This window comes from Porites lutea, chromosome 4, assembly GCF_958299795.1.
Source record: "Porites lutea chromosome 4, jaPorLute2.1, whole genome shotgun sequence".
NCBI lineage: Eukaryota > Metazoa > Cnidaria > Anthozoa > Scleractinia > Poritidae > Porites > Porites lutea.
In genome coordinates this window covers 16,476,100-16,547,084 of record NC_133204.1, presented here as the reverse complement: position 1 = coordinate 16,547,084, position 70,985 = coordinate 16,476,100, and the positions used below count along the sequence as shown (strand labels likewise).

General features: G+C 38.6%; 5 protein-coding genes across 6 annotated transcripts in view; 2 read left to right on the top strand and 3 right to left on the bottom strand.

Annotated features, from left to right (window-relative positions):
- LOC140932696 (cilia- and flagella-associated protein 46-like) overlaps positions 1-8,987 on the bottom strand; it is a 63,375-nt gene extending 54,388 nt beyond the window's left edge. Inside the window, exons 1-11 of the mRNA XM_073382207.1 lie at positions 8,718-8,987; positions 6,965-7,096; positions 6,424-6,488; positions 5,775-5,939; positions 4,504-4,627; positions 3,627-3,721; positions 3,117-3,281; positions 2,551-2,647; positions 1,907-2,005; positions 1,200-1,277; positions 920-1,032 (exon numbers count right to left, since the gene is read on the bottom strand). Coding sequence (XP_073238308.1) covers positions 920-1,032; positions 1,200-1,277; positions 1,907-2,005; positions 2,551-2,647; positions 3,117-3,281; positions 3,627-3,721; positions 4,504-4,627; positions 5,775-5,939; positions 6,424-6,488; positions 6,965-7,096; positions 8,718-8,885 — 1,301 coding nt within the window. The 5' untranslated portion in view covers positions 8,886-8,987. The remainder of the gene's footprint in view (positions 1-919; positions 1,033-1,199; positions 1,278-1,906; positions 2,006-2,550; positions 2,648-3,116; positions 3,282-3,626; positions 3,722-4,503; positions 4,628-5,774; positions 5,940-6,423; positions 6,489-6,964; positions 7,097-8,717) is intronic.
- An 8,544-nt stretch (positions 8,988-17,531) lies between these two features.
- On the top strand, positions 17,532-32,518 carry LOC140932694 (uncharacterized). The gene is made up of 8 exons (XM_073382206.1): positions 17,532-17,778; positions 17,983-18,237; positions 25,662-26,088; positions 26,790-27,907; positions 28,658-28,763; positions 29,413-29,465; positions 29,920-30,017; positions 30,783-32,518. Exons 1-8 carry the CDS (start codon positions 17,758-17,760, stop codon positions 32,452-32,454), a joined length of 3,750 nt encoding a protein of 1,249 aa, XP_073238307.1. The 5' UTR covers positions 17,532-17,757; the 3' UTR covers positions 32,455-32,518.
- A 4,319-nt stretch (positions 32,519-36,837) lies between these two features.
- On the bottom strand, positions 36,838-45,872 carry LOC140932693 (uncharacterized). The gene is made up of 6 exons (XM_073382205.1): positions 45,655-45,872; positions 44,486-44,626; positions 41,894-42,224; positions 41,206-41,321; positions 39,611-39,862; positions 36,838-37,931 (listed from the first exon to the last, which is right to left on the bottom strand). Exons 1-6 carry the CDS (start codon positions 45,673-45,675, stop codon positions 37,782-37,784), a joined length of 1,011 nt encoding a protein of 336 aa, XP_073238306.1. The 5' UTR covers positions 45,676-45,872; the 3' UTR covers positions 36,838-37,781.
- Positions 45,873-46,818: 946 nt separating this feature from the next.
- Positions 46,819-58,652, bottom strand: LOC140934954 (spermatogenesis-associated protein 24-like). Of its 2 annotated transcripts, XM_073384508.1 has the most exons (5): positions 58,537-58,652; positions 51,576-51,638; positions 50,936-51,066; positions 49,090-49,160; positions 46,825-47,754 (listed from the first exon to the last, which is right to left on the bottom strand). In XM_073384508.1, the coding sequence occupies exons 1-5, from the start codon at positions 58,642-58,644 to the stop codon at positions 47,528-47,530; spliced, it is 600 nt and encodes a 199-aa protein (XP_073240609.1). In that variant the 5' UTR covers positions 58,645-58,652; the 3' UTR covers positions 46,825-47,527. The 2 variants fall into 2 exon arrangements, with proteins under 2 accessions (XP_073240610.1, XP_073240609.1); XM_073384509.1 differs by lacking the exon at positions 51,576-51,638 and having other exon boundaries at positions 46,819-47,754; positions 58,537-58,644.
- Positions 58,653-61,586: 2,934 nt separating this feature from the next.
- On the top strand, positions 61,587-70,829 carry LOC140934295 (uncharacterized). The gene is made up of 2 exons (XM_073383948.1): positions 61,587-63,792; positions 68,630-70,829. Exons 1-2 carry the CDS (start codon positions 61,607-61,609, stop codon positions 70,827-70,829), a joined length of 4,386 nt encoding a protein of 1,461 aa, XP_073240049.1. The 5' UTR covers positions 61,587-61,606.
- The last annotated feature ends 156 nt before the right edge of the window (positions 70,830-70,985 follow it).

The following is a 70,985-nucleotide window of genomic DNA, read 5'->3' as shown; positions in this document are numbered from 1 at the left end:
GAACTGATATAATTCAATGAAAATTATATGTCATCTGTTGAGAAACAAGTTATTTTGTACATAAGAAATAACCAGAACTTCCACGACTTTCAAGTGCGGCAAAGTTCTGAACGTCCCCACAGGTCCCTCGTTTAGCTCATTTCTCACGTTTTGCGCGTGACTAACTAAGGATGCACAGAAAGTATGCGCAGTAACCCTAGAGGGTGCCAACTCGTATAAAATTAGTTAACTTAAATAGTTAAATAATTTGTGTCGTGATAGTTGGACAAAAAACAGCTTGATTAGGTTAAACCCCGCTTGGGAGGGGCTGTACAAGAGTCTCAAAGTCAAACGGATTGATGTGAAACAACTATAGCGCTTTAAACTGTTCCCTCTACACTACTTTATAACCCAGACACTACATTTATATTTTGTCATTATCCACTTAAACAAGTGGGCAGCAAGGAAGAACGAAAGTTTCTGTTATAGAAAAAGAAACCTTGATCCTTGATATGCAGATCTGAATTTTGCCGTGGTTGAACGCGCTTCCCCTTTGTTTTGAGCACAAAGTGTTTGTGAATTCAGAACTTTCAAGTAGGGTGCTATGAAATGAATTGCCTTTGGAGCTTGAATATTCCACTACTTCAAAGTAATCCAATTATAATTAATTTTACCTCGGGGGGGGGGGGGGGGGAAGGGGGGGATCCCATATGAAAGAGTCGGGAATGTTCGTAGCAAAATTAGAATTAAGACCCTAAAAGGGATCTAAAGGAGACAAACCTGGTTCTGGCTCATCCTTTTTTGACCACTAGGGGAGACCATTACCCGTCATGACCACCCAAAGAGAGACACAAATCTACAGTTCACGCCCCTAAGCGAGACTACGAGTATCCCGGCCCCGTCATTCTCATATGGGAGTTCCCCTTCCCAGGCACCTTACCTATCAATGTCTTCGAGTGCCTGTGCGGCAAGGGTCAGTGGCTTCCTCACATGATGTCTCAAGTTTGCTTGCAGAAGTGGTAGACAAAGATTCCACATTGTGACACATCCCGCCTAAAAAAAATACACTCACAGCAATCACATTTACCTTCCATTTATAAGCACAAAATGGTTGGATGAGAGTGTTTTTATCTTCCATAATACACAGTATATATTTGTTACATGATTGTTAAAACTTGAAAATTGCAAATTGGCAACACTTCATCCAAAAAATATCGTACCTGTATGACATTTGGATTTCCCATTCTAATAGCTGTCATAATATACTGCTCCAGTTTTCTTATTGCTTGGATGCGCCTCTGAAAAAAAAAAGGTTGATTAATAGAAATTGTTATATTCCTCGACTTTCACTCAACTAAACAGGGACTGCCATTGGTTGATTCTTGGTCACGTGGCCTTGACTAAAATCAAGTGTGTCCCGATCGTGATACATTAAGCAATGTACTCTGCTCAGGATACTTTACAGCATGTGATCAAAGCATGGTGGAAACTGGCGTGACAGAAGGCGGGTAAAACACTGCCAGTCTTCTTTTTCATGAATGAACACAACAACACAAACAAGAAGCCTCAAGCTAATTATATTAGCAATGATTTTTAAAGTTATCCCGGAAGAGAAACACCAGGTAGTGGAGGAAAAAGAGATGCAGATAATATAAGGAAAGTACTTTGCAAATCATTCATTCAGTGTCTAACTAACTGTTTCCCTCACAATCTGACATTAAGTGTGTAATAAAACATGCATTCCATTATTCTTGCAAAAGTCTCTGAAGTACACTTACTGGATCTTTATACGTTTCTGGAAAACTGCCCACCTACCCCTCCTCTAAGTCAACATTAACACTTAAATGTTGGCTTAGGGGAGGGGTAGGTGGGTAGAGTCCAAGAAAGCAGTTTCCAAGAAACATCATATAAATAATGCACAGCTTACCTCCACTACTGACTTGCTGTAGTTCTCCTTCTTTTCTCCAAGAGATTTGACCATCAACTCACACTTCATAAACTCAATTTCCAACAATGTGTCAGAATTCTGTGTAATAAAGATATCAACTGAACACTGGTCAATGAGTTCAATACGTATAAACTCATGAATATACTCTAGTCAATACTCCTTTGTATCTTTCTAAGCACTGTGATAATACTGAATCCAACAATCCACATAGATATGTATTACACTTACTAAACCACAGACATTATAATTTATTGAAAAATCAGCAAAATGAGCCATTCACCAACAAATCCCCAAACACTTAAAAAACTTTAAATCCAAAGAGATTCTTGATAGAACAAGGTTGAATATGGTCCTCTGGGTGAAACCCAAGCATCAGGCTAACAAGAAGAGCTGAAACCTGTTGGAACTTCAGCTCACGTTCCATGAATCATCCCTAGTTTGTCTTCATTGTTAACTATAAATCCTGCCTAGAATTTGCAAATCTCTGATGTATAGCACGGTCAAAGCCAAGAGCATTTCATCAATTTGTGGTATAGAATTCATCCCCCCGCCCCCTGATCACTCTCACACCCAACTCCCTTGGAGTGTTTCTCCATCCTCCCAATTCACATAGATAGGATTACCTTAACACCTCCTTTAAGATTTTCAAGGCAGTCAGCAGCAAGTTCATGTTTATTGTACTCCAAGCAGAGTCGACCCAACTCAATCAATAGAGGAATCCTGGCAAAATAAACCATGTGATCTTAAAGAAGTAATCTTTTTACAATGGCTGCTGTCCACAGTAGGTAAACAAATGATTGGCAATGAGTCAACCGCTTGGTTCCAGGCATAGGCTCTATAGTCTGCTTAGAATAATATACATTTTTCTGTGACAACTCAGACTTGGCAGCTGTAGTTTGAAATTTCGTTGAGACTGTCACATTCTCACAGCTACAGAATTATGGAGCTGTCACAAAGATTTCAAGTTTCCATGTTAATACAACAAGTGCAGTTATGTGCAGAATCAAATGGTTAGGTGGTTTATGAAAGTACCAGGGTCAACTTTAAATTAGCTACAGGAAATCCCCTACCTCAGACCGCTAATGACAGTCCTGCAGCTCGATGCAAACTGGAGGGTGTAAGTTATTTATTTACTTAATTAAGGCTGCTGTTAAATACAGCCATAGTTTCAAACAAACTTTGTTCATACCTGTCATTACTGCCAACGACATAAGGTGAACTGGCTTTACTTGTGCTAGTACTGGTAGACATCGCGGTGCTGGCACGATCTGTGGCATCCACGCCTTTGACTATAGATTTGTAAATCTTATTCAGCTCCAAGTCTACATCAACTTTTTCATCAGCTTCAATTAACCTATTAGAAAGAAACGTAACTTTAATTGTAGTTAACTGAAAGGCACTGGGCAAGTTTAGTAACAAAATCTCATTTATTGCATCTCTTAACACAAACATTTTTTTCCCTTCATTGAGTGTCATTTAAAGAACACATTTGTTGGAAATAAAGAATTCAGAGAAGAAACATACACAGTGTAATACTTAACAACAGAAAAAAGGGTCTCTCATACAAAGAGTATTTTTCAACCATCTTGCTAGTCACTATCTGTGATTCCTGTAAGTAAAAAATTCTTAAAAAGCTTCCTGTCTTTAAAGGAGGAGGTGTATCAACAAAAATGAAGAAAAACTGCAACCAGTAACTTACGTCCTTAGCCTTTGAATTTTGTAAAATATGTACAATTCATTTGAGGCTCGAGCTTCTTTTGAAGCCTTGGACAGATCAATCAAGCGATGACGAACCTACAACAACAGTAGAATAGCAGTTACGGTAGTTTACAATAATGCCTCTGTTCCCTCCTTACAGATCCTTTTAATTAATACAACAGTGGCCATAACCATATTGTATAAAGCCCTCTGTTGGTTTGGTGAGCACTTCAACTTGACACAAGGTTTACCAGTTTTGGTGGCACGTGTAAGTGTCTCTCTGGGGGAGGATCAAACACTAGACTTAGAAGAGAGGCAGAAATCAAGCCTACATGTGCATTGTACATTTGTAAGACTTGACACAAACATCGAAACATGCTAACTACTGGATTAACACATCTCATTCTACCTGAGAACAATGCATTTGTGTAGTAAAATGTATGTTGATGGATGTGACTATCTCATGGTTATACTCATTTTGTTATTGATTGGGATAGCAATGAAAAAGAGATAATTAGATTTATGTTAACATAGCAACTAATACTTGATAATGGATAAAAACAATCACACATGAGTGAAGGTTCATGATTTTCAGATGGCCAGCAGCCATAATAACTGGTTACTGCTTACTGATAGCTCTACTCAGAAATCAACACCATTGCCTGCTGAAAGCCGTTGGCAATACCTGGAATGGACGGGACGGGATCAACTCTTGTAGCCATTTCCTTAACCTTTTGTCACTGGAATACAGGGGTTGATCTGATCTAGTCTGATCCAAATGATAAATAAGCCTATAACACACTTGTAAAATACAATGAATAATTCCTTTCAGTGTATTGAGAGGTAGGTTCAGACTTAGAGCAAGGAGAAAAACTCACCTGTAGTCCTAGCACTGTTGTGTATAATGAGGGAACATTACTCTTAGTAAAAGCCAAGGTAGCAATACTGATCTGTGTGGCGTCTTCTTTACGCCCAGCATCCACATGGCACTCAATCAGTGCGCTGTAAAATAAAAATGAATCAAAACTGAGATGAGAGCTTGAGAGGGTAGAAAACTCAGCAAACCATACAAAAATGGATATAAAATTGAAAAAAAATTTAAAAGATGGTGGAAACTTGCCTGTATATTGTTTTATAGTATTGTGCAAACTAGGCAAGGACTATATTTGCCAGAGACAAAACATGAAATTGTAGAAAAATTTAGTCCACATTCATTAAAATGATTCTTTTATTTTGACCTACAGCTGTGAAGCTGTCCAAAAGTAAAAAAAAAAAGGAACCAGCAACATTAAGGATGCTTACCAAAAGTCAGAATAAAGCTGGCCATGCCGGTTACTTAGAAAATGAAAATGAGCTATTTTCAAGAGCTTTCATTTACGACCTGTTACCACCTTGCATGCTATTTTGGAACAAACAGATCTGGCTGAACAGTCCTGATTTATAGTGAAAATACACTAAAAACCAGCGACTAACAACCTGCATTTTCCCAGGTTAGTATAAACAGGTTCTTACATTTATGGTAATTTGCACAAATTAAGGCTATGTTGGTTCTTAATTATACATTCTTATTTTCTGAAGAAATTAATTCATTGAAGCTAAAAGTATTTGGTGGTATATTCAGTTCATTCCTTATATAAAAACTGCATGACCTACATTGTAGTTGGGGAGGTAAAAAGAGGATTCTGAATGTTGACTTACCTCATTTGCCCAATTCAAGTGCACAGAATTTTTTTTTTCTTTTGTAGATTTTAGAAAATAATAACCTGTCTCAAATTTTAGGCTGACTGACTGGGCCTAACTGGCAAATTTTAGCCTAAGAGTTTCTTAAAAACCAGGTTCTTAGTTGCACGTTTTTACTGTATTCTCTTTATGGATGGATTGGTCACCACCTATGGCCAGATCTGACAAAATTAAATGGTTTGAGTGCCCTAAGTTTTCTCAATGCTACAATTGTACCTGTGTTGAGTAGAGGTTCATCAACAACATGGCTTGTATAAGTTTCAGAATTCTAACAGTACAACCCCATTGGAAAAGTGTAAATCAATATTTCTTATTATTAAAAACTCCTTTCCAAGGTACCTAAAGCGACAGTGTTTCCAAAATAAGCCATCGGCCGTCAAATCCTACTTAAACTACAATAAAAACTTACATCATTAGTTGAGCTCTCCAGCCATAGTCCTTATCATCAATGTCATCCAAGGCCTTCACAACCTGATGTAGACTTTTTGCAAGGTACTGGCGATAATTTGGCTTCAAGAAAGGACGACAGAACTGCCAGTATAGCACTGAAGCATTGTACACCAAAAAGTAATATCTACATAAAAAGGAAAGCATCACAATCAAGTCATTTATTGGTTCAATTCTCTTTCAAAAAGGGGGAAGCAAAACAGTACATACTGTCTTTATTTGTGGAATACCTAAGCAAGCAAAGGTGCTACCATTTACATGTAGACTGAGTAACACTAAAACAGTTGATTTATGCACCAAGGATTACAGCAGGTAGTTTTTTTCCTAGCAGCCAGATTTCAATATCTGTGCTACAACACAATGAGGTGGATACATCTTTCTGTACTCATTTCTACTATAACTGTAAGTACCATCCCATCTCATTTTAAAATTTCCTTAATTTCTCCACTTTGATAACAATATATAGATCAGAATTAGACTTGACTTGAAATATATGATATTGTTATTTTTGAATCATGGATGGGAGGAAAGCAGTGTCCTCTTTACATTACAGATGAATGGTATTTTTCATTGAACATATGTTGTTACAGACGACATGTATTTCATATTACCTTGGGTTCTTCTTCGCAAAATTGATGGCCTTCAGTAAATATTCCACTGCTTTGTCAAGTTGCTCCTGTAATATTAACACAAAACAAATTAAATTATTACAAATTATTCTGCACTCATTTCAAGATACTCATGTTAAAATGGGGAGGTTAATTCTTGTTTAGAATTCAAGAGATGGGATACTTGCAGAAGACTTTCCAAAATGAAGAGAGGCTCTGGCAGTGAAATTTACCAATTGCTAACAAAATATGATCAAAGTCAACAAGTAAGTAAGTAAGTACATCAAAAAAAAAGAGAAATTCATAGAGAACTGTCATGTTTAAAACAGCCTAAGTCATGGAAGTGGACAGACATGTCCGTAGGGTCCAGGGATTTCCCCCAGCTATCATGAGTGTGAGCCCTGACTTCTTTCCTAGAACACAAAAGAACTTACTACATGTAGCTGTTGAAATACCCACCTAAATTGTATTGAGTGCATAATACATGGCAAGTTCCAATTTTTGCAACAGCCCTGTTGTTGTTAGTAATAAAGCTATTACTTACCGGGTTCTTAGAAGAAGTTGGTGCATTAAGCTGAGCTTGGCATAGATAGGCACGGCATAAAAACTGGTTAGATGGTGGAGTCTTGTGAAAAAACATCTTGATACAGTCTTCCATGACTTCCAGTTGGCCATGCTAGTAAACACCAAAATTAATTATGAAAATACACCACCTTGTACATGTAGAATACACATTATTTTGTAAGATGGCCCATTTTGGAACAAACAAATTATTTCAGTTAATATATAGATTCAGCCAATAATGCTAAAGGCAAAGTTCCTGTTAATAAATTCATAATTTTCTTCAAAAAATAAACTTGCAACCATTGAAAAAAAAATCTACTGTCTTGGACATGAATCTGTGATCAATAATTGAAAACAAGTAAATTTTCAGCAGCTAACTGCAAAAAACCATGCAACCTTGATGGGTCAATACCTGAGCCTGCAATACAGTCATGTGATACTGGTCAGCAGATAACCTGTTTTGACAGCTGTTAATTGATCACAACATGAATGTGCAATATCAGGTTGCAGGCACCCACACTAGCTACAAAGTGTAAGATTTCACATTGGTTTCCCTGTGATGAGGACGGAGGGGTGGACGGATGGATGGACATATGGTCACATGACTACCAAAATTTCTCAGATGGATACATAAACAAATTTTCTTAGCTGTAGGCTACAATCACATTCATTTCACCCATGGAGCTCTGCTAATATCATTCAATTATCTAGCTCCAGTTACAACCAACCTTGTGAAACCCCTGCTTGAACTGTGACATACACTAGACGGTGTAAGCTCTGAATTCAAAAGCTCTTGTAAGCAATCACCCTCAAAAAGTTTGCCAAATGGTCACTTACAAGAGCCTATTCTTGAAACCAAACTACCGTAGTTCTAGTTGTGACCACTTTAATGAATTTCCGTGGTGGTTGCTCACTACAGCTTTGACTGTATTGTATTAATTTATGCTTGTCTTTGTCGCTGTTGCAGTTTCAAACTATCTTTGTGCTATTTTTCGTCATCTTTCTTTCATGGCTATAGCAAGGCCATGTTGATTATTGGAATTTTATCCTAATAGAGCCTCCTTTAAAGTAACTTGACACCTGTCAGAGAATTTTCTGATATTGCCATGGGGATTGCCCCTGCATAGCATAACATGGGTTCTACCTAAGTTTCGCTCTTCCTAGTGTTTGTGTTACTATTATTAGAATGTTATTTTCACATCGTAATCAAGTTACCCCTGGTATTATCAGTCAAAAATTAAAGGACTCACGATAAAGTGTTCACAACACCAACTCCTGAAATGAAATAACAATGCATCAGTCAATTCCGGCTGAGCTCCGCCCCCATGGGAATTTGCCATCCAAGGCCCAAAAAATGCTTATGTCCAGGGGGTCAGCCCGGTTGGGGGGGGGGGGGGGGTGGGGTTGGGGGGCTGGACGCAGCTGGAATTGACTGATGCATACATTCCATTGGTAAATTCAGCTGTAAGGTGTAACATATTTGTCTTTAAATTGCAGAATAAAAAAAGGAATGAAACCAGAATGAGAAAGCATGAATTTTTCATATGGAGATAACGGAATCAATCATTGATTGTATAAAGGTAGCTTGATTGGCAGGGGTATTGTATGGAACGGGCTTTTACATATAATTTATGATGTGTATGCGCACAGTTTAATCTAATGTAAAAGAATTCACAAGAATCATCTATATGCCCGGGAAATGCTAAAAAATGTGTACCACATCATAAGCTTACCTTTAACGCTGTTTCTGCGCATAAAACGAAAAGATCAGAGGAAACTGCATCAATTTTGTCGTCAGAGGACTGCCTTTCTTTTCTTAGTTTCCCATAAGCCTCAGTCAACGCCGATAGGTCATCATCTTGTGAAGCTGCATGAATAAGCTTCCTAATATTGCTATCCATTTTTTCGTAAGAGTTTCTTGTTGTCTACAAAACTTGTGATCCTTCAAGGCGAGTTCAGCTGAATTCGCCCGCCATCTTGAATTTTCTCAACACAGTCACTATAGCAACGAACAGCGCGGGAGTTTTGATTTGTATCACGTGATAAGTAGCAGCTCATGGGGGCTTGGAACGAAAACTGGTGGGAGGAAATTTTTCTTGTAGCAATTTTATGGCGGACAGAGCCCGGAGGTCAATTCTATTTTAACCGATTCGAACACGTACATACTCATGACTTCAAGCTTTATTTTGTAATTTGTGGCTACAAGAAATCATGTACGTTGTTCAAAAATTATTCTTTGTCCGAAAGAGGGGTTCTGAAAATGTGAGATCGAACACGTTTGTAGGGAGATGGCGATCTTCCTCAATTCCTCAAGGTAAGATCTTTATGATTCTTTTAACTTAGATGACCGTAGTGGTCGATGCTTAAGTAGAGAATTAGATGTCGGAACACCTTTGAGATCACTATTTTCTGGGCTGTGTCGTTAGTTTTAATGTTTAACTCGTTGCTTTCCTTTGCATCAGAAAAGGGCGTTTTATTAATAGAGAACATCGAAGTAAGCTTATAAAATGAGAATCGGAAAATAATGTTAAAAGCGATGTCATGTTTTCATACAAGCTTTTAATCAGTAAAAACATTTTTAAACTCATGTGTAGGGTCAGATGCCCAAGGTGTACAAAAAATATTGGACATTTTACATGTGTAACAGCTGCTAATTAATTATGATGTGTATAGAAGTACAAAGGTTTGATACCTATGATAGCTTTGTGACAATGGCAAGTTTTATTTTGGCCTTTGCACTACTTGCTTTCGTTTATAGGCTAAGTGAAGCCAAATGAACTTATCATCCCAGTTGCTGGGTGTCGGTCCATGTCACTCAGTGGAGGTTATAACTTTCATCAATTGTTCTGTAAAAAATTTCCAGACACTTTTGAAAGTATGTGGAGGTTTTCTCAAAAAGTTGTCAAAGATGAGAGACCCAACTTTAGTTTGTGGTCGTTGATTACTACAGTGAAATCTTGCCTTGTGGACACCTCGCTATTACAGACACCCTAGACTGACAGTAGTGTCAGTTTATTACAGACTGAAATACTGTAGTAAACTTCTGCTATCATAGAATATCACTCTTAAAGACACTAAGCCACTGTCTTGAAAGTGCAGCAGTTGACTACACATTTAGATAATATTTATCCTTTAAGCTCTTTTTTTACTTTTACTGAGACCCATTACCATCTTAAGAAAATAACAAATATCATTATATTCAACTGTGTTCAGTAGAGTACAAATAATGTCCAAAATGAGTACAAATATCTCACGGTATTTGTACTCCAGAAGACCGGTTTGACTGGTTTTAATCTAGAAACGTTGCACATGGCAGAAAGTGCAACGTTTAATTCCAAAGAAAATAATGGAACAGTAGCCAAATGGTAAGCTTAAGCTTGCAGAGTAAAGCAGATCATCATAAGCCTCACCATTAGCTGTCATTTCTTTTCTGTTTTCCTAGCAAAGAACCTTGAAGTGCTGGCAAAACCCCCAACAAATATGACTTAAGTACTGAAACTAGTTTGACAAGTTTTCATTTCTGACCAATCAGCAACAGTGTTGCTAAAAGCACACAAAAACTGGACTCATGTTTATAATTTGTCATGCATTCTCATTACAAGTAGGCAAACATGCACATTTTAATCCGAGTTCCATTTTATACTCCTCGAATTGAATAATAAATCTCTTATTGGACGGTTTAGTGTGGAGTATTATGGGATATTTTTACTCGTCTCTAATATTTTTACTCGCCCTATGGGTCGACGCTAAAATGCAGCGTGACTCGTGAAAATAGCCCACGATACTAAACACTAAACCATCCTATGAGATATACACCATATGTATCCTTATAAAGAGATTTTCCAATTATAGTTGATGATCAATCATTTAGGTTAATCTCTGGGATATTAAAAAACTTTGCTTATTTCTGATGGTCGATTATTAAAACTCAGCCAGTTCCCATATCCACATAGGTCATACAGTGTATTGCTGGTAATTGATTGTCATGCGTAGGTGTATGCAAATGTCTGAGATAAGCTTTTTCTTTTGTCTTTGGCAATGCCCAGCAAGTTTGAGTCTAATTTCAGTTCAGGAAATTTTTGTAGACTTGGTAGAGCAGATCGTAAGTTATGTGATGTGTGTCAGGGTTGTCACTAAGATTTCAAGTTGCCTGGTAAATATATCAAGTATATGGGGAATCAAACAGTCAGAGATTTCTTTGGTTCTATTTTTCTTCTATTTTACTATGAAAGTAGCTGGGGGCCACATTCACAGTAGCCTGAGGAAATCCCTGGCCCCTGGCTCCTAATGACCACCTTTGTGTTTTTGGAATAATGTTTTACAGTGCATGGACCTCTAAAAAACTTGATCTGACTTCTCACCATGCAGCTCTTTGCCTCTGCTTAATTGACAATATATCCAATCTTCTCCTACACCACTTCCTCCTTATCACTAGACACTACATATATAGTTGCAAACTACGAAATACCTTTTTTATGCTACAAAAGTACACTCAGTTAGTTATATGCTCCGTGGAAATTGAGTTGTTTTGGATAATAATAACTTAGCCTCCTTAAGGAACAAATTGGCTACTTTCAAACAAAATAATTTAATGTTTAAGAAGATTTAGAGACTGGCAAGTGGGGAAATGGAGGACCAAAATTAAGGCAACCTTCTTTCGTTTGTTGTGGTTGAACCTGTACATAACGGCTTCCCTCGGGACTTGAGAAACTGGCCGCTTAATACAGGATCACTAAAAATAGTCATGGGCATGGTCTCAGGAAATGTCAATTTATCATACAAAAAACACTTCATTCAAGTTAAAAACAGGACAATCAACACTCTTTCAAGCGATCAGTACTTTAAACAAAGTTCAGTTCCAAGTTGTAAATTAATGGCAGTATAATATACATTGTGTAAAAGCACTGTGCAATAAATCTGATGACATCTGAAAAGCGTTAATGATACTAAAAGGCCGACTATCAGCTTACCGTTAGTTCATGTTATTTCTTTATAGTGATGCTGGATCGCATTTTAAACACAATAAAGTACCGCATAAAATGACATATGGCTTAGTTGCCATTAAGGGTGGCCCCTTAACACAGGTAAAATAAGAAAGAAAGAAAAACATGGGACTGCTACAGGGTGGCCACAGCTGCTTAATAGAGGTCATTATATACAGGTTCAACTGTATTAGAGTTGTTTTTTGGACTTTGTCTTTCTACATTACATGATGTCTGCCACCACTCTGATGTTAGAGCTGTCCTTAGTAGACATGAGTAGAAAGAAAGGGGAGGTCACTATATCCACTCTGGGAGCCTGCCATGAAGAGGTGGTGGCTGGCGATTTCCCCCAGCTACTTTCATAGGAAAAAAGAAGAAAAATAGAACCAAAAGAAATCCATAGCTGTTTGATTCACTGCCTACTTGTTGTATTTACAACTGGGACAAAAAATCTGAATTTATGCTGCCTTTTCAAGGCAGACTGCATGATAAGAATGGTCCATTATGTGATAAATTATTTGGCGCTTAAATCCTAGATTGGCTTCATTTGACAGCAACACCATTATTGTCTAGTTACCTATCACTTCATTTAAAGGTCAGTTTGCTGTCCAGTGTCGTGACTGTAATTGCTGAGGGTAGGAAAAAACCTGATGGCTAATTACTGGGATACAAGTGGATGTCTTTCCATGGCGCTTATTGAAAAAATGTGTCGCAACCCTTTTATCTTATTTTTTCTTTTTTATCTTTCCATTCCAATGTGATGTTAATTCACTTCTGTGAAATTCATTAGAAAATGAATTATGATGACTTTTGCTCTTCTTGTGAATCCAAGATTGGCAAGTTAGGAAGTTAGACAATGCTGTGAATTTTGCATGCTCTGAAAACCATCCCCATCCCTAGAGGTAAGTCTTCTTATTTTCCTGAAATGTTTTTCAGGTCAGCTTTGTTTTCTCAGCATTTTCTATTGTTCCTTATTCAACTGCCAGTAAGAAAGTCGGCAGTCTGCACATGTCTAGTCATTAATCCGGTTTTACATTAATTAGCCCATGTTTACTGTCATATACCGTTGTCATCGGTAGTATTTTAATTCTACACTCAGAATTTGTCAGGAATATGTTTTAACAATTCTAGTATAAAAATAGACTATATCTAGATTAAACAAATGCTTGAGGCAAGCAATTAGTACGGTTTTTACATTTTTAACAGGGCTCCAAAAAGGGCCCATTCAGTTGGCTAGGATAAGTAGATTTTCTTGGTCGACTTAGTAATTATTGAGAAAGCTAATGGACATGAGTACTGCAGGCATCGGGCCAGCAAATTGCTAGAACTGAAGTTCAAGTTGGTGTTGTTTGTTTGTTTGTTGTCATGTTTTTAAGCCCTGTTTTTGCACAGCCTTTGCACAAAGCTGGAAGACCACTTTCCAAGCACTCTCAACATTGACATATGTTAGGCTTTAGATTTTGGCTGCCCACAGAGTTCTAGCCGAAGGAATTGTCTTGAGAGGAAAGTGGAAAAAAATATCCCAGTACATGAATTAAAGTGAACATACACAAATCACATGCCACCACACGAATTAAATGTCTCTTTTGATATGAAGTATATAAAATATGTCTATGTTAATGATGTTTTTAAGGGGAAGGTTTGCCTTGAACAAAACTGATAAAATTGTTCAAATAATGTACATTAGAGAGGAAGTACACAAATTGTAGAAAGCTTAACATCAGAATGATTGTTTTGTAGTGAAGGGTATTATTATTATTATTAAATAATATAGATTATCAAAAACACAAAAACATGAAATAATAAATATAATATTCTATGGCTTTGAACAGAGAAAAGAAAGTGTAACTGTGTGTACAGGGTATGACAGTCCAGTAGCTAGTTAGTAGATGATAAATTAAATGTTTTTTATTAAAGTTTGTTCTATAGAACTGTGAGGGGACTTGACAAAGAAGCATTCAATCTTATTAGTGACTTACATAATAATTACGTTTTATTGGCCATTTGCGCATCAACTGTACCTAAGATATGGGTTGTCTTTAATTTCAAAGTTATGTCATCAGGTTAATGAATTTATTATTAGCTTGAATCACCTCTCAGGGAGTTTTAATACTCACAGAGTTAAATGACTTATTATAGATTTTACGTAACATAGTAGAGTGTAATATTGTTAGTGACTTTCATTGTTTATTTCTATACTACGCTGTTCGTGTACTTGAGATCTGCAATGTCTTTATGTTTTTAACTAGGAATATGTACATGTAAATACATTTCCTTCAAGAATTTATGTCATCAGTAAAGCCTTAAAGCTCACTGAGCTAGTTTGATAAACTATTTAAAAAATGGTAATAATTAAAGAAGTAACAGTAGTATACTCCATGAGTGCGATATTAGTTTTTCTCACGTAAACTCTCGAGGCCACCGTTAACATATTGTAGTATGCACCCTGTAACACAATATCAATAAAAATAATGTTTAATACAGTTTTAATTTGCTATTTTGTTTAAAAATTGGAATTGTTGAAGTTGTGCTGAAAAGAATATTGGCTTGTACTGTACACGTATGATGGTTAACTTTGAGTCAAACTTACTGCTGTAAAATAACTTTGGGCAGTAAGAATAAGTCTCACAGCTCAAGTTAGTGTAGATCATTAAAGATAAATAATACTAGTTTTGTATCAAGTTGTCTAGTTACGAAAGTAAAGAGAACTTTTTTATGGAAAATACGTACTGAATCGTAAACTGAAGCATGCAGTACGACATCCTAAAAGTATGGTTTTGTTTGTGTAACTGCCATGTTAAGCATAAACATGTTAGCTGTCACAGTAATGTTTTATTTTACAAATTTGTGAGATTCACAATATTATTTTGATATTCTGTAAGTAATATTCAATTCCCTTTTTTCCCTAAATATTCCATTATTGACTTTGGACCTTAGGGAAAAAATTATTTTTGGTTTTAAGAATAAATTTTCATAGATGTTGTGGTTTAATTTTACCCTTTAATTATATTTTTATTTGATTCAGATCAGGGGGTGATATGTACAATAATGAGCTTGAAACAAAGACAATAACATTTAAACGCAATGATAAAATTGAACCACAACAATGTGCTACAGGTCAAAAATAAATTCAGGTTAAAATTTTCTAACCTAGGTTGATTCTCAATTTTCTTTCTCCCCTAGCCCTAATTATTCATGAATTTGGGCTAGGAAACAAGGGAGGTTGAGAATAAACATAGGTTAAAAAATTTTAACCTGAATTTATTTTTGGTCTGTAACATGTACATATTGTTATTATTAATATTGTAAAGTGGAGATCTTATGTGGCTGGCTAGAATATTTTGATTTCCTTTCTTGTGCAAAGTTCTATTACATGCATGCACTATATGGTGAAAATGTATTGAAATATTATTTTATTATTATTATTTTATTTATACTGAGAGTATTTTTTTATCTTTTGTAGTATTTTCTCATATTTGTTGCTTATTTACATACAGAATGGTAGATATTGATTGTCAGTGAGACCTCTATCAATCTTTGTTCCTGTCAGCACTATAGTGTACCATTAAATCTCTTGAGAGTAGAGAGCTGCAGAGTGTGCATACTGCTAACTGGATGGAGATAGTGAGAACGTAGTTTTTAATAATACTCTCATAATATTGATACCAGTGTATTTTCATGATCTTTATTTGCAACATAATTTCCAGGCCTTTATCCTCTTCATATTTTTATTTCTCATTATTATTATTATTATGTCTGTTGTTGTTGTTATTATTATTACCGGTATTATTATTTTTTGTGGTAGTTATCTGTTTTATTGTTATTATTATTATTATTATTATTATTATTATTATTATTATTATTATTTTTATTATTACAGATGTGTGAAATTTGTAAACCTATGGAATTTGTAAACCCATGAGCTCCCTTGGCTTTTTCTCCGGAAAATGCTCCACGTTCTTAGACATAATGAATGACAGCAACATTGTATAATCAACAAAATTATAAATATAGCTATTAGATCAACATATTTCATCTTTTGTTGTGGAAATAGGAATTGGGATAGGCCAGACTTAACGCAATTTTGATTTTTTTGTGAATTTTTTGTGAATTTTTTTTTTTGATTTTTTAAATTATTTTGGGGGGGAATAATTAAATCTCAAACAGCCAATTGTAAATTGCCTAGATACATAGCAAGATTTACGATTGTACATTCCAAAACAGAAATAAAGTTTCCATTATTATTATTATTATTATTATTATTATTATTATTATTATTACAGTGGAGCCCTGTTAATACAGTCAGGAATGGGCCAAAAAATTTTGGCCATATTAATGGGTGACCATATTAACGAGGGTTTTTTACGAGAAAATGTAGGGCCATTTTGCGAGGCACCCAAGAAAAAGTGGCTGTAATAATGAGGTGACCATATTACTGAGGTGGCCGTAAGGTAGGGTTTCACTGTATTTATGTTATCATTATTATTATTATGAGCTCCCTTGGTGTTTTTTCCCACGAATGCTCCACATCCTTAGACATGATGAATGACATATGGCATTGACAAAAAGCAGCAACTTTATATAATCACGGAAATGATAAATATAGCCATTAGAGCAACATATTACATCTTTTGTTGTAGAAATAGGAATTGGGATAGCCCAGACTTAATGCAATTTTGATTTTCTTTTCTTCTTCCTCTTCTTTTTCTTTTTCTTTTTTTTTTGTTTTGAATAAATGTCAAGCAGCATTTGTAAATTACCTATATGTAGCACAACAAGATAACAACAAGTAAAGTTTCCGTCATTATTATATTTATTTTTTCTTTTTTTTCACTGTGCTTTATTTAGAGTTATTTTAACCTTTGACAGTTGAGTTCATTATTTTGTTAATTTTTTAAGGGCGCACATCAAAATTTTTGTAGAAAAAAAAAAAACAGTCATGACATTGCAAACTAGTTTACACACATGATTCAAAAGTGCATTCAAGTGATTTATCTCAGTTAATTGTCAGATTGTTTGGTGTTTTAATTATTGTTGTTGTTATTGTTGTTTTTGTTGCTGTTTTTTTTTTTTTTTTTTTTGTGAAGACATGCATCATTGGAAATCATTGTAACCAATATTTTAAATATGTAAATATATCGATGGATACATTTAACTACATCTTTGTTTGTTATTTTTTCTCTTAATATTGGTTTTTTAAAAAATGTCTTAGACACGAGGCATGACTTGCTCATGACTAAGCAAAATTTCAGCTTACCTGGGATATGATTTGCATATCGAACAAAAACTCTGCTTTGAAAAAATCTTTAACTTTAGTTTGCTATTATATGTTGTTTAGTAAATAACTTAAAGGTTGTTTTAAGTTCTTTGTGTCACTTGTCATAGTCCTTGTTCTCGGGGTGGGGAGGAAGTTGTTTTACAGATCGTGGGTCAAAATTATTTCCTCTGAAGTGGAAAGAAATGTTAAACAATTACATGCATAGCAACAGGAAACGGTAACTGTATTTGGAAAAACCAGGAAATACTTTCAGCTCGGCCCTGTTACATTATTCCGGTTTATTTCAGTTTTACATCTTATGATCACGTTTTTTCCTTGCCGTGTGTAAGTTTATTTCCAGTGATATCAGAAGAATATTTTTTGAAGGGCTAGAGTTGTACCCGCATGCGACAAGCGTGTAAGAACTGTCAAATGAAAATGATCTGTCAATGACGTTTTCCGCAGTCACGTGTCCTTGCTAAACTTAAACCTCATTTGTTATGTGTGGCGATGTCAGTGTAAACTTCATCTACAATGCCCGTGACTGAAGTACAGGTATTTTTGATTTGTTTTCGTCAGTTGCCTCTAAAATTTTCCCCAGACCTAGCCATATATTTTTTCAATCCTTGAGGAATATTTTGAGTTAAAACAAACGTATAAATCGACTATTTAGACGTGTATTCAATCATTTCATTTTTGTAGCATACCATGACAGAATTACTGCCTAACTGACTTTAAATTATTGATTTTAATTTTCAGTGGATCGGTGCCAGTTGTGGACGGCACAGCTCATATACCTTCTACAGAGGATTCAGATTAATTGCCGATGGAGTAGAGAAAAAATTCTGCCTGGGAGAGTTTTATTTTGTGAGGAATTCCACAAATCAACCGATATGCATAGCTGAGCTACAATTAGTTTGGCACGATGCGAGTACTGACAATCAACTCGCTTCCGCGAGACTTTATTTCAGACCCGAAGATACTCCGATAGGTCGCCTTCCAAATCACGGACAGGTAACTTTTTTATAAATTTATTTTCCCGGCATTTTAATTTATTTTTTGCGCTTAGATTTGGCGTTTTGAAGTCCGGAAAAGAGGCGGTAGTTAACAAATCTGAAAACGCTAAAAAATTGTTTGTTGAAGTTATAATGCTTCATTGATTTTGTGAAGACGTTGTTAAAAGTTCGCTTCGTTACTGGGTTTATTTTAACCGTTTATGGCCGCAAAGATTAAAAAAATAACGCTTTTATTATTTTTTAACTTATTTCGCATTAATTGTTAAAATTTCAAGCCTTTACGAAAAGAAATCATAGCGCTATAAAACGGAATATTTAAGCCCAGTGTGACACGCTTTTGTAGTCTATCACTTGTGTGTCCTATATTTAGATGAATATTTATTAGCCCTAGGAAAAATAATGTGCCTAAAATATTTTGGTTTTTTTAGTAATGATACTTAAGTTCTAGTTCACTCAAGTGTTACTTTAGAGAAAAACGGGTCGGTAAATTGAAATTTGGCCTTTTGTTTCTATAGCGCAGGGCGAGGAAGTTAAAGAATTCCCATGTGCTGTTGAAACTTCATTAGATTTCATTTCTTAATTTTAATAATGACCGAGCTGATTTCATGGTATCTTAATTGGCTCAATAAGCTGTTTAAAAAATTCAGCACGTTGGCGATTTACTCGTAAACTTTTTCTGTGTGTTTTGGTTACACTGTAGCATTTTATAAAGAACAGCATGGCCGTTTCTTGTAATGAGGTTTTTACGACACCACTACGCAATTTATATTCATGAGGTCATATCAGTAAACAACGATTTTATTCATCCCGCTCAGCGCACCGTACACACAAAACCTAATTTCGTTCTTCGAGTTATATGTGTAAACTTAATTTTCATCTAGCGACATTTTTCACTAATATTTAAATATTTAAATTAAACTCAATAATTTTAAGCTATAAAGCAGCGAGCGGTGTTTTGACATGAACAATAGAGATTGATTTGCATTTTCAGCGCTGCAAGTCAAATTCACTCACGACGTTTCCGGTCAAAAGATTGGATTTCAGTTGGTTAAGCGCATTTTATTTTTAGCGATTATTTCGATTTCATTACAGTATTTTGGTTTTTAACGAGGCGAGTTGAAACCTGTTTTCGTGGTGCACTTTCGACCAGAAATTTATCGACATTGTATTTGATAATAAGATGGCACCTACTAGTACCTTACGACAGATGCGTATTAACGAAACACAATAGAAAATATTTAAATAAAAATAATAACCTGCCTTTTAGCTTTAGACATTATGTTAATCGGATTTTTTCCCTTCCCTCTTTCTAACCGTTTTCGGTTCCATTTCGTGGTCTAAAAATATTTAATTTCAGTTTTGCACTGATTGGAATAATTTGGACCCGTTTCAATTGTTTTTCAAGCATTTGGTTGGAGAGTGGTACTTGTAAACAAATTGTAACCACATGGTTTTGATATTAATTAGAATTAGAATCTATAGATTGTTTTTCTAGAGTCATTGTGACATGGAATATTTTCCGTCTTCAGTTTATAAACTGATCGGTAAACTGAATTGTTAATTTTAATTGATGTCCATTTCAAACGAATGTTCACATTCACTTGTAAATTTTCCTTGATTTTAATACTTTACGTTTCCATCACGTCATCTTTTATTCAGAGATTAAAGAAAGCTTCTTACCTTAGTGCATTTTCTTCATTTTAGATTCATAGAGTACACTTTTCATAACTGGATCCAACATCAATTACTTCTTTTCTACATTCTGTGTTTTTTTTTTTGTTTGGTTGAGCTGAAGACATATATAATGCCACATCTGTCTTGTGTCTAGCCACAATTCAGCAAAGTTTGTCATTTAGTGTCTCCGTGATTCAGCGTGCACATAATGAAAAGTAGCTTAAAATGTGTCTTCTATTTGTTTATTAGAAATTTTCAGTGGCGTAAAACCCTCATTTTGCGCTTTCTTCCCAACTATGGAAAAATAATTAAAGAATGAGGGGAAACATTAACAACATTATTATCTGTTCATTGAATTTTTATTCGTTAATCACACTGTGCTACTAAGCTTTTTGACAAGCATAATTTAATTCTTGTAATTGGAACTGTGAAAATTCCACTGATGAAGAGCTAAGCCCAAAACTATATTGGACATTGAAAAATGTACCTCAGCATGTCTGAAATAATTATTTCTTGTGATCCCAAGCAAGGGTTAAAGAAACAGTATTTTTAGGCCATGTAAACTCAGGAAAATTGCGTGTCTGAATCATCATTTGTTATCTCCAAGGTTAATGGGTTAAATTAAATTGAGCATTCAGCACGTTCCCAAGTAGATGTCTTCCAAAAGATGAATTATCCTTTTTATTGCTTTTTTCAGACATTTTCAAAATAATTTTGCCAAGTTAACCGGAATAAGGTTTTTGCACCCTTTCATCACGCCAATGCACAGATTACTGCTTTCCTCTGGTGTTCATCAAAACAGATTGTGTATATAGTAATATATTGAAAATAGTTGTGTGTATAGGGACTTCAGAACATTCTGTTTTATTCTTTGAACATTTTAGGCTGTTAACAGCATCCAGAAGTGTATTGTTTTCAGAATAATATTTCGATACTAATTGGAATAAGTGCTTGACACAGTGCATTATTTCATAAAGAAAAAATAGAGCAAGTAAATTATTCCTCTACACTTGTGCCCATAAAAACGTAGCTGATTTTTATCAGCCATGTGTTAATCAAGTTATTATATTTCAGAAAAGGAGAAATGTCTCGTTCAACTTGCAATTTGAGAATGCGAAACTAAAAATGGTACATTACCTTAACCTTGAAGGGTGCAAGCATTGTGCATCTCTCTAAAGAGTTATATCTAACATCTCATGAAAATAAATTAGTGGATCTATTTTTTTTCATTTGTTCTGAAAAAGGGACAGTTTTAAATACTGTTTCTGAAAATGCATTAACCCCTTAAGTCCTAATAGTGACCTACATCAATTTTGTCCTAGCGACAACATCAATAGATTTTCAAGAGAATGGTTATGAGAAGTTATTTTAATAGATGATCATCAAAATGAAAATTCTTTTATCTTTCATCAATTCTCTCAACTAATTCCTAACAAAATGTTTGGAGATTAGCCAGAAGAAGTTAGTAAGAAGTTAATTTTGGGACTGAACACCACATCTGTACATAACATGTACAGCCCGAGTAGTGACCTTTGAGAGCATATGTAAAATTGTGGGTTGAATCTGATTTTGTCCTTTTTTTCAGCAGATACTGTAAATCTTTTGTACTCTCCAAAGTTAAATCCCCTATAACAGTGATGACTGACTGTATAACTGGCTCTGTAATTATCATGTTTCATTGTTGTACATAAATTTATAAAAAATACTTCTGAGCCCAGTTGTTTGAAGGCCGATTAGCGCTTAACCCGCGGTTAACATTAACCCTGGTTTCCTTTTTTGTTTTCGAAAGGATTTTCTCTGATAATATTCTCTGTTATTTTTAGAGCTGCCAATCAACTTGCAAAAAAAAGAATTAAAACTGAAATGCTTTTTAAGCTTTCAAATCTGGATTCAAATCTCGCACTAACCCTGGGTTATCTTAACCCAGCTTGGAACAACTTGGCCCTGCATCCCAAAATACTTTCAATGCCTGTTAAAGGTTTTGAAAAGGAAACTTCACAACATGTTCTTCTAGTCTTGCCTTGTATTGCTAATAGAACTGAATATGTTTACAAGATTGTGTACCCAAATTACTTGATCATTTCATTTTTGCCATGCTGCTTGCCTGAGTTAAATATTTTTGAGTCTTTTGTAGACCTCATTCCTTGGTGTAAATTGCATGTGCTTTGTTTGTGGAGTGTTGATAGCGTATATACTGATCAGCTAAACAGGGAATGCTAACAAGAAATACCCAGTCTGCATTGTCGTTAACAACATTAGTTACAGTAACGTTCGAAATGTGAGAAGTGATTTTATCACCATGATTCTAATAAGGGTACAGTCAACTCTCTCTTAACGGACACCTCTATAAGACGGACACCTCTGTAAAACGGACACCTAGAGTTGGTCCCTGCCTTTCTTTACTCCCTTTATTTGACTCTCTATAAGACGGACACCTCTCTAAGACGGAGACTTAGTGCTGGTCCCAAAGGTGTCCATCTTAGAGAGAGTCGACTGTACATATCTTTCTAGTCACAGCAAGCAGGTGCTCCGTCAAACGCCAGCAGATAGCAGCAACATAAGCCAGCCAAATCTGTGTTAAGCAGCCTTTTAGTGAATGACTGCCCTCCTTAACAGATCATTTGTCTAGAAGTTCTTCTTTTAAGATCAGAGAAATATTAGCCATTCTGGCTACTCATAAATTCGAAGAAAAAAGTTCGTATCTGGCCAAATTTTCTCAAAATTTAAACATATATTGAATCCTAGGTCATGAGAATATTAAAATTTTTCTGTTTTAGGTCAATTCTGTGCTAAAGTCATTACTAATTAGTACCTTTATATCTATGTAGACAATGCTCCTGTAGAGCTATGAAGATGCTTATCAGACCAAATTTTTTGCAGGCATAGCAAAATAGGTCAACTTTTTCAAGTTTGAAGGGTCTGCTCAGTCCAGGTTTTAGTGATGTACATTTTTTCTGGAAGCATTCAATGCAATAGTTCTATACACTGAATTGTATGGTATATATTCAAGTTCCCCAAAACAGCTATTTTAGATGAGTGTGTCCATGGCAACACAGAGATGCCATTGCCATTTTTACATTTTCTTAAATTGTGTGAAATGGAGACGTTCATTTTTGAAGTTCTCTCTGGGCTTTTAGTTCATTTAACTCTCTTGATTTTTACCAGTTTTAAAGAATTTTCATGAAAGCATTGTCTTTTTCATTTGTTTGAAATTTTTGGTTTCTACAACAAAACAAATCATGAATGATCCTTTTTGCATCTCCACAAATAGACTTTTACCTAGTTTGTAGGTAGTGAACTTTGGCTTTAAATTGTTTTGAGAGTTTTTGGTAATCCTGTGTATAAATATGATTGTAATCACTTCACCCAATTTCTAAGGATGTGAACATAACATTAAACAAGAAAACTTGTGTTATTACTGTAGGGAGCCCAAATTTTTAGCATAAAAAATACAGGGTACAAAGTTTAAGTTGTCCCAAAAAACATGAGACACTTTGGTCAGCCAATGACAAATGGAAGCCACCAGGGCTACTGACGCTACCAGCACTGTCACAGCCTTTGTCCTGGAATGTAAAAGGAAAAGCCCAATATATTTGTCAAAATATCATTTAAAGGCTAGACATCGAGACTAGATCAATTTGAATAGATGCTTATATAAAGATGTAAATGCTAATCCAAGATCAATAATAAATTAGCAGCAAATATTTACTTTTCAAACATTGAGGAAAACCAAAAATGATTTAGATTGAAAGTGAAAGCAAGAATCAGGATTAGCCTTTATTTATTGATATTTGTAAATTAACACCATTGAAAGTTGAAACTTATTAAGTTGTTGCAAGTGAATAATATGCCCACACAAAATGTGCATATTTTCAAATGATATTTGTATCCAGAGTGTAGTAGTTATTATTTTTTTGCCAGAAATATAGTGCACTGAGCAGTGATGTTTACTGTGCTGTAGCTTTGTTAATGTCAAAAACAATACAAAATTGTATTAAATACTGCGTCAAAAAAGTAATGTGATCAATTTCGACTGGATAGATCCAGACACAGCCCCATTGCCTTTCTTAAATCAATTTTTAAGGATCAGAATACTTATTTCTGTTGTGAGAGAAAACAAATATTAGAATATATGGGGGAGGAAATCTGTATGTCTAGACGAGACATCTGACTTACGTTTTCTCAAACATTAGTGAAGACTTGGGTAATCATTCAGGTTTCCTGTGAGCCATGTAGGGTCATTTGTATCAATTACATAAATGGATATTTCATTGAACTGTCTGAGAAACCTGATGCCAAATACAACAAAGTTTTGGTTTTTTTAGCTAGCCATTTAATCTGACCAATGGAAGCGGTCATGTGTCTGCTGGCTGGATTACCAATAATGCCATTAGAAGACGAGCATTTTGAGGTTTTTTAACCTTGGCAAGGTTTTTAAGATAACATTGTATGCTGTACTTTGAGGTCAAGGTAGCTTATATTTTGGCCATTAATAGAATGTTCTTTTTTTGACCCCTTTATCCCTTGATACTACAGTGTAGAACTAGAGTTAAACAACAAGAAATTACTTGTTTTGTGGCATTTATTATGACTGCTTTATCTCTGCTGCATGGTTTCATACCTTTGCCTGTCAGTGAAATCTTATTTTTTGCACAAAAATGAAATGTAGGATACCCTTGATTCCATTTTATTATTTTGACTTCCTACTGTGGCAAATTTTCTTAGATTACAGCTTTTTATGTGAATTCTTTGTGATATCAATTTTGGTTGTAGTGGGCAGTCATTAAATTTACAGGTCAAGGATCTGCTCTTGAAAGTTGGCTGTACACAGGAATCTTCCTGTCCATTCCTCCCAAATCCCCCTTACAAAGTTGAAAATATAATGTATGCTGTTGGAGTTCTGTCAACAGACACTTGTAAGAAATGCTGTTGTTAGTGACCTCATTCCAGGATTATTCTTCTTCTTATAAAGACTGAGCCTGGTGATTATGTGAGAATGATGAGTTTTCAGTCACAGTGGCTTGGAAGAAAAAATCCAAATACAGTCGCGAACCTCTACGAATGGCCACCTCTCTAGGACAGCCATTTTTTTGGCGGACAGTCCATACATTCACCCTTGTTTCAGCCTCTCTACAATGGCCACTTTCTTCTTTCCCCAAGGTGGCTGTTGTGGAGAGTTTCATCTGTACTGACTCCCAACAGGGGTCAAACCTATGACCTTCTGGTTTACCCTTACTGGGCCAGATGTTCTACCACTAAGCTACAACAGACTCATGGGATCTAAGGCCTCTAAACATTGTAGGTTCATTCTACATTGTAGTCCTAGCACTATGTGGCATGTTTGTCACACAAACCCAGCTTAGTGGCCTTTGCTTCCTTGTGTCTCTTGTAGATAGTGGTAGAGCATCAAGCCCCTGGTGTTCAAAAGTTGGATAGCACTGTCCACTGAAAAAATTGCTATCCAATGGATAAGTATTACAAAAACTAATTGCATTATCCATTGGATAGCGATTTATTCGGTGGATAGCATTATCCAACAACCAGGGCCTGGACTAGAAACAAGAGGGTCATAGGTGCATTTCCTATAGGGAGTACTCGGATTTTTTTCTTCCAAGGCACTGTGTCACTGACTGAAAAATCACCTTTATATGAAGTCTTTTGCTGTTTCCCAAGTCTGGTGGTGTCTGGTTTACAAGGACTTAAACTGTTGTGCTTAACTCTGTCTGATGTTGCCTGTTGATCTTACAGGATGAGCTACTCTATGCTGACCAGAAAGTTGTTATTAAATGCCATGACATGGCTCGCTGGCAGGACTCTGGTGTACAGTGGAACAGCGGTATGATTCCATTATATGAGAGTGACTTTATCTGCATTAATGACAAATATTATCTGGACAGCCACTATGTTGACAAGGAAAGAGAAAGACAGCTTAAAGCATCAGAATCTTGGAAAAGTGGCGATCAACCACGCAGCCTTCATATCCTCACATTTCCAGCCTACTGTCGCTACAGAGCTCTTAAGAAGAGACTCTTGGCTGGTGCTTGTTTAGCAAAAGCTCAACTTGTTGCTTTGGGTGGTGTGCTTGGAAATCAAACCAGCCAAAGGGTCTTGTTCTGTAGAGATAGCTTCCACCATCCTCTCTTGGATAAATTTGAACTTGCTGGTGATAACAAAGGTATGTACTTTATATGAATGTGTAGCTCTGTATCTTTTGACTGACATTGTGAAATGAAATATCAAATCTAATTTAAGTGATAATGCACCAGAAGTGACAGTGATCTTGGCAGCCAAACATTGCTGAAGAACTGAACTACTGAGAACAACAACAGAGAGTGAGACAACAGAGAGAAAGACAAGGGAGCAAGAACAGGATTTTTAAAAATTAGCCTCCGTGTGTCGTCACGCTTCGCCTAACCACCCCCCCCCCTCCCACCCCCCCCAGCAATCAGAGTTGCGTGACAACACAAGAAATGGCTGTGTGGCAGACTACATTTAGACCAATGACCTAAACAATCAACCATTTCCACAATCAACAGAGCAAGAGCAGGATTTAAACTAGTCTCCTTGTGTTGTAACGTAATGCTCGCTCTCCCCATTAGCGTTACGTAACGACACAATGGCTGTTAGAGGAGACTACAATACTCGTCAAAAATCGTTGAAACAGGCGCTGTCTCTTTCCCTCTCTTTCCACAATGTTCAGCCACGTGTATTTTGTAGCACTGAGACGACTGTTATGCCCAAATCAACATCATGGAAGGGGAAGCGCGGACGTGTTTCAAGATTTTTGACGAGTATTGTAGATTTAGACCTGTGTCCTAAACCATTGGTCATTTTGCCTCCCCCATACATTGCTTACAATACTTTTCTCTCCTTCAGCACCAGTTCTGAAAGGCAGACCAAGGAAGAAAAAGAACCTCCATGCAGCACAGAACAGCGTTCTCAAGAAGAAACGACTGGTAGCAGAGACTCCAAATCATGCGACAAACGCACCTGCAGCGAAGAGATGCAAAATATCTGAGCAAGAGGAGGGTACAAGATCGGACATGTCAGAAAGAGTGCTAGAGAAAATTAAGGTGCCGCCTGTGTCACCGAGAGCCGTACAAAACAATGTCCCTCCTCCTCTAGTCAAGCCTAAAGTGCAAGTGCCTTCTGATGTTCCTAAAGCTGTGGTTTCAAATGCGCCATTGACTAATACAAAGACTCCGCCACCCCTAATTCCTTCAGACAGGCTTAAAGGTGTTGCTGTGACTACAAAATTAAGTCATGAGCAAGTTGACATGAAGGTGAACGAGTGTTCCCGAACCACACCAATGCAAAAGCAGATTTGCCCCACCGATGCAAAGCTCAGGAAAACTGATCAGCTCAATAACAATAATAAAATTAACAGTGCTTTGTTGGTTAAGTCACATTTGAGTGACAGCATTAAGCCGAGTCTGACATCTGATTCTCTCAAAAGTGTGAGTTCGTCATCAGAGATTAAAACTGGCAACATGCTTAATTCGTCCGTGAGGGACAACCACGGTTCAACCCAAGCGCCTGCAAAATCTGTTACAAATACCAGCAGCGCAGAACAACTTAGAACGAGAATCCCAGGAGTTCAGGCAGAAGCGCTTTCGAGTTCTTCCTCCTCCACCCGACCAGTAGCCTCAACACAAGGAACTGTTGGGACTCAGTTGGCAGTTTCTGTCAGTCCTGCAGTGCGCACTCAACCTGTCGCATCTTTGCCGCAAACAGTTTCCAGCGCACACACGATTGGATCAAAAACTTATCAGCAGGTGGCTCCTTTGGCAGAGTCTGTTTCAACCTCAGGGAAACCTAATGACGGCTTGGGTACAGGTGCTGTCAGAGCAAGAGATAGTAAAGAAAATGAAGGACAACAGTTTAGATTAGCTACAGAAGGGAAAAGAGAATATGAAAAATCTCAAACTGAGGAAACTGTTGCTTGGAAAAAGAAGATGAAAAGATTACGTATGCCTGGCAATGTCAAAGATGAGGTTAGTATTCTTCGTAATTGTAGGCAAATTTAGAAAAGCACAGTGTTTACAGTGGCAACGGCCATCGTCGATCTAAAGACCGAATTAACCAATGGCAGAGGGGACAAGTTAAGCACCGGAAGTCGCGTTTAGTCCTTTCCCGCGCGCTTTCGCTTTCTGATTTGACGCTGCGTTGTCTTTGTTAAAATTTTTATGATCGCGAGCTCGCTTATTTTCCTTTTCGAAGTTACTCCACGCATAACCCATGTGCTCGAGCCGCGCCCCAATCACTTATTGTAATGGCGTTGTTTGCAAACCCGTTGGCTAGGATGAGAACGTGAAGAATTTGAATGGAAAAGGTGGCCTGCCGGCAGTCAACTGCTGTTAGTGTTCGTGATACAGTGTATTTGTGTATTAGTGTGCATTAGATTCTGTCCCAATACAATGAATGCGTTCGCATCAACTGTTATCGTTCTGTTTGTAAAGTTGGCGCCCCATTTTCTAAGTTCAGTTGCTTGATGGCGTGAGACCCATTAAAAAAATACCTACCGGTATTCTATAATCTCATTTTGAAGGCCACCAATGGAACTCGTGCCACCTTGGTTTCACTGCGGAAGTCGTTGTTCAGATGTGTAAACACCTCCCCCCCCCCCCCCACCCCCCTAGGTCAAAGGAAGTTTTAAAGTGCTTTGTAGTAGTTTTGTGTTGTGAGGGAATCATGAATATTAATTTCAGTTTTTCTTATCTATGTCTCAATTTTGAATAATACAGGAGTATGAAGATGAGGACGAAAAGTACTTCATGCAAACTCTGCGAGACTTCATGAGAAAAAATAACCAGCCACTGGGAAAGCTGCCTGCACTTGGCTTCAAAAAAGGTAAAGAGGCGATTACCAATTGATTTGACAAGCCTCTAATTAGACTGTCTGAACCTTGTTTCATTTCCGTGCGTAGATATTAATCATCACATCTCACCTGCGGCCGAAAAATTGACTGCTGTTATCATGTTAACCACAAAAAGGTTAGCCTGCGAGCAAGCTCTCCGCGGCGCTCTGGCGCTCGGCTCCGCTGCCAGAGCGCCACGGAGAGCTTGCTCGCAGGCTACAAGAAGGTTAGCAAGAAAACAGATATTGTTTGACTTGATTAGTGGGCTCCGTGGCTATCGACGTTAGAGAAGTAAGAAGAAGGATAGTAGAATTTCTCCTTTCTCTCTTCTCTTTTCCTTCTCCACATTTTTTTGACCGCCTATAATCTTGAGCCGCGAACAGAGCGCTTAAAGTATCGGGAGAGGCAGAATACGGTACTTTGTCTGGTTTCTAACCAGGTGTCCCTTACGAAAGTTTTACTCTTGCCATCACATTTCTAACTGTTGTAGATTAAGAAATACACAGTTGCCGCCCTCAGGTCAAAGCGTAGATAGTCTCAATAGAGAGGAGGACTTAGTTGTTTTACTTCGATAATTCTTCAAGAGATTATATAGCCAGCATTCCACCAGTCATAGTTTGTAATTGGTGTTTCTCTTTGCAGTGAATCTGTGGACAATGTACAACACTGCCCAGAGATTTGGAGGATATGATGCGGTGAGTATACTATTACTTGCTTATTTGAAAGGATGTGATATCGTGCGACAGACAACCTAGCGCTACTTTCAGTTACGTCAAGCCCATACGTTCCCCTCCCCCTTATTTTTAGACCAAACCGAAGGGCCGAAAAATTTTTTTTTTTTTTTGAGACCGCCCCCCCCCCCCCCCCACACCCCTTATCTGAAGGTCTGGATTCGCCACTGTGATTTTATTGCTTTCTACACACTTTACTCTCTGACACTACACAGTTACAGCTCTTTATCTATCCCTTGAAGACCTAAGAGCGATTAATATCAATTTTCTCCAAACAATATAAAGGCCCACACTACAAGAGGAAAGGTTAGGAGAAAGACGATCACCTTGAAGGAAATGTAGGGAGATCATTCTGGAGAATTTCTAAGGTGATATTAAGTCTTGAAGGGTTGACTCAAGAGTTATTTTATTTTTCCAGGTAACAAGCAAGCGTTTGTGGCGTCGCGTGTATGATTCGCTTGGAGGCAGTGCGACGATTACAAGTGCTGCTACTTACACCAGAAGGCATTATGAAAGGTAAAACCATGGGCATGCTCAACAATACACACTTTAATAGGCCATTTCCTAGTCGCCCCAAGCCTCTGTTTCATAGCGAAGTTAAGTACAAAGCCATTCCATTTGATATGAAAATGGTTTTTTATCCTCATGCAAATGAAACTCATTTTCACAAGAAAGGTTTTGCTCTTGGCCTTGTTTTGAAAGTGAGAGTTTTTGCAGCTAGGAAATGGCCCATTACCTCGATAATATATACTGTATTTTCAGTTACTGCACGGTAACTGCGCAGCTGCATCCGTAGCCTCCCACGCAGGCATTTTTAGGGAAGCTCGTATTTGAGGTCAAGGTCAACTTTCCAGAATTTGGAGGGAAAAAATAGAGCTCCCTTTGAAAACGCCTGCGTGAGAGGCTACTGCATCCGTAGTTTACAAGCAAATATCTATCGTAATCAAGCTAATGTTCTGCTTAGTGGACATAATCCTATTTTGTTCATTTTGTGAAATGAACTATTTTCCTGCAGGGGTATTCTTAAGGACCGTATCTTAGAAAATCGTCCTCCATTAAAACGTGACGTTTGGAAATTTCACGTTGTAGTCGTGCAGTGATCGCAATGAAAAACGAAAAGTGACGTACAGTCATAAAGCAAATTTCTTTTTTTTTTGACGTTCTCATTGCCTTCGCCGTCGTGATTGCATAAGCTCCCTACTTTTTTAGCACGTGCGGCTTGTCTTTTCACAGCATTGAGTTATAGGGCTTATATTTGTTTTTTATCATTCACGTTTGTAGGCTGCTGTTACCGTATGAGAGACACATACGAAGCCAACTCAAGAAACAGATCGATGAGAAAAAGCCCACCCCTGTGAAGAAGCCTGCTGCGAAAGAGGCTCCAAACAAAGTGGAGAAGAAGGAAGGACTTACTGTATCCCCTAACAGCACACCAAAGCCTAGCCTGTGCCCTAATACGGAAAAAGCAGCTACAGTGAACCAGACTGAAGGAGGTAACCTAGCAAAAATCCAGCGGAGTAACGCAGTTGTATCTTCACCACCAATATCTCATGTAAAGGCCAGCGTCCCTTCTGATGTAAAAGGGACGGCTGTGAAAACAACAGATTCAGTTCACCCAGTGGTTGCTGCTACAACATCGGTCACCAGCAAACCACATGAAGTCCCTATCAGCTCTATTAAACATCAGGAACCCACAACGCGAAAAGACGAGGTAAAGGTCACCGCATCGCAACCTTTAGCCTTACGAACGACTAAAAGAGACGTGATTCCATCAGAACAGTTTCAGGCAGCCTCTAATCAACAGGTTTCCAACTATCAAGTGAAAATGACGAGCGACAACGAGGAAGCCAGTGCAAGGACCAATACAATCTACACCAAGAACGCAGCCGCTGTGGGTGGCAACTCAGACCAACCTCATCATGGTGCTGCTCTTCAGAGGGTGGCACATGATGGAACCCCTCTGTCCTCGCAGCCCAAGAAGATAATTACTCCAGGTAGAGGAAGAGAAATAATCGACTTGACATCTGAGGATAGCCCTCCTCAGTCACAGGCGCGCAGTCAGTCTCTATCTCATGTTCAGCCTCCCCAGGCCAACCCTCTGGAAAAACCTCAAGTTTCAAGGTTAGTTAGTGAAAGAGACACTGATGGAGGAAGACGGCACGCGTCGAAGTCACACTTAAGGAAAGAATTCAACGATGGCAGTTTGAGGTATCAGTTGAACAGTGACGTTCAGTGTAGTAGAGAGATGTCACCCGTCTGTGACAAGCAAGTCTACAGTAGTAAATCCCAAGTGAAACCCAAAATACCAACCAGTTCTGCAGTAACGTGGGTTGATAGCATGGAAAGACGATATGCTCATTCGCCCTCATCAGACAGTGTTGATGAGCATTTTGCAGAGTGGCGTCGAAGGCAGACTAACATTCCAGCGCAGAATGTCAGCCATCAAAGAGAGCCAGGTAATCCCGAGAGGAACATGCTCAGATATAATTACATCAAAGAAGAAATCTGTCCTCCAGACTGCTCCTGTTTGCTGTCAGCGAGTAGAAAACATGACATCTCGTCGTTGCCTCCTCCTCCAAAGCCAAAGAAAGAACACTACGAGGAGGATGTGCCTTTCCCTGGCATGACACTCTACCCTGGAAGATGGAGCCCAACCATGATAGCAGCTGATCATCCTGATCTTTACTTCTCATCACGTCCACCTCATCTGCCATCACCACAAGACACTCTAGCGAGTCACATGTGCACTGCATCAAGGATCTTCATTCCAACAGCCCAGATCTTTAGTCCCCCTTACCACTTAGGCTTGCCTCCAATGGGTGGCGCTCCTCTAATTACAGGAACTGATGATCAGCTACACATTCACCCACACCTTTTGATGGGATCGTCGTACCCCTGCACGTCAAACGCAAGAACACCAGATGGGACACCGTATTTGTACTCCTTCACTTAAAGAATTGACCTACAGCTAATCTCTGTTCACTGCAGTGCTGGATCCAGACCTTGAGATAAGGCGGGGGGGGGGGGGGGGGGGGGGGTCATCCAGACCCTTAGATAAAGGGGGAGGGGGCGGTTGCCAAAAAATGTTCTCGGCCCCTAAAAATAAGCGGGGGCCTGGATCCGCCACTGCACTGATGCTGTGTTAGCCTGTGTCTCAGGCGTAATCTAACCCCGGTTAGTGACGTCTGCGAAGCAGCGCCGATGTTCCTGTTCTGGGACCCGAACGGACAAAACGAATTACCGGAAGTACGTTGAAAATTTCCCATCCATCTTATTGACAAATTTACAATGCCTTTTTTAACAGGCCAATCATGGCGGGTACTCAAATCCTAGTACACAACTGGGAGCCCAGAGCAAGGATTTCGGCGCTGTTTAGCAGACAGACTAAACCATAAGTTTAGTTCTGTCTGTGGCGTAGGCTATTACTATTTTGTACTGGCCTATTTAAACAGGCTTATTTGAACAGTAACATCTGAAACCAGAATTGAAATGTGTCAATTACGTCACCCAAGAGGTGGGCGCGAATAAGGCACAGTTGACAGAACGTCAATCCTGAAAACGGATGTTCTGTTATAACTTACATTTACATGGATTTGATTGTAGCATAAGTCTTTTTACCCATACCATTAACCTCCCTGCGTTTCATTCTGTTTGCTTCTAAGGAAATTGGCAGGTGCAGGGCACTAGCGCAGTTTTCTAACATTGTAAACCTCTCGGTATTAGCACCCACCCCTCCCCCATCGTAGTCAGCTGGTCTGACGATCTTTAGATATAACAAGCCCTCATAGATAACAGTTTTGACATTACAAGTCAGTGTCGCAGTTCTGATATATAGTATTTATTGGTTAAATTAATTGAGCTGTTGGGAGAGTTTAGAGGAAAATCTTTTATATTTCTAAAGTTTTTTTGTAGTAATTCGTTAGCCTGAGAAAACAGCCGACATTTGGCGACGCTACCGCTGGTTTCCCCGCCAAATGATGCCTGAAAAACGAGCGCAGAAATTCCTTACTGACGACGTGTACTACCCAGATCTGGGTAGTGCTTCTGATTGGTTAAATCGAATTTCGCACGCGGCACGACCAATCAGAAGCACTACCCAGGTCTGGGTAGTGACGCGTCATCAGTATGGAATTTCTGCGCTCGTTTCTCAGACGTCATTTGGCGGGGAAACCAATGGTAGCGTCGCCAAATGTCGGCTGTTTTCTCAGGCTAGTCATTCGCAAGATTAAAGCGGACTTCTTTAAGATGAAAAGCGTCAGTATTGAAGGTGTGTGAAAATATTTATGTTTTATAGCGTAAAAAACTCATTCCCTCCCAGAGAGGTACTAAATCAACTTTAAGATTATTCCTTGCATTACTGCATTGAGGTTACACAGACTTTCGACTAAAATCGCATTCAGACAAAACGTCGTATTTCTTATTATATCTTTTCAAGGCTTTTTGTTGCAAGTCTTCTTCATACGTTCGAGGTTTTTGGCTTTGTAAATTGTTTGTAAATAGCATTTCGTCACTTAGTTCCATTTGTGAAATATTCGAGGCATATCATAAGATGAGGGAAATATTTCAAATGTGAAACGTGCATACCGATAGATTGAATATTTTAAAAGATAGAGATGATAGAGAGATTGTTTCTAAGTTGTTAAGTATTTATTAACTTAAATATCTGATTAGGTTAACTCGTTGATCAACTTTAGGCTGGTCTAGCAAAACAAGAGGAGGCTGTTTTTCATACGCGAGAGTTGTGTTTTTTAATCCAATCAAATGCAGCCGTTGAAAATGTAGCTCGAATACACGAATTCCATGTTCCTTTTTGAACACAAGTCTTTCATTTTTATGACACTATTGATTTGTCAGACTTGGCATGCGAAATTGCGTATGTTTTTTCCTTAAAAACCAAATGCAAACCAGGATGACCATTTTTCTCTGGCTAAGAGTCACAGACAATACAGTGACTCGTAAAAGTAAGTATTGTCTGTGAAGTATTCTGCTTGCCTTTCTTGTTTGGATTGCGACCGAAGACCAGCCTAACTGCACTTTACAATAGACCTTTCCACTTTCGACTTGGACAACTTAGGGAAGCTCCGTCGACACCACTGGAGAGAACGTCTTAAACTTAGTAGAGAATTGCCAAGTTAAAAAGTGATTTGCTGAAAATAACGAAGATAAAGCGGCTCAAAGCGCGACATTTTACAGACGTTTAAATGGTGGAGGGCACAAACTTGCTCCCCACAATACAAACGTCTGTGAATTTTCACAACTTTGCGAAGCTATATCCTCTCTCGCTGAAGACGTATCACTTTCAAATTAGGCAGTTTTACTAATATTAAGGCGCTCTTTCCAATGGTGTCGACGGATTTTCCCTAACTGGCCGTGAAGGGTCTATCAAAATATCACTCAGGTACATCCTTCTTAACGAACTAGTAGATGATTCACTTGCGCTGCTTTTTATCTAATTGAAAAGAAATTTTGATCAGTTTCCCTCCCCTTCCTCTATCGCTTTGTTACGTTTGGAAGTTTATCGCCTGAGATTTTTTCAGGGCTTGTGACCGCATGTATAAGATATTTTTCAAGAGAGCTTTGGTAATATTTTTGTAGAAAAGCCTATTTTTGTACAGTTTTTGGGAACTTAAAATGCGTGATTTTTCTCAAGTTTAATGTATTATATTTATTTTTGCATGAGGATCAGATTTGAAATTAAAGAGTATTCTGCAAGCTGTTGATGTAAATAAACTTCAATTTATACGTACACGTTTGCTTTGTTACTTGACTTTCGTAGCATAGTTCTTGTTTGACAGACTACGAGTTGCTCCTCTTTTTCCTCAGGGGTAGTAAAGAGCCTTCTCACTCAAGAAAGGATTGGTTTGGAACACGAATATTGCGGACGTGGCGTCATGTGAAGACGCTCTATTTTCTCGCCTCTCTTCCTCCCGCTCCCCTTCACCCCTTAGTACATTCTACACAAAGATAGCCACTCGTAACGATAAGCGCTAGATCTCGACGATCATACGGACGAGTAGGGGGCTGTGACACGCGGAGGAAAGAGAGAAATTTCCTTTCGTTCGTCTCTAACCTCTAAGTATTGCAACCTCTCGTAGTCCCCCATAACATCTTCTAACCCCCTGTAATCCCTCTTAACCCCTTAACTTACAAGAAGTTACACGGGGTTACATACAGGGGGTTACATTGGGTTTCAGGGAGATACAAGGGGCTAAAGGAAGTTACAAGGAGTTACAGAAGGTTACAAGGGGTTACAGAATAGAATCCGTGCCTCTCGACCTTAGAGTTCCTGAAATTGATAGAAAGTGTTTTGTTACAGCAACCCCAAATCCCGCATCAGTAATCGAATTGTGGCCGGCCCATCCCGGCAGCAATGTTTTTACACAACTTGTCGACATGAACATCCCAGGATAGATTTTGATCATTGTAAACACAGAGCGATTTAGTAGAAGTCGCATGACAAACAGGTGCTCCATCGATTATAAACGAGGGGGAACTACCAAATGAGCTTAGTCTTGATCCAATCAACATAAACATACACTCAGTTTTGGGTGCATTAAGGGTTAGCTTACTAAGTATGCCAATTGTTAACTCTAGATAGGTCTTCATTTAGATTTCTGTCAATGTTCGAAACTGTATAAGCAGCAAAGGTTAGGTGCTTATCAGCAGCGTGCATTCGTGGTTAAGAATTCAGTGAACAATTGGGTAAATCATTTATATAAATTAAGAATAGGAGTCGACCCAGTATTATTCCCTGGGGAACAACGCAATTTGTAGGTCGACAATAGGAGAGTGAACCATTCACAAAACATCGTTGTTTTCTAAGTGAGATCTAAGGCTGACCAGCTATGTGAGATACCGTCAATACCGTATAATTTCAACTTCCATTAGAGAATATCTCTTTGGGTAGGAAAATTTAGCAAGTATTTTTTTGGGGTGGCTTGATTTAAGTAAGGATTTTTTGGGGTATTCAAAATAATCTGAAGATTCGTGGTAGTGCTAGCGTATCCTTGCTGCTTAGTTCTGCGAATAAAATACAACCAAACTTGTTTTGCAGCTGCTGGATTTTTGGTGGGATTGATTTTTGGTCCAGGGGTTTTTCTGGGTTTTGTTGGAAGCCCTGGGGATTTTTTTTCGGTGTTGTTTTCTGCCCCAATTCTATCTTCCCCCTCACTTGAATTCTGGAGTAAGCGCCCAACAGCCCCCCTCCCCCCCCCCCCCCCCCCGCCCCTCCTTCCCGCCAAGGGAGCGCTTTAAAGAGCGTCAATACTCATGCTTCCAAATACTCCGAAAATCTGTTTGGGGTTTTTATAAGAAAACGGAAAAACGAAGAGTACCATGAAAAAAAAGGTGCTGAAGAGGTTTAATCTCATTGGTAACATTACTGGATTTCGTTTACAGTCACAAAACCTGGAACACTTTGTCCCCAATATGTATTGCAGACTCTTGACGCTGTAATTTAGTGACAGGGTTAAGAAAAATTTTGTTTGCAAAGTTGACTTAAAAACATTAACGGAACATTTCTCATAGTTGAAGTGTCAATACCGGGCTTTAATATCAAAACAATGTCGAGTCCACTGAAAAAAGCAAAGAGGGGAAAAAGGCCCGATACCCTGTGCAACATGTATAATGCCTAACATTATATTATTATATTTATTTACGGGAAGGGAAGGAGTGAGTCAAGTTTTTAACGTAGTTAACGACTTAAATCATTTTACCCTGCGAGCACAAGGGTTCTCTCCTGTATGGCTTTTGCGTTGACGACGGGACGTATAAAACAAACCAACTATGTGACTGCCAACGACTTCGTCAACGCTAAAAGCCATGCAAGACTGGGAGAAACATCTGCACGCAGGGTAAACTGATTTAGGATGGTTTTGGTCAAAACATGCACTACTACTCATGAGATTTTGATTTTAAGATATATCTACTGCCCCAAAATGATATCGAAACCTTCGGTAAACAGGCCAATACTGAAGAACTTCCCTGACAGTATTCCGACTGAAAATTGTAAGCATAAAGTTAGTTATGACTATTTATATTGAGCTATAAATTATCACCAGCCTGTCATTAATTGTTGCTGGCATCAATTGTATTTGCTTCGCAGAACATCGTTTAGCCTTAATTACATTATAATTAGTTGTACCAATGGGTCACAAGACAAGACCATCTTGATTTCAAAAACTAACTCAACCACTAAAGGTTTTTCTTCTGAACTGACAAAAGATAATTTCATCAGTCAGTCGAGACAAAATACCACAAAAGTAGTTCTGAACAAATAATTTAAAGAAATATTGGATGTAACTGTTTCAAAGAGAGTTTTTTCCTGCATGTCGGACATTTGCTTTGCATCTGAACCGCACTCCGTATGCATTTATCGCAGAAAACATGACCACATGTTGTTGACGTTAACTGCCTTTTCCTTCTCTTGATCTGAAAAAGAAAGGACAGTTTGGTTCAATCTTTTCGTGTTGAAATATCGAGAGGCAAAACGACATCCTATAATGTACCAAGAGAACATGTACTTAATCAAGAGAACATAAAAGGCCCCTTGACTTAAAATAACTAAAAACAAAATAGTCCTGTGAGGTGGTTCTAACTTTTGAGTCAGTGGACAACATCTTATGGCGTGACCATTCACATGAAACCTCTATAGCAGTACTTTCACATGCTACTATTTATTTAGTATCCAGTTCTACCTTTTGAGTCTGTGGATGTCTGAAATTCTATGGTGTGACCCGAATAAAATAAAACCTCTTTAGCAGTACTTTCAAACAGCAGTATTTGTTTTTTCAGCATTATACAAATAAAATGTGAAAATTTCGCTTAATCTTACTTTGAGCCCTTGTTCGGAGTGAAAAGATTCAGTAAAAATACACATACTTTTCATACACGCTGCCGGGCATTTATGACAAATCACAAACGAAATTACGGCGGTTGGTAGACATCTAACTGCTAACATATTACTATATAGAAACTGTCAGGATTTAATAAATAATAACGAGTTTTAAAAGCTTCACGGCAAACGGCAAACGTCAGATTTAAGTTGAGAATTTCTCAAAATAGAAAATGAGCCGATAAAAACAGCTCAAAACAATTCTTAAGGACGAAAAATTGCGTGAAACTTCTAATTTAGGCGTACAAATAATGAACAGAAAACGACAAGTAAAGAGGAAACTTGGTCATGTGGTACAAATTCGCATTTGCCGTTTGACGTGAACGTGACGCTTAACCTCTCTATTATCACTTTTAGATAGTCAGCCATAATCTTTTGATTGCCCACAGCCCACTACAAAGAAAAATTCTGAAATCGTCCAAAAAAGAAAAAGGTAAAAAGCTGTTATGGGGGAGGTGACAGGGGTGTGATGCAGAACTGACCAATTCCAAAATGAAAAGGATGTCCCGATACGTGTGGACAGGGCCTTAGGTTACGTTCACACGGCAAAAAATTTGACCGGACACTTCATTCACACGGGCAGTTCAATATTTATTTTGCTCGTGTTCACGCGGATCTTTAAACGGCTAAAGGTCTAAATTTCGTACGGTTAAGGCGGTTCTGTGTCACGGGCGGAAAAACTGAACTCAAGAGTTTTCATCCAGTAGAAAACTTGTCCGGCGCCGTGTACAATGAACGAAGTCTTAACGAATAAAACAAACGATCACGCTTTTTAGTAAATTTCTTTGCCGTCCCACCACAACTACGAAGAGAAAAGACCAAATTTTAAGTTTAATTGAGAACTAGGAGGGCAAGACCATCTTGCCACAAATCGGGTTGTTGCAAGGTGCGAAAAGTTGTTGCAGAAAGTAGAGACTAGTTTTACTTTTTACAGCAAAATCTGTAGATGTTGCACGTATTACCGGCCCAAGACAAACTTGTTTTGCAACAAGTTACATAACTCCCGCGTATGGCGCGACTCCCGCTTAATTTTATCCAATCAGAAGTCAGTATTCACACAACTTGCAACAAGTTGATTTGTTGCGAGAGAGGTTTGAATGTAAGAGGCAAAACGTGCAACATTGCTTTTAAGTCGTTTGGCAGAAATTTTGCAAAACAAGCTGCACATTTTCGTAGTTCGTTTTACTCTTGCTAAGAAGCTTCCTAAAATACTCACAGTGGATTCATCATCCATACAAATAGGACACGTTATATTTCTCTTTGCCGCTGTATCTGGTTCTGCACCTTCACCACTTGAAGTATCTAAACTTGACATTTGTTTTCTTCTAATATCAGCGTCAGTGACCTCTAGTATTTCATCATCGGGACTTGAAACAGGAAAGGATCTTTCTAGCATACTAGGCAACGATGCAAACCGGCAAGACGGCCGCTGACTAACTGGATCCCCACGGTATATTCTATTTACACACTGCGAGAAAAAGGTTACAATTCATGACTTTAAAAACATAGCTTTAAATGCAAGCATTTGACAATTTTGAGAGAAACACTTTAAGTCATCATCTTGATAAAATACGAAGGCCCCCTTTGTATGGAGAAAACCTGTCCTGGGCAGAAGAGTCGCCATCCCAGCAGAGTCAACTTTAGCGAGCATTTTGTATATAAAAAAACCCAAAGCAAACAGTGCTCACGCATGCTCTGGGTGCTTTCCATTTGTCAGAACTGACCGGCCAGCCTATTCCCATTGTAATGAGAATTTCACTTTTAATCAAAGCTAACCATCCAGATCAGTCAAATCCTAAATATTATGCACAGAGGAGATGGTTTTTCAGCAAAACCTCTTGGAAAAAACATATTTCACTGCCAAAATGCCTGGTCTGGCATTGGTCTGGCCGGCCAGTACAGACTTTTGGAAAGCGCCCTCTGATTGTCTCACCCTGAACAATTTGACTAGGATGGCCGAACCAAACTGTTTATAAATAAAGAAACAAAAAGTTGGTTCGCTAGGAGGGTGTCCCTACCATCACAACAGGATGAACCGGCTAGGCATGTCACCATCCTAGTCAAGCCAACTTTGTTTCTCATGTAAATAGTTCGCCATGTTTTGTGAGGAAATGGATGAAAATTGGCTCATTCAGGGAATACAGAATTGCGGTCTTTTCGCCCAAAAGTCGATTTCATCCGATGACATACAACACTCTACAACATGGTGAACCTACTTCTCTGAGATGTTATTTTAGTTAACCTTGGATTCTGCATGTGCAGTCACTGTCTTTCTATGCTTATTCCTTTTTTCAGGCTTAGAGAACCACAAATACGCTTCGGGCAAATCGACTTCGGCTGGGTGAACTACCATCCGGTGAATCAACCTTTGGACAAAATGACCTGCTACCTGGCCCGGGTAGGCAGATGACCCTTCTACCAGGAACAACTTTTCTTCATATTTAATGGGGCCGATTAAATCTTGAAGCAACAGGTTTGGGGTATCTTTCCTGTCTGGCATGGAAGAAATGCTGGACAAAGATAAGTAAAATCTACAGAAAGATTAAAGTTGAATGGAACAGGTGCATTGAAGCCTTTTCGCCGGCCTGGCACAGTTGGTGAGTTAACTGCGATAAACAACATTGAAGATGGGCCAGAAGTAAAAAAACAGCCTAAATTGGTAAAAGTGTCCCAACTATTTTTGTCCAAGATGGTGATCTTTAGCAATACAATCATTGAAATTTATTGGAATTTTGACCAGCGGTTTGTAACAAAAATACTGTAAACAAAAAATTGCCATAAAACAGTATGTTTAAAAAAGTCATACAGTACCACTATGACAGGGTTGGAGTCAACTGAAGAATCAGACGGAGTTTCTCTTGTTAAATCCACCACATTGCTGTCATGAAAGCTGGCATCATTGGTAAGATCAACCACTACTGACCCACCTAAAATACCATGACAGATGCAAAAGCCAAATTGACACAATATTATGTTTGAATTATTAAACTAACTTACTCACTTTGTAAACAGATAAAAATGATATTGTTCAAGTGTGGACAGCTGTTACAACATATATTTGTCTACATGTATTTCCAAACTTGTAACAGGAGGCAGCGTGGCTGAGCGGTTTAAGTGCTTGACTTGCAATTAGGAAGCGGGGGCCCTCAAGGCTACTGCTTGCTGGAAGTCATGAGTACAAATCCTCGGGCACCACGCTTGCAAATAGTCAACAGGTTTGCCTCAGGCTAGTTCGGATTCTTAACCCTGTTAAGTTTGATTTAAATTATTTGTTTCAGGCATTTGCTTGGCTCCACCAGCATTAGTGCTATAAATAATGCCGAGGGTAAATAAGTCCACAAGAGAGACATTAGTTGTTATACCATCCATTATTAATAATTTTTGTTCCTATTAAAAGTGGACCTATCTCACATACAAGAAGAACAAAAGGGCAAAGAAAATTACGTGCATGTATCGATGCCTAAAAGGGGTCTACTGGCCATAAAAACTTTGCTATTACCTTGTCTTATAGTCGGAAGTCTTTCTAAATCTATAACTTCGGGTCTTCCAACTTGCACATCACCAACAATCATGACGTCATCTAGGGAGTGACTTGTTGTTGGTCCAGGTGATTCTATAGTAATTGGTTCATTGTCTGTTCCATTTCTTACAGAACTCTGCTGTTCAATGTTATTATCATTTTTTCCTCTTTTATTTTCTTGAGAGTCTGGCGTTGTGGGAGGGTTTACAGTAGCTGCTGATTCACTTGTTGTGCTTCCTTGAGGACTCTCTTCATTGACATCATCCACCCTACTTCTTTTGTTTACAGGCACAAGACAATCTGTTTCCTCCTTATGAAAGAGAAAAAACAATGGCATCATAAAAGAAAGACATCAAGAAAGAGGACTGTTTTGGACCAGCTTAAAGAATACATTTCTGCAGAGAGGGGATTTGTGCAAATGGGTTTTAGGCTTTTTAAGCTCAATGCTGAGTGCAACCCCCACCTAATTTCACAACTCCATAAGAGATGCATGGTTAATTAAGGCTAGGAAAGAAAGGAAATTGAGAATCAACCAAGGATAAAAAGTTTTCACCTGACGTTTTCACTTTTGACCTGTAACATACATGTAGACACAGAAGATTGTTACTGCCCCATAGTTATATGGGATCTCTTGTCTCACTAGAGTTGAAATTGGTCTAGCCAGTCAGCAGTCGGTCATAACATCAGGGGCAAAGGATAAAGGAAAATTAGATTTTCAGTGGGAGTCAAACCTATGGCCAGACCTCAAACACCAGTAAAGTGGCCTAGCCACTGAGCTACAGAGAGCCCTACTCATTATGTTTCTGATTTTTTAAAGTAACATTAATTTGAGTAACATGTGTACCACAGGACAAAGGCAAAATCAGAATGACAACACACACCCCCAACACACAACAGGGCTTTCATAAAGGACATGGCCCATAAATGTCCCCCAGCTATTGCAAACATAACCACAGGCTACTTTTGAAGGAAACAGAAGGAAAATAGAGCAAAAAACACCTGAGAACTGTCCAATTTTCTATCCACTAATCAGGGCCTCTGATATTACGCGATGGTGCGATTTCGCACAATTGAACTCAAATTGCATCTGATCACACAAATATGAGGAAAATACCATAATTCATAAAAAAAATGCTAAATTCAAGTAAAGTAAACTGCCTCAAAGAATTTTAACTTAAATCAAACATTTCCCAATCTTAATTTAAGGTGATTTACCACTAAATAAAGCCTTGCAAGACATCTGAAACCTTTGATCGCAGTATCTGGGCGGCCATTTTGATTTCAGAGACAAGCAGTGTGGTCAGCGGTGTAACGGCATAATGTAATATCGAACAAGTGTCCTTTTTCTTTCTTTCAATTTGTTTTCTTTTCCAGGCCAAAATAATTGGACAAATTTAACTATTTTGTTTTAAAATGGATGTTTTATTATTAGTTTATATTCAAATTGCCTGTTACACAACATTAAATGATTTTTCAAACCTGGTAAAACAATGTTAATTAGCTCTGAAAAAATCGCATAATTTAACGCATAATAATCTTATCGCACAATCAACCCTAAAAATATCGCACAATTTCTCATTTTTTATCGCACCCTATCAGAGGCCCTGACTAATTGTGTTTAGTATTTACACACTTAGTGATCTTGGTGATTTAAGCAATCTGATTGGTTCGCTATCTCGGACTATTCAACAATATTCACCTCCTAGCGAGAGGATAACGTGTGAGCTCGGTGTTTTTCCCACTTTTTTTAGAGAACGATCTTTTAAAAGTCGAGAAAATCCTAGGGCTGACTTTTTTAAGGCAAGAAAAGACTTGGAAGGATTCAATACAGCGTTTTTCAATTTACTGTAGCTGAGTTTTGTGCTCAATGGATTGTTTACAACTCCCTTGTATTCGCGTAGAAGAAGCCATTTCGTGAACTCAGCGTTTTTTGTAACAAGAAAATTTTTCGCTCAAAAATCGAAGTTTATTTATGACAAACAAATTTAAAAGGAAATGTTTGCAGAAATACTACATTTCAAGTAAACAGGAAAAAGAATGGTACAGGAAGACAATGTCTTACCTCGAGCAACAGAGCTGCCATTTTTGTCAGCACTTCATGCGAAGAACGACACAACAAACCCTATTGGCTATAAACTTGGCGAGTCCAGAGAAAACAACAATGCTCTACTTTTCTTCTCAGGTAAGGAAACAGTTCAAACTTTTGGCAAATCCATTTAAGCCATTACGCTGTTGTTTGTGAAATGATAAACTTGTGAATTGCCATGTTTGAAAATTCTCCAAAGATCTATTTTTAAACGTACATATGATTTGATCTGTCAATCAAATCGTACTTTTTAATGGTTTCCTCTCTGATTTTGTTGAGATCACTTTGTGTGTATATACTAAAACAATTATTCTTTTCAATCTCGGTGAATAGTGGCTTTGGGAATATTTACCTCGCCACTTTCGCGGCTCGGTAAATATTTAGCCACTATTCACCTCGATGTCAAAAAATAATTGTTAAATATCAGGTAACTGGGAAACTGAGTTACATCTCACACAAAGAAAGAGGTAAAAAAAAGTTGTTACCTGAATTGGAGAAATTTCATCTGGAGGACTACATGTACTTTGCAAAAGAGAATTTTGATCCTCACAAGAGGTAGACGAAGTTGACGGCTGGTCCAAGGAAGCAGGTACATTTGCTGGAGCTCTCTTCTTTCGTTTAAGCCCCTAAAAGATTGAAGAAAAACATTGTAGGATCCTCGACTGATTCTATGTGGTTTAATCACAGAATTTGGACTTCCATACTTTTCCTAAAATTATACTGTCAAACCTCCACATGTGGCAACTTCTCTTTTTCTGTTGCTCTGGAACTTTGGAATAACTTACCCAAGGATATTAAATCTGCAAACTCAATTGATGATTTTAAACGCAAACTTAAAACAGTCTCCACATCTTAGATTTCCAGAGAGCTGAGACATCCCTTTGGACTGAGAGTGGTTAAAACTCATTTAACATTATTTTTCCTTAAAATTTATTTTTTCTTGAATTACGTATGTTGACACCATTTGACTCCTCCTATTATCCTTGTCTCTTTTTAAACTCTTTCTGCATTAAACATGACTATGTCTTTACTGCATAAAGGGTATGTTGCATTGAACTATTTGACTTCCCATGTTATCATCATCTCTCAACGCTACTGTATCTCAACAAAGGATAAGAGATTGAGAGAACACTAATCGAGATAAAACTGAGAAAATTCGACCATGACTTTAATGATACGGTGTATTTTATTCAGTTATGTGCCACTGTTGAGTCAGTGTTGCATCTTTTAATCAATATTTTTCAACAGCTGTTTTAAAATGACAAACTGAATGGTGATAGATTTATCCTCATAATTATCAAACTGATAGCATGATACCACATTTATCACATTGTTTCACTTCAAAAGAAAAAATGAATGTATAAAGAAGTTGAGGAATACCCCAAATTATCTCCTAGGTTTCAACATATTATGTGAATTACCTGTTCTAACAACTTCTACAGTATGTAAACTTGCGTAATACACGCCTGCATTTAATAACTTCAAAATTTGAAAGGTAACTCGAAACCAAAAAGGGAGATATTGACATTTTTCTAATAAACACACAAAAGAAAATAATAGCTAGGCTCTCAACTTAACTGCAGTCTTATTCAACGCAAAAAATACCCTGCCTGAAGCAAACACAATTACAGTTTACACGGAACGACAAACGTACCCGAGTAACAGGGCGATTCATGACTTTCCTGAAGACGCAATTCTCTCCGTGGCTTCTCCAAATTGTACCAGATATAGAGAACAAATAATTAAAGCGAAAAATAGTTAAGTCACATCAGTGTTCACTTCGTAAAAAGAAGGGACACTTGATAAACTTCTCGCAACACTTTTACCGCCATTGTTGTTGTCATTTTGAGTCAGCGTTTTCCTTCTTCATCAAACATGCGCCAAGGATTAAGGCTGACTTCCGGTCGAATTCTACTTCCGCTTGGTGATTCCAGAAATGCTTTGCCATTGAATAGTACTTCCGGTGGCAACATTTCCGCATGCGAGCGTCTTCACTTCCCCTTTCACTCGAAGATGACAAATGAAACAATCATGAGAATTTTAAACTGACCTAAGCTGCCGTCGATTAGAGTACATTAGACCCCGCAATGAGGTATTTCGAGCTCCACTCAAAACTTCCGATAAAAAGGAGCTTGCCCCCTTGAGTTACGATTCAAATCCCGACTTTCCTCAGAGACCCTTTTTTCATTTTTACGTAAATACTTTATTTTATTACCAATTTTTGGTATGACTTTGAAACGCAGCGATATACTTACATAACGAGTTGCGTTTGTTATTTACGTGGGGGAATTGGGGTTGGGTACTCCGTTTTCTCCTAATATGTATTGCGGAGATACAGTATATAGTGTCGATTTTGCTCATTTGGGTGCTTGGCCCTAAAATAGGTTAGCCTTCTTAATAGCTTGGCATTGGGCTCATTCGATGGAGTTTTTCTTAAACTATACTAGCTCAATAACCGGATATAAAAACTTTATACAATGTCTAGAAAAGAAATAAAAATGACTGGTACAATAGGGATTCATTTTTCGAATTCAGGCTTAAAAAAGTTCCCTAAAACTTTTCGTGCTATTTTCCTTAAACAGGCTATTTCAGAACCCTTGTAGGAAACACTTACCTTTATATCACCTACATCTGTTTAAGAAATACCGTATATAAAGCTCTCTATTAGTTCTGTAAAGAGGAGCTTAGTGATATACATATTAGCATGACCAGAGTGAGAGAAAAATAAAGAGAGATCGAGTGAAGACAAAGAGAGGTATACTCCACAGGCGTGTCTGACCAATTATTATTTAAAAAAAAGGAAAGACAACGAAAAGAAAACGTTTTTGTCAGTGACATAAAAATATATACCGGTATCTACACAAGAAATTGACTAGTATCCATTTTATACACATGTTGTAGTTAATTTTTTATCCCAGGTAACTCTTGTTTTTCTTTTGTTTTTGGGTATGGTAATGTCTGCTAATGAAGTTGACACAAAGGAAAAATAGATATTACCTATAAAATTAACTACAACATATACACTGTCTACAGTGGTCTACGAGATGATTATATTTTACAGTGTTATATAATTTAATGAACACACTCATGGGGAATATTTCCTGTACATGTACGTTTTATACAAGCACACAATTATGCCCTTATTAATAAATATGCATAGTCTTTTCTATTTCTATCGATATTTAATATGAAATTGTTTATCTTGACTGATCTGCTGTAGAGTTTAAAAAAAAGCATATTTTCTATCAAATTCACTCTTTTGCAATAAAATCAATGTAAAGGCTGTTCTCCAGTCACAGCCTACTACTTATAACAATATTGAAAAGGGTATGTGATGCAGTCAGCTGTCTCTAAGATGGACACCTTTAGGACCAGCCACCATGTGTCCATCTTAGAGAGATGTCTGTCCCAAAGAGAGTCAACTAAAAGGAGTTGCAAAAGGTAGGGACCAGCTCTAGGTGTTCATTTCAGTGAGGTGTGCATTAAGAGAGACTTGACTATTACTGCATTTCATAATTTAGCATTTGTTATCTGAAAGACACTCGTTTTTGACGTGTCCTTTTAGTTGCACTCTTTTCTTGAGTTTTTTGTGTGTTATAATTAATGTATTGTTCTTGCTGTCGATGAATGTCCAGATCAGAAAGTTGCTGTTGGTGAATTTGTTTCTGATGCACCAGGCGACGTTTAAGTTCCTTAATTTTTGCATCTTTTGTTGTAAGTATATCATCCTGCTTGGAACAAAGCTCTTCCATTGCTAAAAGCAAAACAAAAAAGATGTTTTATATGATTAACCCCTCTCACAAAACAAAACAAGCAACATCAACGAAAAAAAATCAAAATCAAACCACTTTCATACAGATTCCAAAGGGTGACCACTTAATGGAGGTTTAAGTGATAGTTCAATTCTACGATAATTATTTCAGGACTGCATGGCCCCACTGAAAACCGCTAAGGCAGGTGGACTCCCTGGATAAATATTGTTGTTATTATTAATATCAGCATTAAACACAGCTTCTGGATGGCTTGCTGGAGTCTTCCTTAAACATCAAGTCACTACCTGTGACCTTAGGTGTCTACGACTTTGTGAAGGATTCTAGCTGTACCCAGTAAGCACGCTCTCTGCAATGATTCCAAACGACATGTGACACCAGTCTCTGCTAGCCACTTTTTTAGATCTTTCGAGACAGTTGAATGCACCAATAATGATTGGCACCACAGTTACCCTGCGCAATTTCCAGATCCATTTCAACTTCCGCTTCAGGTCTTGGTAGTTCTTAATTTTGTCTTTCTCTTTGTCTTTCACTTGAATGTCAAAATGACAGGCAACATCAATTATCAAGCACATGCATTCTATTTTATCCAATACCACAATGTTAGGCTTGTTGTGTTCACTCTTGTTGTCGGTCTGTATTTGAAGTTCCACCGCAGCTTGTTGTTAGTGGATTGATACACTGCTTGTGGCTCATGATTCTTTCATTCTTGCCATAACCCAACTTTCCACAAAGGTCCCAATGAATCATCTGCTCCACCTTGTCGTGCCTCCAAGATCAATATAAATTGCTTTTGAGCAAGTTTCCTGCATTCCGATACAATATGGCTAACTGTCTCATCGCCTTCTACATTCTACTGATCTTTGCAGACACATTTTGCTTTTTGATTATCCTCGACTTGATACTACTAGTTATCATTACTATTATTATTGTTGTTGTTTTTTTTTTTCATCATCATCATTACTTTGATTACTGGCTGCTTAGCAGAGGGTGGCTTCGTAGTAGGTGGCTGCTTGATGGAAGTTCAACTGTAGCTCAGTCCTTTCCAAAGGTGTCTACATTATAGAGGTAGCTAGGGTTGTGTGAGGTATGGTATCTTTGGTGCCAAGAAGACTACATCTGTAGTGAGGGCACTTGTTTATTGTCTTCAAAAAATGGGAGATTCCACTAAAAGAAATCCCAATACGTAGGAAAAAACGTTTTCGTGAAAACTAGCATAACTACACAGTTATGTTTCTCTGCTACGAACACGTCATTAAATTAATATGCCTAAATCAAGCACAGGTAAACTATTATACAAGCATACAACACAAACCAACCTTGATATTTTGTTTGGATCTCCTTTTTCTCTTGGTTTTCTTCTAGTGCTTTACTTTTGACTTGGCCATACCTAGTGTAATGATGGGAAAACAAATTAAAAAGTCAACAAAAAGAAGAAAAAATTGAGACCAGGTTAATAAATGGGGAAAATTTAAAATTTGGGCTTGAATCCATCACACTGTGAGTTGGGTGTGGTGGGGGGGGGGGGCGATGTGCAGCACTCTAACCAGCTACAAGTAAAATATAAAGCCACAGGAGGTTGGTAACTATCACACTCTGTAAGTGCGGATTCATGATAAAATTACCTGTTAAATAAGTAAAATACCGGTACCTTCATTTATTTATTTAACAAATATATTTTGGTTCAATTTTATCCTTGGTTTAAATCTATTTTCCTTTGTTTTAAACTCATTATCATACATTAATACCATACCCCAAAACAAAGGAATTAATAAAATTTGAACAAAAGTTAATATTGAATCACAACAAATATATCAATTATTTTAGTATCCTCCACGAAATGAAATTTTAGCTGTTCCGTGACTAAAATGCATTTCAGTCTGCATCATTTCAGGATTCATGAGCACTATAAGCCAGAATGAAGAATCACTGACAGGAGTTTTGGTTTGAAGACCCTCACAACCTCTCTTGATAATTCCAGGATTTGTGTTATATACCATTTAATTTTATTTCTATCTGGAATAAAGGTAGGGATCTTTAGTCTTGCAAATTGCAGTTTGTTTACCTTCTTCTCAAAAACAACAAACAACAAACACGTTTAAAGGGACAGTGTCCCGATTATGCGCACGCGCGAGTGTCCTCTGTTTTTTCTTCAAAAGACAATAGAACTGTCAAATTGACTTGACAAGATTTCCTTCCGGACCGCACCGCCGACAGAGATTTGTTGTTTATATTCTCAAGTAATATTTTAGACTTTCGAAGAAGTCTTTCGTCTTATATAAAAATTTGGCTCGCGGTTCGAAGACTCATCGCGATTTTATCGCTAGCTGGGCCGCCTCGCGACCCGAAAATCTCGTTCCACTCGCTATAAAAACATATTTTCTAATCTGAAACTCGTGTCAGAGGTCAATCGCTCCAAGTCCAGTAATATCTGCCTCATTTGCTCGCGTTGTAGCCTCAAACGTTTGAGAGACAAATAAAAATGCAATCTCAACGCTATGAATCATCACAAAGGTTAGTCAAGAATGATATTATGATTCATGTTACTAGTTTTTCAAAATGTGTAGCGCCTGTTTGTTCGATTTTGTCGGCCGTAGGGAGATTCATTGAAAAGTTTACTAACGCGTCGTTGCAAAACGACGGTCTGCATCATGAAGCTCCCCTCCACAAGATCTCCTCAGTCACATCAATGTCTCAACGGTTTCTTTGTTACAGTCTTTATTGTTGCTGTTTCATTTCTGCGTATTCCTTTCACAATTATCTGAGCTTGTATGGAAGCTAGCAGAAGAAATAAGCCTTCAATCTGCATCAAAGTGCTTCAAATCTTTTGGTCCTCCGGCCAACGGCAATAAAAGTAACGACAAAACATCCAGATTTTGCCCAAATAGAAACTTAACAGGAACAATATATCATTGATCTATAATCCTGAGAAGTTTTAGTGTCGTATTGAACCCGGCCAAGCGCGATGCAAACGGATTTTTCAAGATTCTCTTACTCTCCTCGCATCTTTTGATTTCGCGACATCCTGTCCAAAAATCAAAGTTTGGTGCATGCGCAGTAATAGGATACTGTTCCTTTAATATACCATTTAATTATCCAAATACCATCCATTAATAACCTTGTTTGAAAGACTGTTGGAATTTTTAAAAAAGTAACGATACTTACGCATTCTCAAATGTTACTTTTTCTCTTTGAATTTGCTTGTTTAAAATATCTATTTCTCCCAATGCAAACTGTAACTTCTCACTCTCACTAGCAAGTTTGGCTTTTGTTCTTATATGTTCAAGTTTTTCTTCCTAGAGAATTAAAAGATTTTGTCACACAAAATAACCTGATCAAAATTTAGTGCAAGTTTATATAATACATGTACACCATCAGCATCACTGATCAGGACAAGTGTTTGTATTATAAAATTAACTGGGTTCATCGTATGAAGTTTAGACCATCTTTGGGACCTACGGAACTGTTTGAAAGAGGGAGGTGTCCATTGATTGCATCCAGATGATAAAGTTAGTCATTTACAAAACCTAGATTTAAGCAGTTCAGAATTATTGGTACAGGTTGAAGATTTGGTACCATCTACATTTTGTCATCTCTTCCCCTCTGCAAAATTGTCGCACCTGCAAAATTGCTTTAATTGCTGTCTCAAAAACTCAACTAAACTCTAAACATTCTACCTTCTTCTCTTTAGTGGATTCACTCTCCCAAAAATTCTTCATTACAAAATTCTTTCTCCTCCTGCAGATAGCTACATCTTTCATCAACTTAATCTATTATTTCTAAGAAAGAAAACTATTTACCATACCTCCAACTCCCTTGCTAGTTTTTCATACTCTTCACGTGACACACGGTTATCACTTCTTGACATCTAAGACAAATTTAAAATGTTCCCATAAGGTTAATGGCTCAGTCAATATTATTTCCAACCATGCCCTTTCTCACCCCAGGGGCATTTGTTGGGCATTTTTCTGGCATTTGTCATATTGTCAGTCCCGGCAGTAGGGAATTGGTGGGACATTTGTCAATTTTTCTATAACACATTAACATCGTTACTTTTTCAATATTTCACTTAAAAATATGCGTATTTAGATATCTATAGATATTTCTATAAAGAATATTTTTATTACATATGCTTAGAAAGATATGTGTGGTTTTCGCTCCATCACCACCCTACCCCATAGTATTTTTTTGCATCCATCTAAGAAGATGCTTCTCGCCATTGTGACCAGTTCGCACAAAACTACATAGACGAAAAACAATCAATGCTTTATTTGAAGGGTTTAAAGGAAAAGTCACTTTCTTTGTCAGCGAAAGCTGAGGTAGAAAGGCCTAGAAAAGTATTGTATGATCCTAGTGTATTGCACCATCAATGCAATAATATGTTTGACAAAACGGTTCCATTGTGATATGAAATTTATCTTGAAATACCCATGTTAAGCTCGTCGGTTGTCTGTTTATCATTCATTTTGATCTATTACTGAACAGACTCAACCCAACATGGAATCTACTGTCTTGTTTTATACAATGAACAGTACTTGCCGGCTACAGCTTGACTATTTGAGGATTTTAGTTCAACCACCTTTTTGGGTATATTTATTTAAGTCACAAATGCTACTTTTCTTCTTTATATTTCTAATAAACAGTTTCTCTCGTAGGACCACCTCCCTTAAACGGCCGCCAATCCAAAACACCAAAATTTTTTAATGCCTTACAGTAATGTTGGAACCTCTAGTAGACGAACACCTCCTGTAAGTGACCATGACCACTTTTTGGACCTGACAGTTAATGATTTTCCATTCTCTGATCTGTATGGTTGCTGTATGCACTATGCTACTTAAATTAGAATTATATAGAACTTAAGTGACAACATTGAACTACACATGTCGTAACTTAGACATTGCATGCAATAAATGATGATGATGTGAAAGGTTTGAACCCAGGAGTCATTTCAAAAGTAGGTTGAGTTTGATCGTGCAGGTGAACGTAGTCCTGAATAGGACTGTTGTTGATGACAGTGACTGACATTTCGATAAGCTGTGCAGTAGTCATCTTCAGAGTCAAAGTGAGTTGTATCACCTCAGTTAATGGTATTATACTGTGGTTATTGATCTGATTGGTCAATTATGTCGTGATGTTATTGGTCGTCTGTCATTTAAGCCTTCATGTTATTGGCTATGAAGACTTGTAATCAGTAATTGGTGCGTCTCAATCCGTCTATTCTCACAGTTAAACAGTCGTCTGTTGTTAGTCAAATTGTCAGTTCTCCAGTCATTCTCTCGTAATTAGTTTTTTTTGATGATGATGATGATACCTTTATTTAAGTGTCAAACTGTAATAGCAGTGTAGAACCACTGAGTGGGGACACTAAAATAAGTTGAAAAGAATAAATAAATTAATTAAATTAATTATAAGAAATTAGGAATAACTATATACAGTATGTGCAAATAAGAATTCGGGAGAACAACACTGTATATACAAATTATATGTTAAAAAAATGTAGCTATAATCATATTAAATTAGGAATGGCAAAGAGAGCAGTTTGAGCAGTTATTGTCTCTAATCATAACAGCATACTAAGATCCACTGTTCTGATGTGACATTTGAAAGATGACAATGTGGAAGCTTCTTTGACTTTACTAGGAACAAAGCTCCATACCTTTGGCCCATATACCTAAGCGAGTGCTTTCCAAAGGAGACCGTGTTAAATTGTGGTATAGTGAAGTCATGATTGCACAATTTATACTTAATATTGCAGGCTGTTCAAATAGAGTGCTTATGTATGTAGGGCACATGTTGTGTTTAATTTTATACATGAGAATAGCTATGTCCTGTAGTCGCAGGTTTTGTAGAGTAGATAGCCCAGCCATAGATATTAATTAACCATAGGATGGAATGTTTATCACAATATATAGCCCTAACGTGCTCTTTCTTGGAAACGCCCTAATCGTCTAGGGTCACTAGCATGGCTAAAATGCTATGAGATGACAGTATGTTAAATACGGGAGAACAGCTGCCTTATATAACTGTAACTTAGTTTGAGTGGGTATAAGGTTCCTAAGCCTCTTGAGAACACCTACCCACTGGCTGCTCTTCTTAGAGATACTATTTATATGTTCATCAAAACGCAAATTGTTTTTATCAATACAGACACCTAATAGTTTGAGACATTCAGTGGATCTGACTTCATGATTATTAATCAGAATACTGTGCATAAACTCCTTTCTGCTACCAAGTACCATAATTTGTCTGGTACTTGTCCAAGTTTCCTTTTAGAAAATTAGCTCTGTACCGTGAAGATGCTAACTCAGCACAAACAGCGAGATCATCATGCACATCAGCGAGGGTGCTGCCATTAGCATAAAACTGGTGGTCATTGGCATACATATTCATGTTTGCATCAACACTTTAAGTCCAATCATTTAGGAAGATGTTCCAAATGATAGGTCCAAAATGTAGAGCCCTGTGGGCATCCCCTGGTCACCATCTGCCACTCACTCACTACAGATCCTAGCTCGACCATGTTATAACAGTCTGTGAAGTACGAGCCCACCATTTGCAGACTGTTTCCTCGACACCATAAGCTCTAAGTTTGGCAAGTGTAAGTGGATGGTACAGTGATCAAAAGCTTTGCTCATGTCAGCGAAGAGAATACCCACAACTTTATGCTCATCCAGAGCTAATTTCCAATTCTCAGTCAAAGACAAGAGAGCTGTCTCACAGCTATTGTTTTTCCTGTAGGCTGTTAGTTTGTCGCACAACTTGTTATTTCAAAACCATAACTGAGTTGCTTGCCCAATGCTGAGTAATTGTTCAAAGAGTTTGCTTACAGTAACTTGTACAATTATAGGTCTGTAGTTTCTCTTTTCATGAGGATCATCCTTCTTAAAAACATTCACCCTTTTTCCATCAGATGGGCCATTCTCCAAGATTTATACATAAATTAAATAATGACGTTAAGAGATTTGCCAGCTCTGTAGCTCCAAGCTTGAGTGCCATGGGAGGGATGCAGTCCCAGCCTGTACTCTTCCTCACATTGAGATATTGTAGCACCTTTTCAACTTCAAAACTCTGAAGATTCTGAAACTGGAAGCCTTAATATTCTGTCATATTCTACATAATACTCAACCACACTGGTATCTCCAATCCCATCAGCCACAGTAGTAAAATATTCACACAAGTGATTAGAAACCGCATACTGATCTCTACAGATGGTCCCATTGATACTTAGGCTGAGCTCATTTGTGTTAGCCTTGTGCTTATCAGACAAAAAAGGCATGAATGTCTTATGGAAATCACTTGGCTTGCACCTAAGCTTAGTGGCTTGCTCTTTTCAATATGTCCTTACTGCCTTTCTCTGGAGTTGGGTGGCTTCGTTTCTGACTATCTGCCTACCTTCCCAGTTCTCACTGGTTTGTTCCTTGAGATACTTTCTTGCCGCCCTCCTCTTAGCTCTTATGGCACCTTTCCATTCTCTAGTCATGACATCATGTATGGAACATCCTAAGCCCTAACCCGCATCTTCTTCGTGGGCATGGTGTATTGACAATACTGGACAGGAGCATTTCCATAAAATTTGCCTGGTCATCACATGAACTGAAAAAATTTTAATCACATACCACAGAGCATACATTAAATCTTCTTATTTCTCCACATCAAAATTCTTTAGAGATTTAAATCTTACAATCTTGCGTTTCTGGTGTTTTACCATCTCATTCAGGAATCCATAAGCAAGTCCGTGGTCACTGAGCGCAGGATCATGGACCCCACAGTCCTCAAATAGTTCCGGATGGTTAGTGAGAATAACATCGATCAAGCTTTTAGTGACAAGAGAGCCTCTCATTTCTTTCCAACTGGGTTTGGTTATCATACATTTAAGGCCCTGTTCCACCTTAAGATCAAGAAGAAGTTTTCCTTAAGAGCTGCTGGGTTCCATCCTGTTCAGGTTTAGGTCACCTGTAATTATAACCCTTGAATATTGAAGGCGAGCCCAGTTTGTTGGCAATATGACTTAATTCCTCCTCTAGTAGAAGTCTGTATGTACCAGTTGAGCCTCTTAGGCAATCTGTAGATAACCAGTATAATCACATTTCTTGATTTGAGGCCAAACTCTAAGGCCAAAGGCTCAATAGTTTTATAACTCCTGTTAAATGTGACTCTCCTGGAGAGTATCTTAGATGAGACAAACAGGAGAACACCACCTCCACCCTTTTTTTGATCATTTTGGTGCAAGTAGTACCCTCGTATTAGGAACTGGGAGTCTGGGTATGAGCAATCAATTTTAGTCTCACCAACAGCCATTATTTGCACCTTATTCTTGATAATAAAAGTATCTTTTCACTCATCAATTTTTTTCTGAATACTGTTTATATTTAGGTGACAATAACATGCCCTTGACATTTTTTTGCCTTGCTGCACTTAGCAGGTTGGAACCAGTAGATGTGTTAAGTGTAATTCCACTTTCTCCCTGATCAGTCACTGTGAAAATATCTATGTCAAGATCAGTATCTGAAAAACAGGCCTCGGCATTGGGCAAAACACTAAAGAGACACTTGGTACTGATCTATCCACGTTGCATTAGACGATACCCTCTCACTGTCACATAAGCACGCTTAATATGATAGTGGTACTGACACTGGTCACAACAGACTTCTCTATGGTTCTTGGCAATAGCTCTATCACATCCAGCACACTTAGGCTTACAACTCTTCTGTTTTTTATTTGGACAAATTGAGCAATTCACTCCACCATTTGCTGGACCAGGGTTACTTTCTATATCACCACATGATAACAGGCATTAAAGTTGGAAGGACACATCAGAGTTATTGTAATACCTCACTCTTGCTGACAGATAATTATCTATTGCAACATTTCGGCTTCACTTATAATACAAGATGGCACCACCTGTAGCCATGGCAAAAACCTAGGTTTTCTTCGTTGAAAGTTCTTTCTTCTAAGTTAGAATTCCAGATTAGTCCGCTTTTGCCTTTAGTCGTCTTATCATGACTGAGTCCAGGGGCAATTATTCCTAATAGCACAACAAAGAAGCAAAAAACCCACAAGCTTGACGAGAGACATCTTTTCAGCAACTATCTTCCATAAAGTAGATGTGCCTGGACCACCTGGACCTCTTCTCAGAAAAGGTCCCTGTGGTTTGATTCTTGTATACAACCACCTCCCGTAAGGAGGGGGACATCGGGGATTTGCAGTGTTGCGGTGTTGGGCATTTTTTCATGCGGTGTTGCGGTGAATAAAATCTCAGCTTGCGGTGTTGCGGTGTTCTTAAACCTCACGGTGTGCGATGTTTGCGTCTTAAAGTCTGCGGTGTTCAGTGAAACGAAGTTATCTGCGGTGTCGCAGTTTCCATTTTGAAGCTTGTCAGTTCTAAATTTAGCCTCCATCATGTTTGATTTGAAATAAAATACACTCTAAGGGTCCTCTAATACTCTCTAGTTAATATTAAATACGCTGCCCGTCACCAATCCTAAGCCTGTTTTTCATTTATACTAAGTAACTTGATAAGCAACGTGACCTTCGCGACCCGGATCACCACATGTACGTCCATCAGGCAAGATGAGCGAAAACCTTGCGACTGACGCAGCTGATCCTGTCGATCCTGAATGCGTAGTTCATTGCGTAGCTTTTTTTTACGAGGAGGGCAAAGGTGGAGAAGACTATAGGTGGAAAAACAAATTTCGATGCTCCATAAACAAGGAGGAAAAGAGACTCACGAAGTTTGTAGAATGCATTTGGTAAGTAACACACATTGTCTCTGTATCTGAACATCGTAGCTAGTCTTAACTGTATAAGGTCGTACGGAGGTCAATCTGATATCTGTCTAAACCCACTCCAAGGTCGTTCGATCTTCTGGGACCTTTAAGACGCTGTTTGGATCACTATTTGACCTATATTTGTCTACTTTCTCAAATGGGTCAAATAGGCAGAGTAACTACAGCTTTGGCCTCGTTATGTGTTGTTTCAGAGATTTTCTTAAGGTCAAAGGCAAAATCTTGAAAGCTTTATCTTCTACTGACCCTAAAATCATCAGACTGAAAATAGATATTGGGGTGACGGTGATCCAGCGACTTTTCTTGCGGTGATGCGGTGTTCGGCAAAATTTTTTGCGGTGTTGCGGTGTTCAGACCCCCCCAATGTCCCCCTCCGTAAGCAACCACTCAGCCTTTTGGGTGGTCACTTACGGGAGGTTCCACTGTAAGCTTATTAACCCTTGGCCGAGTTGTTTGAAGCTGGCTTAAGATAACCCACGGTTAGTGTGAGATTTGAATTCAGATTTGAAACCTTAAAAAGTATTTCAGCTTTAATTCTTTTTGTCTACAAGTTGATGATTGGAAGCTCTAAAAATAACAGAGAAAATTATCCAAGAAAATGCTTTTGAACACAAGAAAAGGAAATCAGGGTTAAATTTAACCCCCCGGTTAAGCGCTAAACTGGGCCCTGAAACCTCAAATTTGACCTGTACTGCCTGTAACATGTACATCACTTTGTGTACCGATATATAAAATTCACTACTCCAGCGCTTCTTCTTCAGTCAGTATGAATGGTAGAGAAGTAATGGATTTTATCTAAGGTCACAATACTGCAAAGAGATTTAACCTAATTAACCATATAAAAAGCTTAAATATGTTCACACAGTTTAGCGAGCCTCCTTAATTAGCCCAAGCTCTTTCGGAGTTTCCATTCATGATTAGTACCCATTCGAATTAGTTTTATCTACGAAAATGTCATAAATGGATTTCATGAGCACTTACCTTAGCTTTCAATCGAGCTATAACAGTGTGTTGAAAGCGTATAACGTCCTGAAGCTGTTTGTTTACAACCATGTAAGAAGGTTCTGATTCATCTGACCGAGACTCCATTTTGTAATTTGACCGCCTTTTTCACTCGATCCAGTCTCCACGGTCTTCCCCGCGCTCTACCCAGTCTCTTCCGAAATAACCTCGTGCGCCTTCATGCGCATTGCCTGGAGGTGAACTTTATTTCTTGCTTATCAAAACTATTTCAACAAATGTCTAATTTTGACCACGGTTTAAGAGAACTGGTGGACATTCACACCTTTAAATAAGTGAGTTGTGCGTTGACTTGCCGGAAGTCAAAAATAACTTAACCGGAAGTTGATCATTTCCCTCTTTCAGCACTCCGCTCCACAACCTCATTCTACAGCTTTTGGGTAACGCAGAAGCATTTCATCCAACGAAACATTGCCTTGACTTCCTGTCATGCTATCCGGGACTCTCAGCATCTTTGTTCCTTAACTGAAGAGGCTGGTTTCCGGCTATCCCTCACTAGTTTGTCGTTGCGGTGTAAATAGATGCCTAGAACTTCCAATCATATTTGATCAAGCACTTCTCATTCAGAAAAAAAATGAAGGTGTCTACCTTAAGTTTTGCAAATTGGCTGCTTGGCAAGAGTTTCCTTTGTCATGCGTCTCCACCCTCTAACCCATGGAGAGGAGGGAGGGCGGGGAGAGAAACGTCTGAATTTCGAGCGTTATAACGTTTCCTAGTCTGAAATTTCATACGTGTCCACTCCCTAACCCACGCCCCCCACGGGTTACGGGGTGGAGACCGTATGACATTTCATACTAGTGTTCCCAAGCATGGTTAGAGCGTGGGCAGGGAAAAAAATTAGCCTGCATGTAGACAGGAGCCCCCTATACCTGGGCAGCTAGCAGCACCCACACTGGTGCCTTGTCATGCAACAGCGATTTCAGGGGCCAGTCTAATTTTAGGCATTTTCCCCGCGAAAAAAGATAAACGGTGTCTCCTTTGCAGCCGTTCTTTGACGTGGCTACACAAAAATGGCTGAAGAAAATGAAAGCTTCTGTCCGCCGGTCGCCGCATTCCTGAAGACTCAAGTTATGAAACGCAAGAGACTGCTAAACGTCATTAACACGTCAAATTTTAGGTTCTGTTAGTTTTACTAACTGATTTTTGGACATTGACGATATTCCAAAAATAAACTCGTCTGTGAAAACGATATGACGCGGGTACTTGAAAGCGGTTAACTACAGGGTTATGGGCTCCTGGCTCCTTTTTCGTTGCACGCCTATAAACCAAATTCAAGGAAGTTGGGGGTCGCTCCTTTTAAAAGATCTTAAAATGGTGGTTGGGTTACTGTCGCCCCAACTTTCGAGCTTTTCTTCCACGGGAACCGTATTTGATTCGCCGGCTCTGCCGAATAATTGCCATAAACGTCTCATAATTCATTACTGCTTATTTTTGTATAAACATTTCAAAAGTTACTGATGCGGACGCGAGCTTGGGATACCTGTACAGTCGACTGATTTCACGTCCTAAATTCATCAGGATCCGGTTGTTCAAACGTTAAACAGTGGATGGCTTTATCGGTTTCCCGAATACTTATCCGCTGGATAGCGCTATCCAACGTTTAAACAACCAAGGCCAGTTCTTTTTCTTTTTCTTTTTTTTTTCACCTCAGTTAACCAATAGACTTCATTTCCTTATTCTTTTTTCTGTTCATTGTGTTTCGCTTCGCTTGCATTCATGTCAGTTATACAATGGTAGCTCAGGAGAAGGTGTATCACTAAAAAAACACTGAGTCCTATCTTGTTACACCACAGGTAGCCCAAGCTCACTATGAGAGCCGTGAACAACATTATCCTACTTAGCTAATTAATTATTCATACAGCAAGAAAATTATAAGACGTTGTATGGAGAAATATTCTTTGCTCACTAAATTAGCAAAATGTACATTGAATATCGCTTTGAAGCTTACCTTTAGCGTCTTCTTGTTTTTCTTTGTATTCTGACTGCATTTCAGACCTCCTAGGCACTGTTTAAGGCCTTTTTTGGAGCGACAGTTTTTCACCTAGATGACAGTAGAGAGAAGAGAAGAGAAGGTTGGCAAAGGGAGAGTTGAAAAAACTGACCCCCACTCCGCGGACTACCCACTGACCCCACTCCGCGGACTACTCTACGGACTACTCCGCGGACTACTCTACGGACTAGTCCGCGAACTACCATGCGGACTACCCTAACTAATCAACCAAATTTACTTTCACGGAGAAAAGAGTTAGAAGAAGCGTACCTGCCTACAAGATCACACTTGATAAACAGCCGCCATCTTGATTTTCGCCATTTTACTCGACCCAGCCCTTCTTCTTCATTGCTACGTCCATTGCAGCTTCCGTTCTTGGATCGTCACGCAACGCTTCTCTCCAAACCTCGCGTGACGATCCAAATAACGACTGCGTGCCCTACGTAGGAGAATACGTCTCCAAGGGCCTTGTGGGCCAGGTGAATCCAAAAATATGGTGACTTCCAAGCACGGCTATAAGTAAGTTCTTAAAAACATTTTTAAGCTGAATATAACAAAAACTGTTACCAGCGCCAATAGTGGTCATCGATTGGCTGAACGGCGTGCTCTGACTTGTGGCCGATGAAGACTGGGGCGAGGCTAAAGGAGAGCTGGGTCGAGTAAAATGGCGAAAATCAAGATGGCGGCTGTTTATCAAGTGTGATCTTGTAGGCAGGTACGCTTCTTCTAACTCTTTTCTCCGTGAAAGTAAATTTGGTTGATTAGTTAGGGTAGTCCGCATGGTAGTCCGCGGAGTAGTCCGTAGAGTAGTCCGCGGAGTGGGGTCAGTGGGTAGTCCGCGGAGTGGGGGTCAGTTTTTTCAACTCTCCCGGTTGGCAAACCTCTCTTGACCGGCTCCGCTCTCGGCGGCGATAAATTCCGTGACATTTGCGACATGGAGACAAGTGAGCTTGGGCTACCTGTGGTTACACTATGCTTAGCAAACCGCACCCATAATCACCTGATCACACGAAGCCATCGCTTGGCTGCTCTAGATTCATCATGGATGTTCAACAGCTCTTTACAATTCTTAAGAAGGAAGCTGAATGCCCACTGTGTTTGGACACAGTCAATAAACCCAAGACTTTGCCATGTCTTCACTCATTTTGCCTCGAGTGTCTCGATAAACATGCAGGCTTCGCAAGAAGACAACTACAAGCGACAATCAAATGTCCGGTTTGTCAGACATCTTTTAAAATCCCAGAAGGAGACTCGTTCAAGAATTTGCCTGCATCTTATCATCTCAACCGATTGGTGGATGTTCTCGCTCTAAAAGATGGCGGCACACAGGCCCAGCAATGCAGCAACTGTGATGAGAACAACACTGCTTCCTCTTACTGTTTCGTCTGCCAAATATTCCTCTGCACTTCTTGTTTTGAAGCTCATCAGCGCCTGAAGAGCACAAGAGGTCATCGCAATGTTGTGATGGAGAAATTAAATGTGCAAGATGTTCAAGAGTTGATCCTCAGACCCGCCATGTGTTCACAGCAATATCACGAAAATCAGCAGCTGGAATTTTATTGCGAAGAATGTAAAGTTCTTATTTGCCACAAATGTAGTGTAGTGAGCCATAATCGACACACCATAACAGACACTCAAAAAGCCGCACAAGAACAGAAGATGCAAATGAAGGACGCTTTGGAGAAAGTGAAAGCGGAAACTGTAATTTACGAGAACGAAATTAGGAAACAAACTGAGCTAATGGACAAAACCAAAAATGAGATTTTGTCAGCAGAAAAGAAGATGGCAGATACCGTGGAGGAACGTATCCGTGAATTACGGGAACATGAGAGGGTCATGAAAGCCAAATTTGCTGAAATTTATGAAGCGCAACAAAAACATCACGCGACACAACTAGAAAACTTTGGGTTGGTTCTGACTCAACTGCAAAGCTGCATTGAGCGAGGTGAAAGCGCACTAGAAAGAAACGTCAGCGCTGAGATTCTTCAAACAAATCAGATCATTGTTGGACGCTGTGAAGAACTTTTGAATGTAACAAAACCTGACATTTATAAACCACCCCACGTGAATTACATTGTCGAAAATCAACTGAACCCGGGTTTGGACCGAATTGTGGTTAGTAATACAGATCCTTTGCTTTCCTTAGCGGAAGTGGACAATCAAGAACTTGTAAGAGAGAAAACGGTGGCAAATTTCATTATTGTAACTAGAGATTCAAGTGGAAAGCAGTGTTATCATGTAGACGATCAAGTAAAAGTCAACATTATAACTCCAGCAGATGATCAACTGGAAACAGAGATAAAAGACACCAAAGGCGGCAAGTACACAGTGACATACACACCACAGTGTGTTGGACAACATAGAGTAGAGATCCAAGTTAATGGACAGCCGCTGACTGGTAGTCCCTGGGTTGTGCAGGTGATTCCGCATCAGTATCAATTTGCGTTTCAATTTGGATCAAAAGGAAAAGAGCAACGACAGTTTGACTGGCCTTGGGGTATTGCTGTGAATGATAAAACTAGAACACTTGCTGTTGCTGATTTAAACAAGAAGAGAGTTCAGATGTTTAGCTTTGATGGGACTTTCCTGAGAGAGATTGCACTGCAAGCTGGCTCGTGTTCGGTGGCTTTTACCGAGTCTGGTGACCTCCTTAGCTGTGTCTCTGGTGCCGACAATAAACTTCCCTTGTACACTGAGGGTGCTCAATTCATTCGATACATCAGCGATGAACATGTCAAGAGCCCGTGGTACATATCTGTTGGGGGTGATGGTCGCATAATCACATGTGACTTTGGTGACAAAAAAATCAAAGTTCTCAGCCCTGATGGGAAAAACTTACTTCAGTCGTTCAGTGCTCCTGGTTGTGATACGAGACCATGGTGTTCTGTTAATCAGCAGGACAAATTTTTTGTCTCTTATTTAGAAGCTAACCGTGTCATGGTATTTAACAACGCAGGGGAGTATCTATATGACATTGGCAGTGAGGGATCTGGTGAGGGGCAGTTCGCGTTTCCCACTTATCTCGCTATTGACAAGTTTAACCGTTTGATCGTTTGCGATAGGGGAAACAGAAGACTGCAACTTTTCACTCCTGACGGAAAATATCTCGCTAAAGTAGCCGGGAGTGTTTTTGACCATAATAGTCATCTTGCTGGTTGTGCCGTATCTAATACTGGACATTTGTTTGTTACAGATGACAACAAACACTGTATTTATGTTTTCAACTAGTAAGCGCTGTGTGCAAATTTAACACTTTCTGAACAGGGATCTTAAAAGTATCGCTGTGGCTATATGGTCGGTAACCTGTCAAGGTTTTCAAAACACTAAATGGCCGGCAGTCCTATATTATCAGTAAATTTCACAAAATCGAAAGATTCTAGGTAATCTAAAATATCATACGTCGATTAAGACAAGTCAAGCGATCCTGCAATGCTTCATAGATCTCAAGTCTAGTGTTTGGTTTACGCTGGGCTCAGAAGACGAAACCGTGTTTTGTGACACTTTAAAACTTTTTTCAGCTCGACTGCCGGTCAAAGTTTTCAAAACACTAAATGGCCGGCAGTCCTTTATTCTCAGTAAATTTCGCTGTCTATTCAATGGCAAAGAACGAATACTGTACAAAAAAGCTTTTTTGTTTCATCATAACGTCGACAAGATAATGTTGAAGTGTATTTCCATGATGTAGCTATAGGTCGCACGCAAAAAGTTGACGGAGTTGAACGTCCTTGATATCAACAATACACGATTTAAATCTACTTTCAAACAAACAAACACACAGACAAACGTTGCTCTAGCATTTTGATATTGGTATAAAAAAGGCTCGTTTATAACATTGAGTTATATGAAATAGTTGATATATTTACACATCTACATGTATAAATAAAGCAAAAGGACAGATAAGTGATAAACAAACAACGGTAAAGGAACAGCGTTAACTTTGGAAAAGTAGATTGTCTAAATAAGAGGTGAGTGACAGGTGTCACTGTTGCAAGAAATCCCCAACAGTCAGGGCCAAACTAGTAAAAAAACACAGAAAGAAAATCAACTTCGATGCAACTTAGACACTTTGACCACCATGTAAACTTATTTTTCAAAGTAATGTCAAGTAAGGCTTTAGATAACATTTTAGTCTAAATTCCCTTTCGCTGGGCTTTACCAATTATTAAAAAGTTTTTCATTTAGCGCGGATGATAACCAGCTGAAAGTACAGTTTGTGGTTCTATACACTATATAAATAGCCTGCCAAGAAGCTCTCCTTTTGAAGGAGGAGTCGCGAGAAGTCACGCGTCTAGTATGCAAACACCAGGATCGATCCAATTGTAAAAACTTGTCTTTCTCAGGATATGCGGTTGAATAATCTTTTTTTTGTTTTGCATTAACTGATTTCTACTTACAATAGATCATATCAAATTATTCTGCCATAATATACAAGTATAATATTCATGATTAATCAGTTGTTACCATCATATTTGGTGTTTTTCTTTAAAAGCCATAATCAGCTCTGAAGTATATAAGCCAGCTGCAGGTTGTTCACAAGGTGGTTAACGCTATTCAGCAGAATTCACCGGATAAATCGATCTCTATCCACTAGGACATTTATCCACTGGATAAGGATTTATCCGGTGGATAGTGCTATCCAGCTTTTGAACAACTGCGGCCAGTTATAGTTCAATCTCATCCTCGTTGTAAGCTTAATAGTCTTTCTTGGGAAATCCTATCTCTTGTCCCTTCTCTCTCATCACGTTTCTGGTTGCTCCAAGTAGCTGTTAAACCCTTTAGTAGGGGTCACGCATTTCTTTAAACGGGGTTGTGACGCTTATGCGGTTATGTAGATATTCACAGCTATCTCAGCCATTCAGATTCTTAGTTGGTAGTGATGTACAAGGAATTTATGGAGATGCCTCAACGTTGAAGGGTTTAACAATCTTGTAAGTGATCAGGTATTCTGGATAGGCCTGTAAACAACATAGGAAACAAGGACGAAGTGCGTCATGAGATAATTAACCAAATGGCACATACAGTTTTTTAAAAAGACACTGGCATCGTATTATCATAACCAAATGCTGTATCTGTATTTTTTGAATAGCACAAATCAACAAGGTCAACCGAGGTGGACTTTTTGCACTCTTGGACAGTGGTTTTGGCCAAATTGTAACGCAGCTCGTCCCTATAACAGTGAACACACAATTTTGGTAGTGTCTGTCCAGGCATATTAAAAGGGTAAAGGACTCACTTCCGGTTGACGTGTGTCGCTCAAAATATCTATGCTTTATGTCAGTGGAGTGCCTGTTCTCCGCGGACAACACTAAAACCCTCGAAAGTAAAGGAAATTACGAATTTCTCACGAAAGACGACTTTGATACGTTCACAAATTAGCAAACCTCACGGTGCAGGGTTTACGGTATGAAGATTTTGTTGCATGTAAATTTAGCTTTTGTCAACTGGCTAAAAAATGGAGGCCAAAGTCGCACCCAATATAATCAACGGCGGAAGTAGTCAAATTTGAAGGTCGCTACTAGTATTCTCTTAAACGACAGCCACAAGGGCAACGAGAAAAGAAAATACAGCTCTAAAAAGCAAGACATACCTGTTCCCCTCTATACACAACATATTCGGCAAACGACAGCCCTTCTGAGCTGGGACGTCCTATTACAGAATGATGACCTGGAGGGCCATGCGCCATCTTGACGGCTGAAAACTGGTAAAATGGCTTACCAAGGGCCACACGACATAAAAGAAGTTGCCTGTCAGTTAAAAAAACATTGCGTTGATAAGATACAAACTAGAACGAAAAATTCCATTGGATTCAAATTCACATCAGGCGGCATTCATATAAATCATTCATAATATTGATTACTTATAAACGGCGCCAAAAGACGTGTGGCTTAAAGGCACTGTGTCACGGCAGTCCAGTTCATTTTATTTAATTTTAACACTTACTCGCCCTCAATCCCTATGAAACTTAAAGTAAGCAAAGAAATTACATGGAAATGACAAAATAAACATCGCGTCGTTCTTTCGTTCATTTGCCTGAAGAAAACCCACACGTGCAGGTAATTACGTACAAGGGGTATTAAACTGCCCCGGGCATGAGCAATCGATTTAAACTCAAACATCTGAGTGAAACAGATATAATATAATTAGGGGCTTCTTATGAAATCAAGCTGTTAGCTCTCTTCTTCTGTAAACGTATTTATCCCACAGTCATTCGTTTATGATCCGCTGAATGTGAAACAGAAGGAAACAGACTTAAAGAAAGGAGAAAATGGACTTCAATCGCCTTTTTCTAGCTAAGCCACTATGTCACCAATTGTTTGTATTAGAGACAAAAGCCACATAAACCATAGAACACATAAAGATCTTATGTTGTAGCTAATCACTATACAAGTGCACTGACCGTAAATGGAAAACGACAAAAAGTTGAATGCAATCTAATATGTTATTGTAGTATCACGCAAGTCTTTATACATAAGAATTTTCTGAGCTGTTTTTATCTGCTCATTTTGTATTTTGAGAAATTCTCAACTTGGTTAAACTATTTCAAGAAATGTCCAATTTTGACCTCGGTTCAAGAGAACTACTGGCCATTCAGATCTTTAAATAATTGAGTTATGCATTGACATGCCGGAAGTGAAAACTAACTTAATTAATTAGAAGTTCCCCCTCTCAGAACTCCGCTCCACAACGTCATTCTACAGTTTTTGTGTAAGGCAAAAGCTTTGCCGTAGTGCCAGCCCTGTATTCAGCTTAGCCTGCGTGCCAGGCGTTTGAAAGGGAAGGGAAAGGAAGTTTAAGGCGCGAGAGAAACTCGAGGGGTGCGTTTCTCTCGCGCCTAAAACTCCCTTTCGCTTCCTTTTCAAACGCCTGCCACGCTGGCTACATTCAGCTTTGTTTTTTTAAACATTAAACTTCCGGTTATGCTATCCGAGACTATCAGCGTCATTTGTTGCTTAACTAAAGAAGTTCGTTAATGTTTGTTTTGAGAACCACGCCAGGATGGAAAAGTGATCAAGCAGATGGCGAGAACTTCCAATCATATCTGATCTCACACTGCCGATTCAGATAAAAAATGAAGGTGTCTACCCTTAGCTTGGCAAATTGGCCGCGGGGCAAGAGTTTCCTCGAACCAGGGCAAGCACGGTTAGGGTGAGGGCAGAGAAAAATGGTTAGCCTGCATGCAGACGTCAGGAACCCTGCTATAAAACCGGGCAGCTAGCAGCTCCCATACTGCCCCTTGTCATGCAACAGCGTTTTCAGGGGCCAGTCTAATTTTAAGGCATTTTTCCCGCAAGAAAAGGTAAATGGTGTCTCCTTCGCAGCCGTTCTTTGACGTGGCGACACAAAAAAATGGCTACGTACGAGCCTGAGGGAAATAAAAGCTAGTCTCCGCCGGTCTTTGCCCGGTTATAAAAAGCTGCAGAGACTGCTAAACGTCATTAACACGTCAAAATTTTAAGTTCTGTAAGTTTGCTAACTGACTTTTGGACGTTGACGATATTCTAAGTTCGCGTTAGGAAATAAATTCTAAAAATAAACAAGTCTTTGAAAACGGCACGACGCGACCACTTGAAAGCGGTTAACTCGTTGGTTATGGGCTCCTGGAGTGGTCACTTTTGCTGCACGTATGAACCAAATTGAAGAAAACTGGGGGCGGCTGCTTTTAAAAGGGTGGTAGGCTAGTGTCTCCCCCAATTTTCCGCTTCTTTCACAAGGAACTATGTTTGATTCGCCGGCTCTACCGAAGAATTTGCATAAACATCTTATAATTCATTACTGTTTGGTTTTTTTTGTATATTTCATCAGTTACTGATGTGAACTCGAGGTTTTGGAAGCCTGTGTCATCGACTGACTGCAAGTCCTAAATTCATCACTTCTTTTTTTTTTGCACCTCAGTTAACCAATTGAGTTCATTTCCTTATTCTTTTTTTTTTGTTCATTGTGTTTCCCTTTCGCTTGGATTCATGTCAGCTTTTCAATTACAATGAATAACACTGAGTCCTACCTTGTTACACAGCTTAGCAAACCGCACCCATAATCATGATCTCACGGAGCCATCGCTTGCAGCTCTAGATTCACCATGGATGTTCAACAGCTCTTTATAGTTCTTAAGAAGGAAGCTGAATGCCCACTGTGTTTGGAGACAGTCAATAATCCCAAGACTTTGCCATGTATTCACTCATTCTGCCTTGAGTGTCTTGACAAACACGCAAATTTTGCAAGAAGACAGCTGCAAGCGACAATCAAATGTCCGGTTTGTCAGACATCTTTTCAAATTCCTGAAGGCGACTCGTTCAAGAATTTGCCTGCATCTTATCATCTCAACCGACTGGTGGATGTTCTCGCTCTAAAAGATGGCGGCACACAGACCCAGAAATGCAGCAGTTGTGATGAGAACAATACCGCTTCCTCTTACTGTTTTGTCTGCCAAATATTCCTCTGTACTTCTTGCTATGACGCTCATCAGCGACTGAAAACCACAAGAGGTCATCGCAATGTTGTGATAGATAAATTAAATGTGCAAGATGTTCAAGAGCTGATCCACAGACCCGCCATATGTTCACAGCAATACCACGAAAATCAGCCGCTGGAATTTTATTGCGAAGAATGTAAAGTTCTTATTTGCCAGAAGTGCTGTATAGTAAGCCATAATCGACACACCATGACGGACACTCACAAAGCCGCACAAGTACAGAAGATGCAAATGAAGGATGCTTTGGAGAAAGTGAAAGCGGAAACTGTTATTTACGAGAGCAAAATAAGGAAACAAACTGAGCTAATGGACAAAACTAAAAATGAGATTTTGTCAGCAGAAAAGAAGATGACAGATACCGTGGAGGAACGTATCCGTGAATTACGGGAACATGAGAGGGTCATGAAAGTCAAATTTGCTGAAATTTATGAAGCGCAACAAAAACATCACGCGACACAACTCGAAAACTTTGAGTTGGTTTTGACTCAACTGCAAAGCTGCATTGAGCGAGGTGAAAGTGCACTAGAAAGAAACGTCAGCGCTGAGATTCTTCAAACAAATCAGATCATTGTTGGACGCTGTGAAGAACTTTTGAATGTCACAAAACCTGGCATTTATAAACCACCACACGTACATTATATAATCGAAAATCAACTGAATCCGGGTTTGGACCGAATTGTGGTTAGTAATACAGATCCTTTCCTATCTTTAGCGGAAGTGGACAATCAAGAACTTGTAAGAGAAAAAACGGTGGCAAATTTCATCATTGTAACTAGAGATTCAAGTGGAAAGCAGTGTTATCATGAAGATGATCAAGTAAACGTCAACATTATAACTTCAGCAGATGATCAACTGGAAACAGAGCTAAAAGACACCAAAGACGGCAAGTACACAGTAAGATACACACCACAGTGTGTTGGACAACATAGAGTAGAGATCCAAGTTAATGGACAGCCGCTGACTGGTAGTCCCTGGGTTGTGCAGGTGATTCCACATCAGTATCAATTTGCTTTTCAATTTGGATCAAAAGGAAAAGAACAAGGACAGTTTAACAGACCTTGGGGTATTGCTGTGAATGATAAAAGAAGGACGTGTGCTGTTGCTGATTTAATGAATAAGAGAGTTCAGATGTTTAGCTTTGATGGGACTTTCCTGAGAGAGATTGCACTGCAAGCTGGAACGTCTTCGGTGGCTTTTACCGAGTCTGGTGACCTCCTTAGCTTTGACGCTCGTGACGACAATATGCTTCCCTTGTACACTGAGGGTGGTCAATTCATTCAATGCATCAGCGATGAACATATCAAGTTACCGTGGTACATATCTGTTGTGAGTGATGGTCGCATTATCACATGTGACAAGGAAGACAAAACAATCAAAGTTCTCAGCCCTGATGGGAAAAACTTACTTCAGTCGTTCAGTGCTCCTGGTTGTGATGCGGAGCCATGGTTTGTTGTTTATCAGCAGGACAAATGTTTTGTCTCTTATCCAGAAGCTGACCGTGTCATGGTATTTAACATCGCAGGGGAGTATCTATATGACATTGGCAGCGAGGGAACTGGTGATGGGCAGTTCTCGGGTCCCACTGGTCTCGCTATTGACCAGTTTGACCGTTTGATCGTTTGCGATGCGGTGAACAGAAGACTGCAACTGTTCACACTTGACGGAAAATATGTCGCTAAGGTAGCTGGGAGTTTTTTTGACGGTAATAGCAAACTTTTTGGTTGTGCCGTGTCTGATACTGGACATTTGTTTGTTACAGATTACAACAAACACTGTATTTATGTTTTCAACTAGTAAACACTGTGTGCAAATTTAACACTTTCTGAACAGGGATCTTAAAAATATTGTTTCTCGGTTATTGATTTAGTGTTGATTATTGTTAACACTCTTGATTAATCCAGTTTTGTGGCTGAGCGTTAAAATTTGAACTGAACATATGTACATATACAT

What these genes read in the sequence shown, in the direction of transcription:
- LOC140934954 (XM_073384508.1), bottom strand. Translation starts at nt 58,644, where the DNA reads ATGGAGTCTCGGTCAGATGAATCAGAACCTTCTTACATGGTTGTAAAC. An exon ending in AAAGTAACATTTGAGAATGC is followed by an intron (nt 49,161 to 50,935) that starts GTAAGTATCGTT and finishes TCATTACACTAG; the next exon opens with GTATGGCCAAGTCAAAAGTA. An exon ending in GATCCAAACAAAATATCAAG is followed by an intron (nt 47,755 to 49,089) that starts GTTGGTTTGTGT and finishes TTTTGCTTTTAG; the next exon opens with CAATGGAAGAGCTTTGTTCC.
- LOC140934295 (XM_073383948.1), top strand. Translation starts at nt 61,607, where the DNA reads ATGGATGTTCAACAGCTCTTTACAATTCTTAAGAAGGAAGCTGAATGC. An exon ending in TGTATTTATGTTTTCAACTA is followed by an intron (nt 63,793 to 68,629) that starts GTAAGCGCTGTG and finishes CATCGCTTGCAG; the next exon opens with CTCTAGATTCACCATGGATG.
- LOC140932693 (XM_073382205.1), bottom strand. Translation starts at nt 45,675, where the DNA reads ATGAATCGCCCTGTTACTCGG. An exon ending in ACTTCCGACTATAAGACAAG is followed by an intron (nt 41,322 to 41,893) that starts GTAATAGCAAAG and finishes ATGGTATTTTAG; the next exon opens with GTGGGTCAGTAGTGGTTGAT. An exon ending in GTATGGATGATGAATCCACT is followed by an intron (nt 37,932 to 39,610) that starts GTGAGTATTTTA and finishes TTTCTTTTTCAG; the next exon opens with ATCAAGAGAAGGAAAAGGCA.
- LOC140932694 (XM_073382206.1), top strand. Translation starts at nt 17,758, where the DNA reads ATGCCCGTGACTGAAGTACAG. An exon ending in ACTTGCTGGTGATAACAAAG is followed by an intron (nt 26,089 to 26,789) that starts GTATGTACTTTA and finishes TCTCTCCTTCAG; the next exon opens with CACCAGTTCTGAAAGGCAGA. An exon ending in GATTTGGAGGATATGATGCG is followed by an intron (nt 29,466 to 29,919) that starts GTGAGTATACTA and finishes TTATTTTTCCAG; the next exon opens with GTAACAAGCAAGCGTTTGTG.